Below are 72,089 nucleotides of genomic sequence, written 5' to 3'. Positions count from 1 at the left end.
GTTAATTTTTCTATCCAAAGATTGAAAATTAATGTTGTTCTAGATATCTCAATATGAGTTTTTTTCCATTATTAAACTAATATTTACTGCATGTTCTTTTTTTGTTCTAATAAAGAAACTATAACTTCAGCTACCAATGTTTCTGCACAAATTAGCAGTATTCCTATGTTGAATGGTTCAAACTTTAAAGTTTGGAAGGATACCGTGGAGATTGTCCTCGGTTGTATGGATCTGGATATAGCTCTTAGAGAGGAGAAACCCACTTCCACTCCAGAAAATCTTAATGAGGTTAAAATAGAGAAGTGGGAGAGATCCACTCGAATGAGCATCATGATCATGAAACGCTCAATTCCTGAGGCATTTTGGGGCTCAATTACTAAGGTAAAGATGCCAAACAGTTCTTGAAAAATGTTGAAAAATTCTTTGCTAAGAATAAAAAGGCAGAGGCAAGTAGCCTTTTGAGCGAACTTGTCTCCATGCAGTATAAAGGTAAAGGGAACATATGGGAGTACATTATGGAGATGTCTCATCTTGCTTCAAAATTGAAAGCACTAAAGTTAGAGTTGTTTGAAGACTTACTCGTGCATTTCATTTTGATCTCCATTCCTGCACACTTTGGGCAATTCAAAGTGAGTTATAACACTCTGAAGGACACTTGGTCATTGAATAAGCTTATATCTCACTGTGTGCAAGAAGAAGAGAGGCTACAGCAAGATAAGACTGAAAGTGCTCACATGACTTCATCTTCTCAGTATAAAAGAAAGCGTGATACTACTACAGATATATCTTCTCAGTAGAAAAAGGCTAAGAAATATTATCAAATTTTAACCTGTTTCTTCTGTAAGAAGGTAGGACACATGAAGAAGGATTGTACCAAATATACCACTTGGCGTGTAAAGAAGAGCATAATTCTTACTTTCGTTTGTTTTGAGACTGGTTTAAGTTATGCACATGTTGATACCTGGTGAGTAGATTCTGCTGCTACTACTCATGTAAGTGTTACTATGCAGGGTTGCCTGTGGAGCTGACCGCCAAGTGATGCTGAAAGATACATCTATGTGGCAGACGGCAATATAGTTGCAGTCGAAGCTATAGGAACCTTTAGATTATGTTCCACAAGTGGATTTTACTTGGATTTATTAGAGACATTTTATATACCATCTTTTAGACAGAATTTGGCTTCTGTTTCTCGTTTGGACAAATCATGTTATTTTTGTTCGTTCAGAGACAATAAAGTCAGTCTCTTTTATAATTCGAATAATATTTGCTCTGGTCATTTGGTGGATAATCTATATAGACTTGACTTAAATTTCTATAATAATGAAATACTGCAAACAGGTACAAAATAAAAACTAAATGAGAATTCAGCATCATTATGGCCAAACGCCTAGGTCACATCTCTAAATAGAAAATTCAGAGGCTCGTGTCAGATGGAATTCTTGGACCCCTAAATTTGGCGGACTTTGAAGTCTTCGTTGAGTGCATAAAGGGGAAAAGGATAAACGAAAGGAAATTAGATGCCGAGAGAGTGATGAGTTGAGAATTGGTGTCGATTTGGAAGTATAGCCAAATCAACAACTAACTCTCAACATCAAATTTAATTCCTAAATATGTCACAATACAAAACAATTATTATTAACCGAGAGTATTTAGCTCCCGGGTCGTTCTCCCTAGGAGTTGCAATTAAGTGTACAATTATTGGCTATGAGAAAAGAGCATGGGGAATTGGAAATGAGAGCAAGAGAGAAAGAAATGTAAAGTGCAAGAAAGTAAATAATCATGCAAGGAATTGAAAAGAAAGCAATTAAAGGACTCTTAGAAAAAAGTGGGTAATCTAGGTTTCTTATCCTAGTTGTGGACCACAAACATGGTAATTGTGTGGAATCAATCTAAATCAATCAATCCTCCTTGAGAATTAGTCAAAAGACGTAATTGATCTCAATCCATAAGTTCTAGTCAACTCACTAATTACTTAGTGAAAGACTAGCGTCAATGGAAACCAAATCAATTAACTAATCTTACACAATGTGGAATGGACATCCACAACTCAATTCCACCCAAATACCTAATTTCTCAACCAAGAGTGTGAAAATTAAACATGCAAGAAATTAAACATCAAAGTAATAAAATGCAAGGAAATGAAGCTTAAAATGCAAGAAAACCTCTTGGCAAACACTTGAGAGCTAAGGCTACCCATCCTAGTCATTGACCACAAACACATGATGATTATGAAGAGTTAATCCTACTTAGTCAACCTTACATCGAAGATAAGTCAAATAGGCATAGTTAATTTCAATTCCTAAGTCCTATGTCAACACTAAGGGGTCACATAGAGTCAAGGGAGACCAAATCAACTAACTACTCTAATATATCAAACAAGAATGGACATTAATGACTCAAGAAACACCAAAGTCAACAATTTCAAGCCAAGAGTGGAAAAAAACTAAGTAAAACTAAGCCAAGTATTTCATCAAACACTTAGTGTGTATGAAAATAAAATAATATTAAATTATAATAAAATAAATTCTAAAGCCACCAAAGTAAGAAAATAACAATAACAACTAAAGAAAGCAATAAATGACATGGAAACATAAATTTGTATTAATTAGAATTAAAATAACAAAAGTGTTCATAACATGAAAATTGACGTAAAAGAGGAAATAACAAAAGAGATGAAGAAGGTAAAGACAAGAAAGTATAAATGAAACTACACTAAAGCAAGAATTAAAGTGCTAAAATTAAAAGGAAACTAAGCTAAAAACCCTAATTCTAGAGAGAGGGGGAAGCTTCTCTCTCTAGAAACTAAGAGAAAACATCATAAAAGCTAAACCTAATTGCCCCCTGTATTCCTCTTCACTTTGGCCTCAAATAGCTTCAGAAAATGAGTTGGACTGGGTTTTGAAGGCCCAAAAATCACCCCTGACGATTTGCATTAATGATCTCACGTGCATGCATGCGTGCGTACGTACGACCTACTGTGCGTACGCACGGTTGCACAAAATTCCCATCGTACGTACGCACGACATTTGGTGCGTACGCATCTTTGCAGCAGCTTCCAAATCTCATTTTCTTCATGATTTCTCCCCTTTTTGATGCTCTTTCTTCATTTCTTCAACCCAAACTTGCCTTGAAAACCTAAAATCAGTTAACAAATACATCAAGGCACCAAATGGGATTAAAGTGAATTAAAATTGACCGAATTAAGCACAAAAGAGCATGTTTTCACTTTCAAGCACCATTTAGGGAGAAATCTCAAAAGCATGCTATTTAGATGAATAAATGTGGGTTTATGTGATGAAATCCACTCAAATCAAACCAAAATATATCCTAAAATATGGACTCATCAGAGAGCTAAAGAGGTCTTAGAACTAATACATACCGATATATGTGGCCCATTTCCTACTGTCTCTTGGAATGGATAACGGTACTTTATTACGTTCATAGATGATTACTCTCATTACGGGTATCTATATTTAATTCATGAAAAGTCCCAAACCTTGGATGTTTTCAAGTCTTTCAAAGCGGAAGTTGAACTTCAACTTGGAAAGAAAATTAAAGCTGTCAAATCTTATCGTGGTGGTGAATAATACGGAAGATATAACGGTTCAGGTGAGCAATATCCCGGGCCTTTTTCTCTTTTCCTAGAGGAGTGTGGTATTGTTCCGCAATACACCATGCCAAGCAAACCTAGCATGAATGGTGTTTGACGGGGGAAAAATTGTCGGTAAAGAATTTCACAAAATTGATCGCGTTGTAAGTATAGATCTAAACCGACAGTTAAACCCAAGGTTCTGAAAACCGGACCGGACCGGCCGGTTCGACCGGTTTAACCGCGAACCGGCAATACATGCGGTCCGGTCCTCCTGTATTAACCGGCGGAGAGAAAACCGCGAAAAAACCGGTGAACCGGTTAAAAACCGGCCGGTTGGACCGAACCGGTGACCGGCCGGTTTTTTAAAAACACAAACGGCGCCGTTTTTAATGGTTTTTTAAAAAAATAAAAAACTGAAACCCGACCCGTCCGGCTCGCCCGACCCGTTACCACACGGAACCCCTTCTTCCCCATTCCCAAATCGCAGTCTCACACTCTCACTGTCTCTTACTCTCACACCCTACCCTAGCCCTCTGAAGAATTCGAAAACCCCAGCCCAGACGCCACCGCCGTCGCCGGGGTTTGCAGGTCGTGACCGCCACCACCGTCGCGTGGTCTCTTCTTCCGTTCATTCATCTCAGTCTCACTCCAGATTCTAGGCGTGAACGGTGAACCCTATCCCCTTCTGAAGCATTCGAAAACACCAGCCCAGTCGCCACCGCCGTCGCCGGGGTTTGCTGGTCGTGACTGCCACCACCATCGCGTGGTCTCTTCCCCAGTTCGCCCGTTCATTCATCTCAGTCTAGCCCCGTCTGAAGCATTCCCAGGCTCCCAGTGTCCCCGTGGTCCTTAGGCTGCCATCGCCGTCGCCTGCTCCTCAGCACCGCCGCTTCGTCTTCGCTGGCCTCTCCCTTCGTCGTCGCTGGTCTTAGCTTCGTCAGCTCCCAGGTGAGTGAATCCTCTGTTTCATCTTCTCTGTTTCAACTTTCATGCTTTCATCTTCTATGTTAGAAATTAGAATGTATGGTTCTGATTCCATCTAATGTTTGATGTTGTATTGTTTTGGTGTTTTGCTGCTTTGCAATTTTGGTGTTTTGCTGCTTTGCAATTTTATATTGTTTTGGTGTTTTGCTGCTTTGCAATTTTGGTGTTTTGCTACTTTGCAATTTTGCTGTTTTGGTGTTTTCCAGGGAATTGAGGTTTTTCAGTTTTTGTTGAATGGCTGAATGGTATATGCACTAGGCAGAATTGTGTTGTGTTGAATGGCTGAATGCTGTAGGCACTAGGTTAAATTGTGTTGTGTTGAATGGCTGAATAGGCAGAATTGTGTTGTGTTGAATGATGATGCTTTGCAATTTTGGTGTTTTGCTGCTTTACAATTTTGTATTGTTTTGGTGTTTTTCTGCTTTGCAATTTTGGTGTTTTGCTACTTTGCAATTTTGCTGTTTTGGTGTTTTCCAGGGAATTGAGGTTTTTCAGTTTTTGTTGAATGGCTGAATGGTATATGCACTAGGCAGAATTGTGTTGTGTTGAATGGCTGAATGCTGTAGGCACTAGGTTGAATTGTGTTGTGTTGAATGGCTGAATAGGCACAATTGTGTTGTGTTGAATGATGATGCTTTGCAATTTTGGTGTTTTGCTGCTTTGCAATTTTGTATTGTTTTGGTGTTTTGCTACTTTGCAATTTTGCTGTTTTGGTGTTTTCCAGGGAATTGAGGTTTTTCAGTTTTTGTTGAATGGCTGAATGGTATATGAACTAGGTAGAATTGTGTTGTGTTGAATGGCTGAATGCTGTAGGCACTAGGTTGAATTGTGTAGTGTTGAATGGCTGAATAGGCAGAATTGTGTTGTGTTGAATGATGATGCTGTGGCTGTTTTTATATCATACTATAATTATATTTTAGGATGTGTATTTATAATTTATTTATTATTCATTTATTCTATTTTAAAACGGTTTTTCCGGTTGAACCACCGGTTAAACCGGTTAGACCAATGAACCAGTGAACCAGTGGCTAGAGCGGTTTGATGACCGGTCCGGTTTTTCGAACCTTGGTTAAACCTCAATCAAATTTAAATAGTTTGTCACTAAAGCAAACCCAATAAAAATCAACCGAAGTATTTAATCCTCGGGTCGTCTCTCAAGGAATTGCAGGAAAGTGTAGTTATTATTGGTTATGGAAAAGTATTTTTTTGGGTTTTTAAATGTTGAACAAGGAATTTAAATGACACGGAAATAAACCAACAATTAAGAAAAGTCTTAGCAAGGATTGATAATCGGAATTCCTATCCTCATTATCAATGTCAATTGTGATAGTAATTGTAAATTGCACTCACTTAGTTAACCTCTAACAAATAAAGGAAAGTCAAGTGAGCAATAATTAACTTAAGTCCACAAGTCCTAATCAAAGATTAGAGTTAGTGAGCTCAAGCCAAGTAGCAACTTTCAAACACCAATCAACAAAAGACCTTTGATAATTCAAGAGTCTCCAAATAATCAATCCAAGTTAAGAATGTAAAAAAGCTAAATTAAAATCCAACCAAGAATTTCATCAAACACTTGGTGGGCACAAAATAAAAGCATAGAAAAATAATAGAGAATGTAAAATCTAAAACCAACAATTGTAAGCATCAATGATAACAAAAAAAGAAAGAAGCAATAAACATGAAATATTTCAAATTGCATTAAAAGGAAAATCAAATCTAACATGAGAATTCATAAACTAAAGTGGCAACATAAAGTAATCAATAAGGAAAATAAATAAACTAGAATCCTAGAACAATTAAAAGTAGAAGATAAAATAAATTGAAATAAGATAGGATTCAGAAATTGAAAAGGAATAAACTAAGAACCCTAATCTTATGTGAAAACTAGATTATGTGAATGAATGTTGTGAATTTAAAACTACATCTAAAACCTAAAATTATGTGAATGAATGTTGTGTCTCTGATTCCCCCACTCTACAGCCTCTAATATGTGTTTTCAGGCTTGGAACTGGGCCAAAAATAGCCCAGAAATCGCCCCTAGCATTTTCTGATACGTGCAGCACGTGGCTCTATCACGCGTACGCGTTGCCCACGCGTACGCGTCGCTGAACTTTCGCAAGGTCACGCGTACGTGTGATCCACGCATGCGTGTCACCTAACTACATGGAAACTATGAAACATTACATATCATTTTGAAGCCCCGGATGTTAGCTTTCCAACGCAACTAGAACCGCCTCATTCGGATCTCTGTAGATCAAGTTATGATCGATTTAGTACGAAGAGGTCAGGCTTGACAACTTAGCAATTCCTTTAATTTCTTGTATTCCTTCCACTTTTGCATGCTTCATTTCCATCCTCTAAGCCATTCCTGCCCTACAAACCCTGAAAACACTTAACAAACATATCACGGCATCAAATGGTAATAAGAAGGGATTAAAATTAGCAAATTTAAGGCCAAAGAAGCATGTTTTCAATCATAGAACAAAATTAAGAAGGAAAATGTAAAACATGCGAATTATATGAATAAGTGTGAGTTTAGTGGATAAAATCCACTCAATTAAGCACAAGATAAACCCTAAAAATGGGGTTTATCAATCTCCCCACACTTAAACATTAACATGTCCTCATGCTAAACTCAAGAGAAACTATAAAAGAGTGAAGAGGAATGGTAAGACTTATGAAATGCAACCTATCTATATGAATGCAACTAAATGCAAAATGCTCTTTCCTACTTGGTTTAAAAGTAAATAAATTCTCCAAGAATAAATATAAACTGGTTTCCACTAATTCAAATTTCAAAATAAAGTACAAGTAGACTTGCAGAAGAAAATAGCTCATGAAAGCCGGGAACAAAGAATTGAGCATCGAACCCTCACCGGAAGTGTATACACTCTAATCGCTCAGGTGTTTAAGGTTCGATTCTCTCAATTCTCTACTAACATTGCTTTCTAAGACTTTCTCTTCTTCTACCAATCAACAAAATTTGATGCACAAACACACATATCAAGAGGGCTTTTAAGGGTTGTAATGGGGTTAGGGCCAAGGTAGGATTGTATTTGGTCAAGTGGACTAGAATCTGAATCCTTAATTAACATAAACTTCGCACCTAACTAGGACAATCCATGTAATCAAAATACAGACCTAACTATCCGTTAACCATGTTTTCCACATATTTATGCATCCTAATTTTGAGTACAGTACATATGCATTGCTTTCACCATTTACTTTGGGGCATTTTGTCCCCTTTTATTATTTGCTCTTTTTCTTTTCTTTTTCTCCTTTTTTTATTTTTCTTTTATTTTCTTTTCTTTTGTTTTCCTCAATGCATATAATTAAATTATTGAATGCAATAATATGTGCTCAACTATTGTTTTACACATTTTCACAGGAATGTGCAACACCCAATTCTCAAACCAAATATTGGCAAACCCAACTTTCCCACACTTAAATCATGAATACTCTTACTAGTCTAAGCTAACCAAGGATTCAAATTAAGGACATTATTGTTTTCTACTTAGAGTTAGTGATGAGCTAAAGTAAAGAATAAATGTGGTTAAAAGGCTCAACATTGGTTTACAAAGGATAATGAAAAGGTTAAGGCCATATGGGTATGCAAGCTCAGTGAAACAAGGCCTCAATCATGTAAGTTCATGCATACATCAAACAATGGAAATATAGAATTAAGCAAGACAAAGATCACAATTTTAGAGAGAATAACACACACCAAAAATAAAATATTGGTTGATAAAATGCAACCAATCAAATAGGGTCAAAATCTCACTGGTTTTTGTGTTCTAGCTCTAAACCATGTTCCAAAATAAATTTTTTCAAGCAAGTTTAACAAAAATTTTAATTCAAATTAGTGAAACGGTATAAAAAGTTTCTTGAAAAAGAATTCGTCACTTCAACCAAGTAGTAGCTAAATGCACAAAATCAAACAAACATGCAATTAAATATGCAAATGCAACAACTAATTTAACAAAGAAAATTAAACATTGGTGTTGAGAAGGGAATAACTAATCCACGGAAGTCGGTATCGACTTTTCCACACTCAAAGATTGCACCGTCCTCGGTGCATGCAAAGAAGTGCAAGTGGGCGGGTGGCTACACTGATGCTTTTCTCCAAAGATTGTACAAATGGACATGTCTGTCGTCCCATTGAGAAGCTTTTCCTTTCCCTTCTCGGTGGCCATCCTAAAAGAAGAGAAAAAGAAGAAAAGTAACCCAGAAATAAAGATGAGAAAACAAATAAAATACGGGTGGGTTAATGCCAAATAATGAGGGTCTCAATTACATGGTAGCTACAACATGCAAGTGAAAAAATAGTAGAAGCAAATGGCATATCAATAGTGCAAAATTGCAACAAAGGGGAAGAAAGAGTGGGTCATGAAAGATAATATAAATTCATGTCAATGCAAAAGAAATAAAAGTATCATAAAAGATTAGTATTGACTTAAATAATATTACCCAATCAGAATAAAACAAGTCATGAATCACCAGAATAATGCAGAAAAAATGCAACAATTGAATAAGAATATTTAACACCAATGATAAAATAGGAAATTAGAAAAGAAAATAAAAATATGAACAAAATTAAAATACAATGAAGGAAAGTATGCAAATGAAATATGTAAAAGAAATGGAAAGAGAATATGGATGAGAATGTAAAGAAATGAAGAAGAAGAAAGTAAGAAAGGAGGAAGAAATGACAAGAGAACAAGAACGGAGGCGACGCGCGCGCATGTATCACGCGTACGCGTGAAAACAGAGATGGCCATGCGACGCGTAAGCGTCGTCCACGCGTACGTGTGGATGCCGAAAAATACATTCTGACACGTGATCATCGGTCACGCGTACGCGTGACTACTCGTGCGACTCCAACACCACGGCCGCACAACTCTCTGTTCAATTCACGCTTTTACGCCGATTTTCAAGCCCACGCGTATGCGTCGCTGACGCTTACGCGTGGATGGTGAAAAATGCAGGGGACGCGTACGCGTGGAGTGGTCTGTGCGCCTGGCACCCCTCCCGCGCGTCTCCATCTCAACTCTCTGTTCAATTTATTAATACTGCAAACTTGCATGTGACGCGTGCGCGTCATCGACGCTTACGCGTTGATCACAGTTTTTTTTTTAAACAACTAAACAATGAATTAAACAAAATAAACATATCTAAAAACAAAAATAAAAATCTAACTTATTACTAATATAAATAAAAGGGAAATTAGAAAGAATTTACCATGGTGGAGTGTCTCCTACCTAGCACTTTTGGTTTAAGTCCTTAAGTTGGACATTTGGTGAGCTCCTTGTCATGGTGGCTTGTGCTTGAACTCATCTTGAAACTTCCACTAACGCTTGGACTTCCAATAAGCTCCGACATTTTCGAATGAATTCCCCAAGCCTTGATGAAGTTTTTCACAAGCTTTGAGCTCCCAAAATTGATCCTCTTGTATGCCTGGATCCCAAATCTTGGTTCTACACCCGTCTTGAAGTTGATCATCTTTGTTCTAACCGGGTGGCAAGCAATTCAAATTATCAATGCAATACCAAACTCTTCTCTTAGATCCAACCAAATGTTCACTAGTCCCACTCTTGCATCTAGCTCCTGAAATCTCAACCTTGATGGGCCTTGATTTACAATTCCAACCACTAAACATCATTCTCTTACGCTTAATGCCACAAAGCCTCCTAAGTTGGCTATCCGTTTCAAGAATACCATATTCAACTGGGACAGTAAAGCGAATAGAGATAAGTCTTACCCACTCAAATAAAGGAGTAGATGGAAACCTAGGTGGAGAAGTCTCCAACGTTCTTGACAAAGCGTACTCAACTCCCGTCCAACCTTTGCGAAGGACTGCCACTTCCACATCATTCTCAAACTTACTCAGAGAAGGTTCTTCATACCCAAGGAGTTCATTTGCGGATATATATTCATCACTAGGAAGACTTGACTCATGATCATCATCACCAAGATTACTTGCTTCTTGATCTATCCCATCCAATTCTTCGTGGGGAATATACCATGGAGGTTGTGCACTAACATCCTTGACATTAATTTTAAGCTTTTTGGAGGAATACTCTGCAACTCATGATTCCCATGGAGGTTTGGCATCTCCTAAGTCTTCGACCACTTCTTTCTCTTCGACTATTACGGCTTCCTCCACTTGTTCCAATACAAAAATCATGTTCCTCATTGTCCACCGGAGTTTCTAGTGTCTCCTTCATGCTACGCTCTTCTATTGATTCTCCACATGTAGCCATGGGAGTTCCTTGAGTGTCCAAATATTGGGAAGCTAATTGATTTACTACCTCGGTCAAGGCAGCCGTGAATTCTAGTACTTCCCTTTGCATCTCTCTTTGCCCTTGAAAAAGAACACCAAGAGTGTCATGCATTGAAGATTGGGGTGGATATGAAGGCTCATTGCTTGGGAGGAAGGGTTCATGATATGAGTGTGGTTCATCATAATAAGGTTGTGGCGGTTCAACACTCTCCATCTTTTCCACTTGTTGCACAACACACTTCAATCCCTTGTTCTCAAGTTGAGATTCTTTAGCCATGAGAGCTTCGTGTGCTTTCCGGCTTCCCACTCGCTCCAATTGATGAATGGTTGCTTGAAATTGATCCAGTGTTTCCTTGAGACGATCCTTTAACTCTTGTTCCGCTTGGATTACGTAATTAGGATCATATGCCTCTTGGTTGATGGATATGGACAAGGTGTGCATGGAGGTGGTGGTTCTTGAAAGTAATTGGGTTGGAATTGGTGTGGCTCCATATATGGTTCATATGGTTCATAAGGTGGTTGGTATGAGGGATAAGGGTTAGGATCATATGAGGGTGTTTGGTAGTAGGTGGCTTGTGAGTATGGTGGTTCAAAGCTATGTTGAGGAGGGGGTTCATAGGCATATGGTGGGATTTCTTGGTAACTACAAGGGGGTCCACCATAGTTATTGAATTAACATACGTCCTGGAATGGCTCTTGTTCATAGTATGTTGGTGGGGGTTGTTGATTGTCATGAAAAGGTCCACCATAACCATTGTCTTGGGATGCATCGTAGAATGGTTGTTGCTCATGGCACATTGGAGGAGGTTGTTACTAAGAGGGTTGATCAAATTCTTGTGGCTCCTCCCATCTTTGATTGTCCCAACCTTGATGCATGTTCTCATTGTAGCTTCCATTCCCTACAATATGATTTGAACCAAACTCATAGCCAAAGGGGTGAGAATTCATAGTAGCAAGAGAAATAAAAACTAATAAAAATAAGCAACAAAGTCCTAAAACTAACAAAAACTAACAAATAAACAAAAGGTAAATATGTACAATAACCAATAATAAGGCACACGTTTACAATTCCCCGGCAACGGCGCCAAAAATTGATACAGAAAAAATCGTCGGTAAAGAATTTCACAAATTTGATCGCGTTGTAAGTATAGATCTAAACCGACAATTAAACCTCAATCAAATTTAAATAGTTTGTCACTAAAGCAAACCCAATAAAAATCAACCGAAGTATTTAAACCTCAGGTCGTCTCTCAAGGAATTACAGGAAAGTGTAGTTATTATTGGTTATGGGAAAGCATTTTTTTGGGTTTATAAATGTTGAACAAGGAATTTAAATGACACGAAAATAAACCAACAATTAAGAAAAATCTTAGCAAGGATTGATAATCGGAATTCATATCCTCATTATCAATGTCAATTGTGATAGTAATTGTAAATTGCACTCACTTAGTTAACCTCTAACAAATGAAGGAAAGTCAAGTGAGCAATAATTAACTTAAGTCCACAAGTCTTAATCAAAGATTAGAGTTAGTGAGCTCAAGCCAAGTAGCAACTTTTAAACACCAATCAATAAAAGACCTTTGATAATTCAAGAGTCTCCAAATAATCAATCCAAGTTAAGAATGTAAAAAGCTAAATTAAAATCCAACCAAGCATTTCATCAAACACTTGGTAGGCGCAAAATAAAAGCATAGAAAAACAATAGAGAATGTAAAATCTAAAACCAACAATTGCAAGTATCAATGATAACAAATAAAGGAAGAAGCAATAAATATAAAATACCTCAAATTGCATTAAAAGGGAAATCAAATCTAACATGAGAATTCATAAACTAAAGTGGCAACATAAAGTAATCAATAAGGAAAATAAATAAACTAGAATCCTAGAACAATTAAAAGTAGAAGAGAAACTAAATTGAAAAGGAATAAACTAAGAACCCTAAAACCTAGAGAGAGGAGAGAGCCTCTCTCTCTTGAAAACTACATCTAAAACCTAAAATTATGTGAATGAATATTGTGTCTATGATTCCCCCACTCTGCAGCCTCTAATATGTGTTTTCAAGCTTGGAACTGGGCCAAAAACAGCCTAGAAATCGCCCCTAGCATTTTCTGATACGTGCAGCACGTGGCTCTGTCACGTGTACGCGTCGCCCACGCGTACGGTCACTGAACTTTCGCAAGGTCATGCGCACGTGTGATCCATGCGTGCACATCGCCTAACTACATGGCAACTATGGCAAATTGTATATCATTTTGAAGCCCCGGATGTTAGCTTTTCATTGCAGCTAGAACCGCCTCATTCGGATCTCTGTAGCTCAAGTTATGATCGATTTAGTACGAAGAGGTCAGGCTTGACAGCTTAGCAATTCCTTCAATTTCTTGTATTCCTTCCACTTTTGCGTGCTTCCTTTCCATCCTCTAAGACATTCCTTCCCTACAAATCCTGAAAACACTTAACAAATATATCACGGCATCGAATGGTAATAAGAGGGGATTAAAATTAGCAAATTTAAAGCCAAAGAAGCATGTTTTCAATCATAGCACAAAATTAAGAAGGAAAATGTAAAACATGTGAATTATATGAATAAGTGTGAGTTTAGTGGATAAAATCCACTCAATTAAGCACAAGATAAACCCTAAAAATGGGGTTTATCAATGTTGCAGAGCGAAGGAACCGAACTCTTAACGACATGGTGAGAAGTATGATTAATCATTCTTCCTTGCCTGAATCACTCTGGGGAGAAGCCTTAAAGACCGCAGTGTACATCCTTAATAGGATGCCAAGCAAAGCAGTTAATAAAACCTCATATGAAATTTGGACTGGGAAAAGGCCCAGTATAAATCATTTTCATATTTGGGGATGTCCAGCTGAGGTGCGACCTTATAGGCCGCATGAAAGAAAATTGGACTCAAGAACAATTAGTTACTACTTTGTTGGTTACACTGAGCATTCACGGGGGTAAAAGTTTTACAATCCTACATCAAGGTCTATTTTGAAACCGGAAATGCAAGATTTCTTGAGGATGTTGAGTTTGGGGGGGAAGGACATATTAGGAATGTTGCTTTTGATGAGGATTCTATAACTGATAATGATCAAGTCTTTGTACCTATTATTGTTCAAGATACAGTTATAGTACAAGAGTATAATGAAAATCCTATTGTAGATCCAGTTATAGTACAAGAGAACAATGAGAATATCATTATTGCTCAAGATACTGCTACAGCACAGAAAAATAATAAGAATCATCCTCAATCCCAACCCATACAGCAAGCTCAACAACCTCAAGAAGTGTCATTAAGGAGATCCAACAGAGAAAGGAGAAAATCCATCTATGGTCTCAAACAAGCTTCCCGTCAATGGTATCACAAGTTTAATCAAGTCATTACCTCATATGATTTTGAGGTAAATATTATAGAGAAATGTGTATACCGCAAGTTCAGTGGGAGTAAATACTTTTTCTGGTCTTATATATTGATGACATTCTACTTGCCAATAGTGATATAGGCTTGTTGCATAAAACTAAGAAATTTCTATCGAACAAATTCGAAATGAAAGATCTTGGTGATGTCTCTTTTGTATTAGGAATCGAGATACTAAGAGATCGCTCTCAAGGTATTCTTGAATTATCACAAAAGGACTATATTGAAAAGATTTTAAGTAGATATAGCATGAAAAGTTATAAACCAATGGACACACCCGTAACTAAAGGAGGCAAGTTCAGTCTCAAGCTATATCCTAAAAAAAATGATCTTGAGAGGACATCAATACATGATAAACCTTATGTATCAGCATTAGGGAGCTTAATGTATGCTCAAATCTACATACATCCCGATATATCATTTATAGTGGGAGTGTTGGGTAAATACTTGAGCAATTCGGGCATGAATCATTGGATAGTTGTTAAACGCGTAATGCGTTATCTAAAGAGAACAAAGGATTACATGCTTACTTATCGGAGATCAAAAAATTTGGAGATCATTGGGTACTCTGATTCTGATTTCATGGCATATGGTTTCGAAACTTTGTCACTGAGCTTCGTATAGTAGATGACATTGAAAGGTCATTAAAGATATTTTGTGACAATAAGTCAGCAGTACTATACTCCAATAATAATAAGAGCTTGACAAAATCGAAGCATACAGACATCAAGTTCTTAGTTGTCAAGGAGAAAGTTTAAGAAAAACAGATTTCCATAGGACATATAGGAACAGAGTATATGCTAGCAGACTCAATAACCAAGGAATTGATCCCTAAAGTCTTTCATGAGCACACTGCTCGGATGGGTGTCAATATTTGTGATGCCTTGGTTTAGTGGGAGTTTATTTTTTTATACTATATGTCCTATGACAGATATTGAGTTATTTTTCTGCAGAATTAAGTTGATGGTTTATTTCATGTTATGTGAAATGTTCATTTTGCAAAATTTGTTTTGCGTTTGATCTCAATAAAGTTTTAAAGTTGGACCAATTGGAAATAGAGATGCATGAGATCACTTGGCATGTAATTTCTATGTCGTTAAGTATATTAGGATGGTGATTGTCGTGATTTAGTCACGACATTAATATGATAAAAAGCTATGATAGTTCCATATCTAATATATGAGACGGACCAGATTGTTAAAGTAATGAGAGAAATAGTATTCAGATGCACGCATAAAGTTTATAAGATGTGATTATGTCAAGAAAGAATATATGTATAGCCCAAGTGAGAGATTGTTAGGAAATTATTTTAATTTCCTAATTTGTTTGTAGGCAATATATATATTATTTATAATCACAAATTATGCTATTTCAAATTAAATGATTTATATAATGGTGATCTCATTTATTGTTATAAATGCTAAATTGAATAAGTTATTATTACTTTTGATTTGAAATTAAATGAGAATAAAACCATATATTATCTTTTGTTCTTTAGATAATTATCTTTTGGTTTTTTGAATATATTATCTTTTGGACTTTAAATACTATTTTATTTGGCTTTTAGGGTTTAATGGGTGCCATGCTCAAATATAAATAGTGCCTTCAGGGTTTCGGTCCCCAATATACCAAAGCCGCCTTTGTCGCTCTTTCCCCATCAGAAGAGTCACAATTCAACCGCCTAGGGATACAAAAGGCTTTGGTCAAGGAAGATCGAAAGAACCACAAAATCCAAACTCTTCCGATCATGATTCATATTTATGAATTCAGGTACGCTTTCGCATCCAGTATTTTCTTTCTTAATGATTTAACATAGATAATCTTTGGGTTAAGGAATTTTGAGAAAATTCCAACAATGCATTTAACTCATGATGAACATGACCAACTCCATCATGCCTCACCGACAATAAGGTAGCCTCGGTGGTGTGAGTATGAAAATATTTTTAACTTCCTTTCGTCTTTCATCACTGGAAATAGAAAAAGATGGTGCAAATAAATTTGACATGTCAATTGACCTAATATTTCAGTATGTAAAAACAAGTTTGCCACTTTGTAATTGTACGCAAGTTCAGAACTTATTTTTAAAATAAAACTACAATCTATTGACAATGTCCCACTGGGTATGCCAATTTGTTTTGTTCGATTTTTTGTTCCATAGTTAACAACAAATAAATTAATTTTCAAGTTCTATTTCACAATCTTAATTCAAGGAACAGAAACGACTCTTCTTGTGGATATCTCAAGGTCTCAATTGTAGTTTCGAAAATAAAATTAAAGATAAAAAGAAAATATATAAGGTGTCGAAAGCAAAGTAAAATGCAGGAATTAAAAAAGAAAGAAAGAAGAAGATGAAGAAGAATAAATAAAAGTAAAAAACTTTAATTAAAAAAAAAATAAAAAGTAGAGTATAAGATTGAATTTAAACTTGAAAGGAATTACTCAAGATTCTCAGTTTTACTCTATGATTTCAAAAAGGCTAAAAGTATTTTTTTTTTTAGGTTTTTAAGTATTTTTCCAAAAGAACTGAACTTATTACAATATATGTCCAAAATTTTATTTATAAACTAACCTAATGTCAGAACTCTTATAATATATATTCGTCAGTTTTCAAACTTAAATAACCATTCTGTATTTGTTGTCTGATAACTGCTTTTACACTTTTTATTTCTCCGTTCTATTATAATCATTGACAGTTATATTTTTGAGATATTATGGCTTATAATTTAAATTTAGTTTAAATTTTAATTAAAATTGTTTTGTTTTTAGTGTTAGTTGAAAATTTTTTAATACATTCAAATTGACTTTTTAAAAATAATATAAATTAATAATAATATTATTTTATATTTATTTTTTTAAAATAATTTTTTTTAAGTAATAATAATTTTTTGCCTAACACGCATAAAACAAATTAACTTACAATTTATTGTTATGGTGTGCTAAGAAGTATTGTTCTCATTATTTAAAATTGGTTCACGATTGCTTCAAAAATGACAGAATAGCGATAATATTTCCAGATTTCACAAATTATTCCAGATTTTACTAAGTCTTCTTTCTGAACTTACGATTGGTGCATATAATAAGTTGGCGTATATAACAGTATAGTAATGATGGATAGATGAGGACTTAGAGTTAGAGTTAGAGTTAGAGTTGGAGTTGGAGTAATTCATATATTTACAACAATATGGACTCAACTTTTTGACATCTTTGTAAAAGTCAAACGCTGTTGTATTGAAGAAAATCGAAGTTGAATTTCCGGGTTCATGCCTAAAAACATAGCTAGAAGCCACTTTTCATAAATTAAAACGTATAAATTATTGGATTTTTTTAAAATAAAATATTTATTTTACTAAAAATATATAATTTGTAACAATTTTACAAAAATATATTGTATCTTTTATTTTATTTATATTGTAAACGAGATAAGATACGAAATGGCGTGGTTGTATCACGTTTATACACGTATTGTTTAAAGACCTTATATTGTCTACAGTGTAAACAAGATACATATAATTTTATTTTGTTTACACTGTAAAAGAGATAAGACTAAACGTGACCTATATATACAATTCATTTACAGTGCCATTTGAAGTTGTTTTTCACTCATTTTTTTAAATTTTCTCCAACTTCTACCCTCTTTTGACCATATTATTGACTTACTAGGCAAGCATGGCACGCGCAGATACATATGATCTGGACATCAACCGCCTGAACACGGCATGGCATATCACAGGGATAGCCGACTTTGAGGATACATGATAGTGTTGTTGTCTTTGTGTTTATGTTAGAGCATGTATAAATAAAGTCATAGTAGTTAGGATACTTTTATAGAACCAGTGTACAAAACATGTTAGTTGGAAGAATGTATTGTTAAAAAAGGTTGATATGATTCGCATTTAGTAATTTAAGTTTATTTATTAACTTGATGTTTATTAATTTAATTATGAACTAGCTTGATGTTTATTAATTTATTAAATAAATATTTCTACTCATTTGTCGAATTTATTTCTACTTATTTATTAATTTAGTTATTAATTTAATAGATGTGTTGTATTATAATTTGGTTATTAATTATTTAGTACTATTTATTTTATTTAAATTAAGTATACATGTTTACTAATAAAGTTATTAATTAATTAAGTAAATAATTTTATTTAAGTTAATTTATTAAATAAATATTTCTACTCATTTGTCAAATTTATTTCTACTTATTTATTAATCTTATTATTAATTAATTAGTTGTGTAGTATCTTAGTTATTAATTATTTAGTACGATTTTTTTATTTAAATTAAGTTATTTATTAAGTACATGTATACTAATAAAGTTATTAATTAATTAAGTAAATATTATTATTTAAGTTAATTTCTTATGTGAATGTTAATTGCTAGTATTTTTTGGTGTTAATTAGTCTAGCTTTATAGTTTTATAAATTTCTTATTCAATTTTTTTTATCAGAGGCATCGGTTGCTTCTCCCTAGGCGAGTGAGTCACATATTTGCCCTATCGGACGCCATTGACCCCTATTTGAGGGAAGTTGGCTTCGATGACACGGTGCCTCTCAGGGATTTTGTATTTGACAACTCCATGATCATGGCATTCGTGGAGCGCTGGCATCTGGAGACGCACACTTTCCATCTGCCATGGAGTGAGTGCACCATCACCCTACAGGACATCACGTACCACCTCGAATTACGGGTGCATAGAGAACCAGTAGGTGGGTGTTTCCGCGATTTCTACACATGGTATAAGATGGAGACCTAGGAGTTGGTGGAGCGGCTATTTGGTGCCAAACCTCCTATGGTTTAGCAGCAGGGAGCACAGAGGAATGAGTTTTTCTCCCTCAAGCTGACATGGCTTCGGGAGCGACTCCGGCAGATGCCTGTTACAGATGATCCAGCCACCCTACAACAGTACACCAGGTGCTACATTATGTTGTTGATTGGGAGTTGCTTGATGACTGACAAGTCAAACAATCAGGTCCATCTCTGGTGACTGCCACTCCTTGATGACTTTCAGCGGTGTTGTTCTTTGTATTAGGGTTCGGGGCTCAACGGGACCATTTTACAAATTATCTCTCATGAATTTATTGGTGCTATGCTTTTTTTCTTGGCAGGAACAGGACGTACCACTCCCTATGGTTTGCAGCACATTAGACGACCACAGACATTATAGGATGTACTCTGCTGCTAGTCTCTTGGATATACCAGAGATTTTTGCAGTGGTGTCCACCCGAGCGACGGCTTTATACGTATCCTATGACTGTGAGGTAGGTGTGATTTATAGTTTTCTTCTTCGTCATTTATGTAATCCGATATGATATGCAATAAATTGATGCTTTGTCATTCTTGTGAGTATGCACAGGTTGGTAAGTATTCCATAGCAGAGTTGGGATTAACACGAGCAGAGAGTCCTCTGATGGCATCGTGAGTTGAACCAGTTACAGTTAGATGAGGTAAACTCTATTTTTTTATTCAGTTACCAAAAAAGTAAATTACTTATCATGTGTTAGAAAATGACGATGATCATTATCGTACATATTTCGTTGCAGCAACCTCGACACCTTATTGTATGACTTCTCTCAATCACTGTATATCTACGCAATTGCCTTTTGCTTCGCCATCCAGACCTTTCTGTACGAGGGTTTGAAGTGATAGCTTTGCCTAACTGCACCTTGTAGGATAGAAATGCTGACGGATGGCGAGGACTGTATCAATGGGAGGATGACACAGCAGATGAGGCTGCTGGCTAACTGTCAGTGGTCCTGAGATTTGGTGAGTGCTAAACACATGTGCGCTCCTCCAACTCTACGCACCTCTCTAAAGAAATATAACAACCGTGGTTGAGATGTACAACAAGCATAACAATGACAACTAAGAATATAGAACACAGTTAAACTTGAACTTACCAATATCCGAGATTTTGTCAGGGAGCAACACGAAGATGCCAAAGGCAGCCTGCTTCAGATTGTCGGTAACGTACATGGTACTTTAACCGATCCTACTTCGCAACTCGGTACTCAGCACTTCTGGGAATGCTGTAATTCTTCACGTCCTGCAATACTACATCTCGACTTTTGTATCTATGGCTAACCCAAAACTCCACACCACTGTCTAAGTTGTAATCGTCTTCACTAGTGTTGAAAAATAGATTTTCTCTTGCATCGCATCCAGATCCAATGTATGATAGTGACTGAGTACAGATGACAAAGCCAGAATTGGGTTCGGGACAGGTAGAAGATATCGACGTGATGGCTTAACCATGGTCTCCGGTACAAACTTCTCTTCGTCATCATCTTCAAAAGAACTACTCTCGTTGCTATTCACAACATACTCCTCGTCTGAGTCCTCATCGTCAACGTCCATGTGTTCCACTGGACGAGCAACGTGTAGCAGTGATGGTGCGAGAGGTGGATGCCCAGATCTACCGCCACCGACATCACCAACCTCCGGGAAAGCTCCATCACTTGTTCTGTCATGATTCTCCCGTGGATGCCAAACATTAGGCACACATGCTCGTCGCCATGGAGCCAAAACAGACGAAACCGAAAAAAACTCTATTTTTCATCAGTGCTAGCAACCTATACCCCATCTTTCTGATCTCTTTTGTCCTGCTTCCACCAACGCTACTCGGTATCAGACTCTTCAGCTCAGACAAATAACTTACTCGTCGGGTACGCAACAGAACGGGATTCTCACACTCAAATATCACCCCAATATCACTATTTCTTATATGGCAATTGGGATACACACTTACAACCGAATATCCACTACTACTAGATATTTTGGCTTATTTTCGGAAGAAAAAGGTAGAAAAGAAGTAGTGAAATATTTATGAAGATACAAAGGGTTAAACATTCTTTTATAGCTGCTGAAAATGTGTTATGTATCTCGTTTATACTATAAACGTCATAATTATTCACGTATCTCGTTTATAATGTAAACAAAATAAGATTACACGTATCTTGTTTGTATTGTAAACGAAATATACACATCAACATTGTGTGGTCTTATCTCGTTTACAGTATAAATGTAATACATGCAATCTTATTTCGTTTATACTGTAATCATTTATACTGTAAACAAGATAAAAAATAATATGCATTTTCATAAAATTACTACAAATTATATATTTTGTTAAATAAAATATTTAATTTCTTTATTTAAAAAAATACATAAATTATTAGATCGCCTCATGCATCAAGAATCATTGAATTAAGACAAATCTACACATTTATTTATTGCCATATTAAACACTAGTTAATCAGAGAACACTCGTAAAGATCTAAAAAAATTTGAAAGTTATATATATATATATATATAACATAACAAAAAGATAATTTTTATAATAAGCTAATATTATAGATCAAATTTAATAATATAATTAAAAAGAAATAAATATTATTATATTAAAAAAAATAAATTCTACAACATTATACATGAATCCGTCTATGAGGATACTAGTTAAATAATACCAAATAGTTTATAGAACATAATAGTGATAGAGTAGTAACGTTTGAATTTTATGTTTTTTTTTTTGCCTTTTTATTTATGGATCATTTTAGTGTACAGATCTTCTTTTGAATAAATGACCATTTGTACCCATGAGAATTTAGAACGCTGATATTTGTACCCATTGTAGATGGAAACTGACTTTGTAACCATGAGAGATAGGCTCCGTGTGACAAAAATAGCCTGGCTTGGGTTGGCACTTGCTTCGGGGTTGTAGGACCCTACGTGGCTCTCCGAACCTCCTAAAGCCCTGTCTACATGGATCTGAACGACGCCCTTTCGACCGGAAACGTCGCACCACCCCAGATTCTGACTTCTCCAACGATTATCGTCACCGCCGCCGAAGCCCCAGCTATGACTCATACGACCGCAGTAAAGACCGCAGCCGTGATCGCCACTGACCCGAGTTGTCCGAACGTAGAAGCCCCAAGTGCGTCACCACCAACGAAGGACATCCTAACGGCGACGCACTTCCAAAGAACTTCGACCGCCAGAACGGTGGCTTGTTTCACAACCGCGACCGTCGCAATGGTGACTGGCGACGGCGCTTCGATTCCGAGTCCGACGAGGAACTGAAGGGATTGCCGTTCGAAGGTAGGCGCGAGAATAATAACGATTCGAGCGACAAAGAGATCAAACATTACGAAAAATCAAAATTTGAATCCAATTCGGAGAGTTCTTCGGAGTCTGAATCGGAATCCGACGGTTCGCGCTCGAGGAGAAAAAGAAAAAAGAGTTCTGGTTCTAAGCGCAGTAGACGAAAGTCGAATAGCGATAACGAATCTGATGAGAGTGAATCTAAATTTGACGATTCAATTTCAAGGAGGAAGAGAAGAAGGAGTTCCAAGTCGAAGGGTCGGAGAAGGAGAAGGAGAAGGAGAAAAGTTGATAGTGATGTTGAATCGGAGGAAAGCGATACTGAAGAAGAGGAGCGCAAAAAATCTGATGAAGAAGAAGCATTCTTCGCTGTCGAAGGTAAGCAGAAGAGAAAGAAGCAAAAAATATGAATCAGAAAGCGAGGGTTCTGAGTTAGAAGAGGAAAAGGATTCTGCTGATGCAAAGAACAAAGCAACAGTTGAAGAGGTGATGAAAACAGAGGTGAACCCCGAGGCTTTGAAATTGAAGGAACTCTTTGAATCTCAGAAGACACCAGCTTTAAATAACGAACCTGCAGTAGGGCCAATGCCCTTGCCAAGGGCAGAGGGTCACATAAGTTATGGTGGTACCCTTAGACCGGGAGAAGGTGATGCAATCGTGCAGTATATGCAGCAGGGGAAGCGTATCCCACGAAGAGGTGAAGTCGGTCTTTCAGTTGAAGAGATTCAGAAGTTTGAGAGCCTTGGTTATGTCATGAGTGGTAGCAGGCATTAGAGGATGAATGCCATTCATATTAGGAAGGAGAACCAGGTTTATAGTGCTAAGGATAAGCGTGCTTTAGCTATGTTTAACTATGAGGAAAAGGCCAAGAGGGAGCACAAGGTTATGGCTGATCCACGTAGACAGAGTTTTGGGAGGTTTGGAAAGCCACGTAAGATCCTACAACCCCGAAGCAAGTGCCAACCCAAGCCAGACTACTTTTGTCAGACAGAGTCCATCTCTCATGATTACAAAGTCAGTTTTCATCTAAGATGGATACAAATGTCAGCGTTCTGAACTCTGATGAGTACAAATGGTCATTTATTCATCTTCTTTTTATAGATATTATACAAAGTTTTTTAGATTTTTTTTTGGATTAAAACTAAAGATTGGATACGTGGTGTCTTTTTATTGAACATTGACCACAGTTTAAAGAAAAACTGTAATTCAAATGTTTAGTAATTAGCATGCCAAATTAAACTAAACTCTTGAGATTAGAATTAGTTAAAATTTTTGACATGCTTTTAGTTGGTTAACGAGAAATTTAAGTGTGCATACAAGTGGAAATTTTTTTTGGTAAATAAATAAGTTAATTTTTATATTGATTTATTTTTAATTATTTATATTTTCACTCAATTACTTCAAATTTTAATGGGTTATAAATGGATTCAAATTTTGAATTTTAAAATCTTTTGTAATTTAAAAATCTTTCAAATGGTTATATTCCTTCAATCTAAATAATAATAGTTTAAATTAGATTAGATTAAAAAATAAATTTAAATTCTACCATGTAAATTACAATCGTTTTAATCAATTGGATTATATTAAAAAACAACATCAAATCGATATAATTCAAATCATAATAATTATATCAATTTAATTTTGTAAATCGATCCAAACAGAACTATAAATATTTTTTTCAATAATTTGATATTTTTGCCATTATGATAATATTTGTGTTAGATATACACTAAAATTAATCATTGAAATTAGCCACTAGTATAATATTACATGTTAGAATATAAAATATGCATTAAAAATTAATTAAACAACATATATATTTAAATATACCTGATTTTTGTGATTAAATTTAGTGTAATATAGTATTTTTGTTATAATAAAATATATATCAATCGTTTAAGAAATGCATATAAGTATAAATATAAATTTTAATTTTCTTTATTTTTAAAAATTGCTTAATGGCACATTTATAAAGCTATTTTTTTTTATATTCCACATGTATAATACTATAAAATTCATGTTTTACATACAGGAAAATATATGCTCATATGCCAAAAAATGTAATTTGATCGTTGCTCTATTTTTATTTATTTCTATTTCTAATTATTAAATTGTATACAGTAGACCTTTGATATTAAAAAATAACACAACTAATATAAGAGAGTGCATTGTCAATATTACTCAACTATCTAATTGTTTGATTGAGTTTTTAATTTTTTTATTAAGGTGATCAATTATCAAACATTTGGATTCACAAATAAAAGAAAAAAAAAAGTAAAATAGAAAAAGAATTGATAATAAAAGTTGTAATAATTGAAATAAAAATAAAAAAAAATTAACTTTTTAAAATTTTGAAATTAAAGAATACAACCAAAGTGATAAAGAAGAAGAAAATGAAAGTAAAATAAAAAGTGAGACTTAAGTAAGTAAGAATTTTAACATATCGAAATTGAAAGGTATCAGAAACTTGTGGTGTGTGATAGAAAGAATCAGATCTGAGAAGAAGAGTGAGTAGTGGAGCAGAGTTTCAAGAACAGAGAGAGAGAAAGAAGAAAAGAAGAACGTGACCTGAATCCATTTCAAATGTGTAATTGGTAAAGTGAATGTACAATGAGTGAGTGAGTCATTTTATACTTACAAAGGAAAGTCCTTCTAGAAGGGTATGGAAGTGTTAACTTGTAACTAACTACTGAACTGAATTACTAGCTACTAACTGAATTGCTAACTTCTAACTAACTTCTTGCTAACTTCTAACTAACTTCTCTTAAACAGAAAAATTAGTTTTCTAATCTCTTTTAGCTGACTCAGCAGTAATGCAATAATAGCAATAGGCTTAAGACACTCCTATCATTATCTCCACTTTCTTTTCCTTCAAAATTCTTCTGCAAGAACAGTACACATGAGAGTAAACCTCTGCACTCCCTTTAGGTGTTGCTGCTAATTCTGGTTTCTTGACTAGCTTGTTGATCACCACTCTCCATTTCAACAATATTCAGCCTGGACCTGAACTGCAAAAACTTCTCTGAGGGTACTATTTTTGTCAGAACATCAGCTACCTGAACGATTCCTGGAATATCGCCGATTCTGATATTTTTGTTGTTTACATGACCTCTTACAAAGTGCATGTCTATTTCAAAGTGTTTGGACTTTGAGTGAAGGATTGGATTGGCTGCCAACAGTACTGCACTCAGATTGTCACAGTACATTAGTGGTGTTTCTCTTAAGGGACACTGTAATTCAACCATGAAATTCTTTATCCACAGTAACTATGCCACCAGGTCAGCCAAGCTTCTATATTCTGCTTCTGTACTGGACCTCACAACTGCAGTTTGTTTCTTTGATGCCCACGAAATCAAATTCCCACCTAGGAACACGCAGTACCCGCTTGTAGACTTCCTATCATCTGGATCTCCAGCCCAATCTGAATCACTATATGTAGTGATTTGCATCGAGTTTTCTCGCTTCAGGTGCAGTCCATAGTGTCTTGTGCCACTGAGATATCTCAGGATCCTCTTTACCATTCGCTAGTGAACATCCAAAGGAGCTTGAACAAATTGTGCTATTTTGTTGACACTGTAAGAGATTTCTGGCGTAGTTACTACCAGGTACTGAAGGCTTCTAATTACTGACCTATATAGCTAAGGATTTGCAAATTGTGGCCCACCAAAAGCTAAGAATTTTACAGTTGAAGGCAATGGGGTGTGGCAACTTGTGTAACCAGTCATGCCAGCTTTCTTTAGAATTTCACCAATGTACTTCTGCTGTGATAAGAGCAAACCACCAACTTTAGATCTTTCCACCTGAATGCCAAGGAAGTAATGAAGACTCCCCATGTCTTTGAGAGAAAATTTTGCATTCAGTTGCTCAATTGCTTTTTTTACCAGCTTCTCTGATTCACCTGTGATGATTATATCATCCACGTACACTAGTATATAGGTCTTTATGCCATCAACATTTTTCAAGAAAACTGAGATATCAGACTTTGTTGCTTGAAAGCCAATTTCACCAAGTCCCATTATCAGCTTGTGATACCACTCTCTTGGGGCTTGTTTTAACCCATAGAGAGCCTTGTCCAGTTTGCATACTAGGGATGAATCACTGGTTTCATACCCTTTAGGCTGTTTCATATACACTTCTTCTACCAATTCTCCATGCAGGAATGTGTTGTTCACATCTAGCTGCCTTATCACCCAAGACTTTGCCAAGGCCATTGACAGAAGTAGCCTGATGGAGGTTGGTTTTACCACTGGACTGTATGTCTCAGTGAAGTCAAAACCAGGCTTTTGTGCAAACCCTCGTGCCATTAGCCTGGCTTTGTGTTTTTGTAGGGACCCATCTGCATTGTACTTGATCCTAAACACCCACCTACTTCCAATTGCTTCTTTATTAGGGGGACATATTTTGTTCTTCATTAGTGCTTCATATTCTGTGTCCATTGCTGCTTTCCATTTGGGTATGCTGAGAGCTTGTTGTACACTCTTTGGTTCTACACTTGCTTGAAAGGCCTTTGGTTTGAACACTCCTGCTTTGCTTCTGGTGACCATGGATGTGAGTTCCTTGACACTGTTTGATTAGCTTTCAGGTTTGAAATTGGCAACACAATTTCTATGTCATTTATTGGAATTGGGATGGGAGTTGCTGATGCTGCTGTTGGCCTCTATTGAGATGTAGTTGATCTATGGTTTAGGTTGTTGTTGTGCTATTTGGACTGAGCTTTCAGTTACAGAATTTTGTTGGATTGCATTTCTAGGAGAGTTTGCTGCTGCTGCTTCTGAAATCTGTTGAGCTGAATCTAAACTGTCTTGAGTTGAAGCTGTCCTAGTGACTTTACTGAGCCTTGGAATTGTTGGAAAACTTGGAGTTAGAGTTGAGGTCTCTAAGTTTTGTATGTTGCTGGCTGCTTCTTTTGTTTTTTGAAAAGGGAATCTTTCTTCAAAAAATACAACATTTGGAGTTGTGATGATTTTCCCTTGTTGAGTGAGGCATTTGTAGCCTTTTCGGACTGAATCATATCCAATGAAGGTGCACGGAGAGGATCTAAAATCGAGCTTATGCTTGTTGTAAGGCCTTTGATGGGGAAAAAATAGGCACCCAAATACCCTGAGATTCTCAAAGGTTGGTTTCTTTCCAAGCAACTTTTCTGTTGGTGACTGCCCTTCCAACACTGGTATAGGTAGTAAGTTGATTAGTTTTACTGCTGTAGCAAAGGCATCACCCCAGAATTTTGTAGGCATTGAGGTTGCTGCTAGTAAGGTCAGTCCCATTTCAACTACATGTCTGTGTTTCATTTCAGCTGAGCCATTTTGTTGGTGCACATGAGGACATGAGAACCTGTGTATGATTCTCCTTTCCTGCAAGATCTTAGACAAACTCATATACTCAGCAACATTATCATTTTGTATCATCTTTAGTTTTTGGTGCGGAATTTATAGTCCACAAACTAACCGGCAAGTGCACCGGGTCGTACCAAGTAATACCTCAGGTGAGTGAGGGTCGATCCCACGAGGATTGAGGGACTAAGCAACAATGGTTGATTAATTTACTTAGTTAGACAAACAGAAAATAGTGTTTGAGAGTTCAAAAAGCATTAAATTAAAGATAGGGCGAATAAATAAGTTAGGAATAAAGTATGGAGAAACAGTTAAGGCTTCATAGTTATCTATTTCCTAGATTGACTTTTCTTATTAACTATTTTAATCATGTAAGATTTAATTCATGGCAAACTGTATGTGACTAGACCCTAATTCCTTAGACCTTTCTAGTCTCCTCTAAAATTCATCAATTGCCAATTCCTTGGCCACTTAATTTCAATTAGAGGGTGAAGTTCAATTCTAGTTTATATGCCACAGAAATCCTAATTACCCAAATATAAGAGGATTATATGTCATGTATCCTGTTAAGTCCAGATAATTAGAAATTTAGGAGAATATGTTTTCAAGCTGTTGTTCAAGTAAAGAGCTTTTCCAAGTTATACAAGAACTCAATTAGAAAGAGGGTCATACTTCCGTTCCACCCAAATTCATAAGATAAAGAACGAAAACAATTCTTGAAATATAAATCAGTACATGAATTAAAATAGAAAAATAATAAAATCAATCCATACAATAGACAGAGCTCCTAACCTTAACAGTGGAGGTTTAGTTGCTCATAATTCAGAGTGAAAAACTAGGATTGTAAATTGGACTGAGATGGAATGAAAAGTTAACTAATTCCAATCCCTCTTATATCTAATCCTAATAAATTTAAAATCTATTTTCTAAAACTAAAAGTAATATATTTTCCTATTTTAAAATAAAAGTTTAAATCCGAATCCAAATCAGCATTTTTTGCGTTTTCTGCATGTGGCACATGTCACGCGTACGCGTCACTGGTCTTCTTTGCATGTCACGCGTACGCGTTAGGTACGCGCATGCGTTGCTGAGAAACTTCACTTTTCATGCGTACGCGTCAGGTACGCGCACGCGTCGCCATTAAAAGCTCCAAATCACACGCAAGCGTCAGGTACGCGCACGCGTCGCTCTTTGCTGTCATCTCCTTTAATTCTTGTGCTGATTCCATTTGTGCAAGCTTCCTCTCCATCCTCTAAGCCATTCCTGCTCTATATGACCTTCTTCTCTTTTTCTGTGGAAGCTCCATCAAATCCAACCAAATGCTACCTAAAATAAACAGAATTGCACACAACTCAAAGTAGCATCCATAGTGGCTAAAAGATAATTAATTCTTGATTAAACTCAACAATTTAAATGCAAATTTACTAGGAAAAGATAGGGAAGATGCTCACGCTTCACAACACCAAACTTGAATTGTTGCTTGTCCTCAAGCAACCAAACTAATGTAGGCTTAGAGTGTGAATTTGCATGAGAATGAGAATTGGATTAAGCTCCTGTCTCTTCTCAAAGTGGGGTTTATCAATTGCAATTATGAACAGTTTTGGCATCTCACTCTCCTTTGAATCAGAAGGAAGTCACTGTCATTCAGAATTAGAATCTGGATAATATTATGAATTCTCTGATCTTTTGTAACTCAATTTAACCCTTGAACACAGCATCTTTTCTTTGATTCTCTTTTCTTTGGTGCTTTGCACCTTGAGCCTAGATGTGACTTTAAATGTTTTGTCTCAAGGATTACTTGACACAAAAATACCACAATCACTTAACTGGGGAACTCTCTTTAAGTTATGATTTTCCTTTCAGCTACTCCCAGACAGTGGTGCTCAAAGCCTTTGGCATACTCTGCTAATTGCAATTGATCTCGACTCTAAATGTTTTGTCTCAAGGATTACTTGACACAAGAACACCACAAGCATATGACTAGGGAAACAACTCTTTGAGCTTTTAATCATGTCTGACCTCCCTAGTCATTGATGCTCAGAGCCTTGGACCTTGCTTTTATATCCCCTTTTTTTTTCAATGTTGTTTCTTTTGCTTCAAGGATTAAACTTTTACTTATTGCAGAGACTTCATAATAGTTCTCTAAATTCTTGTTCCTTGTACATCAACATTCTTTGATTCAAATTTAAATATGCAATGTTCATGTCATGCATTCAGAGTCACAAAAATTACCACCACATTTGAATAAATGAGAGTACTCTAAAAATTAAACTCAATTTCTCATGCACTACATCTTTTCTTCGTTCTTTTTTATTTCAAGCTCAGTGGGCAATATATGAGGCACCTTTCAACATTAAAGCAATTAACAGAAAATTTCAAAATAACAGAACTAAACTCGAACCTAGGAATCTAACTAATAAAGGATCATGCAATAAACAAAGTAAAATAGCAGAAAACCGGAACATAACATGGTAAGAGTGGGAAGGAATATAGAATGAAAAGAACTCAACCACCTTAGTTATGTTGGTGGCCATCTCATTCCTCTGGCTATGCTCCTAAGTGAAGATGATTTGCCTCCCTTTGGTCCCATAGAAAAGCCATAAGCGAAGCGACAACACCAAACTTAAAGGTTTTCTTGTCCTCAAGCAAAGAAGAGCTGAAAATAGAGAGGGACATAAAAAAAAGACAGAAAAAAATAGTATGATGAAAGAAGAGTAAAAGGATAAAAGAACAAGAGAGAATTAGGATTGGGGGGTGGATGATTTGAAATCAAGCGCTGAGGGGTTTAATTTGGGCGTCGCATGCGACGCGCACGCGTACGCGTGGATGGCCAGGATTGGAAAATGATGCGCACGTGTCAGGGATGTGTACACGTGATGGGACTTGTGCTCCCAGCACCATTCCAGCCCCACACCATCATAACTCTCTGGCCATGCACCCATTTATGCCGTTTTTCAAGGTCACGCGTACGTGTGGGGGACGCGCACGCGTGGACTGGTGGAAACGCAAGCGACACATACGCATGAGGGACGCGTACGCATGAGACAGCTTGTGCGCCCAGCACAGTTCCAGCCCCACTCCTGCTCAACTCTCTGTCCAATTTTATTTTTCACGCACACACATATGACGCGTACGCGTCAGTGACGCTTGCGCGTCGTGTGCTCTTTTTTTTTTGTGTCACCTGAAGTGTTCGGTTCCTGTTATAAAATAGCTGCATGATCAGAAAAATAGTAAAAACTCAATAAAAATCAAATAAATAAGAAAATCACTACTACGAAAAATAGCTAAGGATACGAAATTATCGGGTTACCTCCCGACAAGCGCTTCTTTACCGTCACAAGCTTGACGGTCAGCTCCTCTAAGGAGGAGAATCATAGGGGCTCAGCTCTTCACCCCTTACTTTGAACTTCTTTTCTATGTCTCCATAAATCAGCTCAATATGCTCCAGAAAGAGGATTCTGTTTACTGTATAAATTCATACTGGATCCCTAGTCAACACCACCTTCATTCCTGGGGAGAAATCTTCAGTGGGGATCTTTTTGTTTCTCCATCCTCTGGGTACTTTCTTCATTTTGGGGACCTCCTCCTTGGTTGATGATGCATTCCCGACACCAAACTTAGGTTTGATGTCAGGAGGAATTTTATTGGTTGTCACTAAAGGAGGTTTGAGCTGCAATTTCTGCTGTGCATCATTAGGGGGTTCTTGAAGGTTTGGATCAATAAGCTCAGTCTGCATGCACCTCTCTTCTTTACCTGCTGAATGTATATCTTTGAAGACATGAAAAACCAGTTGCTCGTTATGCACTCTGAGCACTAATTCACCCACTTCTATATCAATTAGAGCTCTCCCAGTGGCTAGGAATGGTCTTTCTAGAATTATAGAGGCATTCTTATCCTCCCCCGTGTCAAGAATCACAAAATCTGCTAGGAGAAAGAACTTACCTACTTTGACCAAGATATTCTCCACTAATCCGTATGCAGGCTTCATAGATTTGTCTGTCATCTATAATGCTATCTGTGTGGGTTGTGCCTCTTGGATTTGCAACTTCTTCATCACAGATAGGGGCATTAGATTTATGCTTGCCCCCAGATCACATAGGGATTTCTCAAAGGTTGTGCTCCCAATGGTGCATGGAATTTGAAAGCTCCCTAGATTTGGTGATGAGCAGATAATTTATACGCTTTTTGGCATTGTTTTTAGTAGAATCTAGTTACTTTTAGGGATATTTTCATTAGTTTTATGTTAAATTTACATTTCTGGACTTTACTATGAGTTTTTGTATTTTTTTGTGATTTCAGGTATTTTCTGGCTGAAATTGAGGGACTTGAGCAAAAATCAGATTCAGAGGTTGAAGAAGGACTGCTGATGTTGTTGGATTCAGATTCACGGGTCATCACCTTCATCACAGTTAAGCGCGAATGAACATCTTAGATAGGAACAAGCGTGTTTGAATGGAAAACAGAAATACTTGCATTAATTCATTGAGACACAGCAGAGCTCCTCACCCCCAACAATGGGGTTTAGAGACTCATGCCGTCAGAGAATACAAAGTTTAGATCTGAAATGTCATGAGATACAAAATAAGTCTCTAAAAGTTGTTTAAATACTAAACTAGTAGCCTAGGGTTACAAAATATGAGTGGACTATGATGGATGATGCAGAGATCCACTTCTGGGGCCCACTTGGTGTGTGCTGGGGCTGAGATTTTAAGCAATTCACGTGCAGAGGCCATTTGTGGAGTTGAACGCCAGTTTTTGTGCCAGTTTGGGCGTTCAACTCCAGTTTTTTATCCTTTTCTGGCGCTGGACGCCAGAATTGGGCAGAGAACTGGCGTTGAATGCCAGTTTACGTCGTCTATCCTTGTACAAAGTATGGACTATTATATATTGCTGGAAAGCCCTGGATGTCTACTTTCCAACGCAATTGGAATCATGCAATTTCGAGTTCTGTAGCTCCAGAAAATCCACTTTGAGTGCAGGGAGGTCAGAATCCAACAGCATCAGCAGTCCTTTTTCAGCCTGAATCAGATTTTTGCTCAGCTCCTTCAATTTCAGCCAGAAAAATACCTGAAATTACAGAAAAACACACAACTCATAGTAAAGTCTAGAAATATGAATTTTTTCTAAAAACTACTAGAAATAGACTAAAAACTAACTAAAACATACTCTAAACTATATGAAAATATCCCCAAAAAGCGTATAAAATATCCGCTCATCACAACACCAAACTTAAACTGTTGCTTGTCCTCAAGCAACTAGACAAATAAAATAGAAGACTAATAGGTTGAGAAGCAATAATATCTCAGAGTTTTTGATTGAAGCTCAGATTCTAATTAGATGAGCGGGACTAGTAGCTTTTTGCTTCTGAACAGTTTTGGCATCTCACTTTATCCATTGAAGCTCAGAGTGATTGGCATCTATAGGAACTCAGAATTTAGATAGTGTTATTGATTCTCTTAGTTCAGTGTGATGATTCTTGAACACAGCTTCTTTATGAGTCTTGGCCGTGGCCCTAAGCACTTTGTTTTCCAGTATTACCACCGGATACATAAATGCCACAGACACATAACTGGGTGAACCTTTTCAGATTGTGACTCAGCTTTGCTAAAGTCCCCAATTAGAGGTGTCCAGAGTTCTTAAGTACACTCTTCTTTTTGCTTTGGACCTTGACTTTAACCGCTCAGTCTCAAGTTTTCACTTGACACCTGCACGCCACAAGCACATGGTTAGGGACAGCTTGGTTTAGCCGCTTAGACTAAGATTTCAGTCCTTTAGGCCCTCCTATCCACTGATGCTCAAAGCCTTGGGATCCTTTTTAATTGCCCTTGCCTTTTGGTTTTAAGGGTTATTGGCTTTTTCTGCTTGCTTCTTCTTTTTTTTTTTTTTTGCAAGCTTTGTTCTTTGCTGCTTTTTCTTGCTTCAAGAATCATTTTTATGATTTTTCAGATTATCAATAACATGTCTCATGTTCATTATTCTTTCAAGAGCCAACATATTTAACAGTCTTAAACAACAAATTCAAAAGACATATGCACTGTTCAAGCATTCATTCAGAAGACAGAAAGCATTGCCACCACATTTAACTAATTAGAATTTCTCTTATTAAACTCGAAATTTTATTGCCTCTTATTCAAAAGATCTACTATTTTATTCGTGTTTGCTGATGATGAGAAAAATAGACTATAACTTAATTGGGGATAAAATCAAACTAGACACTAATTACTACTAATGGTCATGTAATGAAGACACAGACATAGATAAGCACTTATCATAGAGTAAATGAAAAACAGAGAAAGTAAGAACAAGGAATGAGTCCACCTTAGTGATGATGGCATTTCCTTCTTGAGGCACCAATGATGTTCTTGAGCTCTTTTATGTCTCTTCCTTGCCTTTATGGCTTGATTCCTAGTGATTTTTGGTATTTCTATCCTCAGTTGCTTCCAATAATTATGTGGAAGGAAGTGCATCCCCTGAGGTATCTCTTGATTTGCAGCCACATGTTCTACCACTGAGCTATAGATCCTTTACATAATTGTTTTACCACACCAAACTTAGAATGTTGCTCACCCTCAAGCAAAAGAAGAGGGAATTGCACACAACTCTGGGTGTTCAGTGCCAGGTTGGTGCCCATTTTGGGCGTTCAACGCCCATTTACTAGCCATTTCTGGCGTTGAACGCCAGAACCATGCTCTGTTCTGGCGTTGAACGCCAGACAGGTGCTTCCTCCAGGGTGTGATTTTTCTCCTGCTGTTTTTGATTCCGTTTTCAATTTTTAATATTTATTTTGTGACTCCACATGATCGTGAACCTAATAAAACATGAAAAATCATGAGAATAAATAAAAATTGGGTTGCCTCCCAACAAGCGCTTCTTTACTGTCCTTAGCTGGACTTTGCTAAGCTTTTAATCTAGCTTCAGCCTTGAGCATTCTTGCTCAGTGTTGCCTTCAAGATAATGTTTGATTCTCTGTCCATTGACAATGAACTTCTTATCAGAATCAATATCTTGAAGCTCCACATAACCATATGGTGATACACTTGTAATCACGTATGGTCCCCTCCACCGGGATTTCAGTTTCCCGGGGAATAGCCTGAGTCTAGAGTTAAACAACAGAACCTTCTGTCCTGGTTCAAAGATTCTAGATGACAGCTTTCTGTCATGCCACTTTTTTTATTTTTCTTTATATAGCTTGGCATTTTCGAAAGCTGTGAATCTGAACTCCTCTAGCTCATTTAGCTGGAGCAATCTTTTTTCTCCTGCTAATTTGGCATCCAAGTTTAGGAATCTGGTTGCCCAGTAGGCCTTATGTTCCAGTTCCACGGGCAGGTGACATGCCTTACCATACACCAGTTGGTATGGAGAGGTCCCTATAGGGGTCTTGAATGCTGTTCTGTAAGCCCACAGAGCATCATCCAAGCTCCTTGCCCAATCCTTTCTACGGGTATTTACTGTCCGTTCCAGGATTCTCTTTAATTCTCTATTAGAGACTTCAGCCTGCCCATTGGTTTGTGGATGATATGGAGTAGCCACTTTGTGGCGAATTCCATACCGAACCATGGCAGAGTAAAGTTGTTTATTGCAGAAGTGAGTGCCCCCATCACTGATTAACACTCTAGGGACACCAAACCTGCTAAAGATATGTTTCTGGAGGAACTTCAGCACTGTTTTAGTATCATTGGTGGGTGTGGCAATAGCCTCAACCCATTTTGATACATAGTCAACTGCCACCAGAATATAAGTGTTTGAGTATGATGGTGGGAAAGGTCCCATGAAGTCAATTCCCCATACATCAAACAACTCTATTTCCAAGATTCCTTGTTGAGGCATGGCGTAACCATGAGGCAATAGAAGCCACATTGGAGGACCTTTCCAAGATTCCTTGTTGAGGCATGGCGTTACCAGCTCTTTGGCAACTGTCACAATTACGTACAAACTCTCGGGAATCTTTATAGAGTGTGGGCCAATAGAAGCCACATTGGAGGACCTTGGTGGCTGTTCGCTCACCTCCGAAATGTCCTCCATATTGAGATCCATGGCAATGCCATAGGATTTTCTGTGCTTCCTCTCTGGGGACACACCTACGGATGATTCCGTCTGCACATCTCTTAAAGAGATAGGGTTCATCCCACAAGTAGTACTTTGCATCAGTAACTAATTTTTTCTTTTGTATTCAATTGTACTCCTTGGGTATGAACCTTGCAGCTTTATAGTTTGCAATATCGGCAAACCATGGTGCTTCCTGAATGGCAAATAGATGCTCATCAGGGAACGTCTCAGAGATCTCAAGAAAGGGGAGGGACGTCCCTTCCACTGGCTCTATCCGGGACAGATGATCAGCCACTTGGTTCTCTGTCCCTTTTTTGTCTCTTATTTCTATATCAAACTCTTGCAGAAGCAATACCCATCTGATGAGCCTGGGTTTTGAATCCTGCTTTGTGAGTAGATATTTAAGAGCAGCATGGTCAGTATACACAATCACTTTTGATCCTACTAAGTATGATCTGAACTTGTCAATGGCGTAAACCACTGCAAGTAGTTCTTTTTCTGTGGTTGTGTAATTTTTCTGGGCATCATTTAGAACGCGACTGGCATAATAAATGACATGCAGAAGCTTGTCATGCCTCTGTCCCAATACTGCACCAATGGCATGATCACTGGCATCACACATTAACTCAAATGGCAATGTCCAGTCTGGTGCAGAAATGACTGGTGCTGTGACCAGCTTAGCTTTCAGCGTTTCAAACGCCTGCAGGCATGCTGTGTCAAACACAAATGGCGTGTCAGCAGCTAGCAGATTGCTTAGAGGTTTTGCGATTTTTGAAAAATCCTTTATAAACCTCCTATAGAATCCTGCATGCCCCAGAAAGCTTCTGATTGCCTTAACATTGGCAGGTGGTGGTAATTTTTCAATTACCTCTATTTTTGCTTGATCCACCTCTATTCCCTTGTTTGAGATTTTATGCCCAAGAACAATTCCTTCAGTCACCATGAAGTGACACTTTTCCCAGTTTAAAACTAGGTTGGTTTCTTGGCATCTTTTCAGAACAAGTTTCAGGTGATCAAGACAGGAGCTGAATGAGTCTCCATATACTGAGAAGTCATCCATGAAGACTTCCAGAAATTTTTCCACCATATCAGAGAAAATAGAGAGCATGCATCTCTGGAAGGTTGCAGGTGCATTGCATAGCCCAAAGGGCATCCTTCTATAAGCAAACACTCCGGATGGACATGTGAATGCTGTTTTCTCTTGATCCTGGGGATCTACTGCAATCTGGTTATAGCCTGAGTAGCCATCCAAAAAGCAGTAGTAATCATGACCTGCTAGTCTCTCTAGCATCTGGTCTATGAATGGTAAAGGAAAATGATCCTTTCTGGTGGCTGTATTGAGCCTTCTGTAATCAATACACATGAGCCACCCTGTAACTGTTCTTGTAGGAACCAGTTCATTTTTTTCATTATGAATCACTGTCATGCCTCCCTTTTTTGGGACGACTTGAACAGGGCTCACCCAGGGGCTATCAGAAATGGGATAAATAATCCCAGCCTCTAGTAATTTGGTGACCTCTTTCTGCACCACTTCCTTCATGGCTGGATTTAGCCGCCTCTGTGGTTGAACCACTGGTTTGGCATTATCCTCCAGTAGGATTTTGTGCATGCATCTAGCTGGGCTTATGCCCTTAAGGTCACCTATGGACCACCCAAGAGCTTTCTTGTGTGTCCTTAGCACTTGAATAAGTGCTTCCTCTTCCTGTGAATTTAAAGCAGAGCTTATGATCACTGGAAAGGTGTCACCTTCTCCTAGAAATGCATATTTCAAGGATGGTGGCAGTGGCTTGAGCTCTGGTTTAGGAGGTTTTTCCTCTTTCAGAAGAAAGTTCAGAGGCTCTTTCATGTCCCCTGAATCCTCCAAATCAGGCTGAACATCTTTAAAGATGTCTTCCAACTCTGATTCGAGACTCTCAGCCATGTTGATCTCTTCTACCAAAGAGTCAATAAGGTCAACTTTCATGCAGTCTGTTGATGTGTCTGGATGCTGCATGGCTTTGACAGCGTTCAACTTGAACTCGTCATTGTTGACTCTCAGGGTTATTTCTCCCTGTTGGACGTCAATGAGGGATCGTCCAGTTGCTAGGAAGGGTCTTCCTAGAATGAGAGTGGCACTCTTGTGCTCCTCCATTTCTAGCACAACAAAGTCAGTGGGAAAGGCGAATGGCCCAACTCTAACAATCATGTCCTCAATCACGCCTGATGGGTATTTAGTGGAACCATCAGCAAGTTGGAGACATATCCGAGTTGGTTTAACTTCTTCAGTTAAGCCAAGCTTCCTAATAGTGGATGCAGGTATTAGGTTGATGCTTGCCCCAAGATCGCATAAAGCTGTCTTGGTGCAATCACCTTCTAATATGCATGGTATCAGAAAACTCCCAGGGTCTTTAAGCTTTTCAGGAAAGCTTTTCAGAATGACTGCACTGCATTCTTCAGTGAGGAAAACTCTTTCTGTTTCTCTCCACTCCTTTTTATGACTCAAGATCTCTTTCATGAACTTGGCATAAGAAGGTATTTGCTCAAGTGCCTCTGCAAATGGAATCTTTATTTCAAGAGTCCTTAGATAATCTGCAAAGCGAGCAAATTGCTTATCCTGCTCCTCTTTCCGGAGTTTTTGAGGATAAGGTATCTTGGCTTTATATTCCTCAACCTTAGTGGTTGAAGAAGCCTTTTTAGAGGGGTTGTTGTCAGCACTTGTGTGTGTCTGATCCCTCACTGGCAATTGAATGCCAGAGTCAGAAGCTGGAGTGACGTTAGACGCCAGCTCACTGTCTGTTCCTGGCGCCTGAACGCCAGAAATGTGCCCCTGTTGGGCGTTCAACGCCAGATTCTTGCCTGTTTCTGGCGTTGAACGCCAATCCTGCCTTGTTTCTGGCGCTGAACGCCAGTTTTGGGCATGGTCTGGGCGTTCAGCGCCAGCCTTCCACCCATTTTCTGGCGTTTTAGTGCCAGAATTATTTTTCCCTGGGCTCTTACTGTCCTCAGGGGAATCTTTGGTGGGTCGCTCATTTCTTGAATTTTTGATGCCTTGAGGTGGGGTATTTAATGTTTTCCCACTTCTTAATTGAACTGCTTGGCATTCTTCTGCTATTTGCTTTGATAGCTGCTGCTTTGTTTGCTTAAACTGTTCGTCCATATGTACATTAGCTATCCTTGTCTCCTGTAACCTGTCTTTGAATTCAGCTAGCTGTTTTGTTAGAAAATCTAATTGCTGATTGAATTCAGCAGCTTGTTTTACAGTACTGAATTCAGCAGTTACTGTTTTAACCTCTTCATTCATGGAAGGGTTGCTGCTTAGATACAGATGCTGATTCCTGGCAACTGTATCAATGAGCTCTTGAGCTTCTTCAATTGTCTTTCTCATATGGATAGATCCACCAGCTGAGTAATCTAAAGACATCTGAGCTCCTTCTGCAAGCCCATAGTAGAAAATGTCTAACTGAACCCACTTTGAAAACATTTCAGAGGGGCATTTTCGTAGCATTTCTCTGTATCTCTCCCAGGCATCATAAAGAGATTCATTATCTCCTTGTTTAAAGCCTTGGATGTCCAGCCTTAGCTGTGTCATCCTTTTTGGAGGGAAATATTGATTCAGGAATTTTTCTGTCAGTTGTTTCCATGTTCTTATGCTGGCCTTTGGTTGGTTATTTAACCACCTCTTGGCTTGATCTTTTATAGCAAATGGAAACAGTAATAGTCTGTAGACATCCTGATCTATTTCCTTATCATGTACTGTGTCAGCAATTTGTAAAAATTGTGCCAGAAACTCTGTAGGTTCTTCCTGTGGAAGACCGGAATACTGACAACTTTGCTGCACCATGATAATGAGCTGAGGATTCAACTCAAAACTACTAACTCCAATGGAGGGTATGCAGATGCTACTCCCATATGAAGCAGTAGGGGGGTTAGAATATGACCCCAAAGTCCTCCTGGACTGTCCATCTCCACTTATGTCCATGATGGATATATGGATATAACTTGGACTGATTTACCTTTTTATTTATTTTATTTTATAAGAAGTAAATACTTAAATAAAATAAAATAACTAAAAAAGATTTGAATTTTGAAATAATAAAATATATATATATATATATTTTTTTTTTTTCGTAAAAAAATTAAAATTAATTAGTTAAAAAAAACAGAAATTTTTGAAAAAGAGGGAGGATATTTTCGAAAATTAGAGAGAGAGAGTTAGTTAGGTAGTTTTGAAAAAGTTAAGAAACAAACAAGAAGTTAGTTAGTTAGTTGCAACAAATTTTGAAAAGATAAGAAGTTAGGAAGTTAGAAGAGATATTTTGAAAAGATATTTTTTTTTTTTTGAATTTAGTGAGGAGAGAGAAAAACAATAAGATAGTACAAGATTTAAAATTTTTAGATCTAATGCTCCTTGTTTTTCGAAAAATTTGGAGAGAAAACACCAAGGAACACCAAACTTAAAAATTTTAAGATCAAGACACAAGGAAAACTCAAGAACACTCTGAAGACTCACAAGAACACAAGAACATGAAGGAAGAACACCAAACTTAAAATTTTTAGAAAACCAAACCAAAATTTTCGAAAATCAAAGGGAAATCAACAAGAAAACACCAAACTTAAAGTTTGGCACAAGATTTAATAAAAAAATATTTTTGAAAAAGAAGGTTTTGAAAAGAGTATAAAAGATTCTAACCCAATTACCAAGAACACAGATTAACGCTCTAACCAAATGAGTTATGGGACTTGTTGTGCAGTGATGGAGAATATGTTGGAGTTTTGGAGATGCTTTGTCTTCTGAATCTCTGCTTTCCTCTGTCTTCTTGTTCACGCACGCACGTCCTCCTATGGCAAGCTGTGTGTTGGTGGATCACCGTTGTCAATGGCTACCTTCCATCCTTCCAGTGAAAACTACGCTCACGCGCTCTGTCACAGCACGGCTAATCACCGATTGGTTCTCGATCCGGTTGGAATAGGATTTACTATCCTTTTGCGTCTGTCACTAACGCCCAGCCTTCAGGAGTTTGAAGCTCGTCACAGTCATTCAATCCTTGAATCCTACTCGGAATACCACAGACAAGGTTTAGACTTTCCGGATTCTCATGAATGCCGCCATCAATTCTAGCTTATACCACGGAGATTCTGATTAAGAGATCTCAGAGATACTCATTCAATCGGATATAGAACGGAGGTGGTTGTCAGGCACACGTTCATGATTTGAGGAAGGTGATGAATGTCACTGATCATCACCTTCATCACAGTTAAGCGCGAATGAACATCTTAGATAGGAACAAGCGTGTTTGAATAGAAAACAGAAATACTTGCATTAATTCATCGAGACACAGCAGAGCTCCTCACCCCCAACAATGGGGTTTAGAGACTCATGCCGTCAGAGAATACAAAGTTTAGATCTGAAATGTTATGAGATACAAAATAAGTCTCTAAAAGTTGTTTAAATACTAAACTAGTAGCCTAGGGTTACAAAATATGAGTGGACTATGATGGATGATGCAGAGATCCACTTCTGGGGCCCACTTGGTGTGCTGGGGCCCACTTGGTGTGTGCTGGGGCTGAGATTTTAAGCAATTCACGTGCAGAGGCCATTTGTGGAGTTGAACGCCAGTTTTTGTGCCAGTTTGGGCGTTCAACTCCAGTTTTTGATCCTTTTCTGGCGCTGGACGCCAGAATTGGGCAGAGAACTGGCGTTGAACGCCAGTTTACGTCGTCTATCCTTGTACAAAGTATAGACTATTATATATTTCTGGAAAGCCCTGGATGTCTACTTTCCAACGCAATTGGAAGCATGCCATTTCGAGTTCTTTAGCTCCAGAAAATCCACTTTGAGTGAAGGGAGGTCAGAATCCAACAACATCAGCAGTCCTTTTTCAGCCTGAATCAGATTTTTGCTCAGCTCCTTCAATTTCAGCCAGAAAAATACCTGAAATTACAGAAAAACACACAACTCATAGTAAAGTCCAGAAATATGAATTTTTCCTAAAAACTACTAGAAATAGACTAAAAACTAACTAAAACATACTCTAAACTATATGAAAATATCCCCAAAAAGCGTATAAAATATCCGCTCATCACAGACAGTTCAAGAAAACAGGCTTATGGACAAGTAGAGGATGTGTTAGTAAAGGTTGAAGGCCTTTACATCCCTGCTGATTTCATAGTCCTAGATACTGGGAAGGATGAGGATGAATTCATCATCCTTGGAAGACCCTTCCTAGCCACAGCAAGAGCTGTGATTGATGTGGACAGAGAAGAATTGATCCTTCAATTAAATGAGGACAACCTTGTGTTTAAAACTCAAGGATCTCTCTCTGTACCCATGGAGAGGAAGCACAGTAAGCTTCTCTCATTGCAAAGTCAACCAGAGCCCCCAAAGTCAAACTCTAAGTTTGGTGTTGGAGAGTCTCAACAATGCTCTAAACATCTGTGAGGCTCCATGAGAGCCCACTGTCAATCTATTGACATTAAAGAAGCGCTTGTTGGGAGGCAACCCAATTTTTTATCTAATTTCTATTTTTATTGTTTTTCATGTTTTATTAGGTTCATGATCATGTGGAGTCACAAAATAAATATAAAAATTGAAAACGGAATCAAAAACAGCAGAGGAAAAATCACACCCTGGAGGAAGACCTTACTGGCGTTTAAACGCCAGTAAGAAGCATCTGGCTGGCGTTCAACACCAGAACAGAGCATGGTTCTGGCGCTGAACGCCCAAAATGGGCAGCATCTGGGCGTTTGAACGCCAGAATTGCACCCTGGAGAAGAGCTGGCGCTGAACGCCCAGAACAAGCATGGTTCTGGCGTTCAACGCCAGAAATGGGAAACAAATGGGCGTTCAACGCCCAGAACAAGCACCAATCTGGCGTTGAACGCCCAGAGTTGTGTGCAAGGGCATTTTGCATGCCTAATTTGGTGCAAGGTTGTAAATCCTTGAACACCTCAGGATCTGTGGACCCCACAGGATCACCTCAGGATTTGTGGACCCCACAGGATCCCCACCTACCTCCACTCACTTCTTCTCACCCCTCTTTCACACAATCCCATAAACACTCTTCCCCAAAACTCTTCACCAATCACCTCAATCTCTCTTCCCTATCACCACTTCACCACTCACATCCATACACCCACCTACCTTCAAAATTCAAACATCTCTTTCCCACCCAATCCCACCCATATGGCCGAATACACACATCCCTCCATCTCCTCCATATCTTCTTCTTCTTCTTCTATTCTTTCTTATTTTGCTCAAGGGTGAGCAACATTCTAAGTTTGGTGTGGTAAAAGCATAGCTTTTTTGTTTTTTCATAACCATTAATGGCACCTAAGGACAGAGAAACCTCAAGAAAGAGGAAAGGAAAGACAATTGCTTCCACCTCCGAGCCATGGGAGATGGAAAGATTCATCTCACAAGCCCATCACTAAGAAAAGGATGGAGAAAACAAGAGAGCACATTCATGGATCTCAACAGGCACATGAAGAAGCTCATCATCAAGAAATCCCTGAGATACCTCAGAGGATACATTTTCCTCCACATAATTATTGGGAACAACTAAGGGTGGAACATCAAGGGCACTCCATCATACTCCATGAAATAAGAGAAGATCAAAAAGCAATGAGGGAGGAGCAACAAAGACAAGGAAGAGACATAGAAGAGCTCAAGGACATCATTGGTTCCTCAAGAAGGAAACGCCACCATCACTAAGGTGGACTCATTCCTTGTTCTTACTTTCTCTATTTTTCGTTTTCTATGTTAAGTGCTTATCCATGTTTGTGTCTTCATTACATGATCATTAGTATTTAGTAACTTTGTCTTAAAGTTATGAATGTCCTATGAATCCATCACCTCTCTTAAATGAAAACTGTTTTAATTCAAAAGAACAAGAAGTACATGAGTTTCGAATTTATCCTTGAACTTAGTTTAATTATATTGATGTGGTGACAATGCTTCTTGTTTTCTGAATGAATGCTTGAACAGTGCATATATCTTTTGAAGTTGTTGTTTAAGAATGTTAAATATGTTGGCTCTTGAAAGAATGATGACAAGGAGACATGTTATTTGATAATCTGAAAAATCATAAAAATGATTCTTGAAGCAAGAAAAAGCAGCAAAGAACAAAGCTTGCAGAAAAAAAAGAAAAAAAAATAGGCGAAAAAAAATAGAAAGAAAAAGAAAAAGCAAGCAGAAAAAGCCAAAAGCTCTTAAAACTAAGAGGCAAGAGCAAAAAGCCAATAACCCTTAAAACCAAAAGGCAAGGGCAAATAAAAAGGATCCTAAGGCTTTAAGCATCAGTGGATAGGAGGGCCTAAAGGAATAAAATCCTGGTCTAAGCGGCTAAACCAAGCTGTCCCTAACCATGTGCTTGTGGCGTGAAGGTGTCAAGTGAAAACTTGAGACTGAGCGGTTAAAGTCAAGGTCCAAAGCAAAAGAAGAGTGTGCTTAAGAATCCTGGACACCTCTAATTGGGGACTTTAGCAAAGATGAGTCACAATCTGAAAAGGTTCACTCAATTATGTGTCTGTGGCATTTATGTATCCGGTGGTAATACTGGAAAACAAAGTGCTTAGGGCCACGGCCAAGACTCATAAAATAGCTGTGTTCAAGAATCATCATACTGAACTAGGAGAATCAATAACACTATCTGAACTCTGAGTTCCTATAGAAGCCAATCATTCTGAACTTCAATGGATAAAGTGAGATGCCAAAACTATTCAAGAGGCAAAAAGCTACAAGTCCCGCTCATCTGATTGGAGCTATGTTTCATTGATAGTTTGGAATTTATAGTATATTCTCTTCTTTTTATCCTATTTGATTTTCAGTTGCTTGGGGACAAGCAACAATTTAAGTTTGGTGTTGTGATGAGCGGATAATTTATACGCTTTTTGGCATTGTTTTTAGTATGTTTTTAGTAGAATCTAGTTACTTTTAGGGATGTTTTCATTAGTTTTTATGTTAAATTCACATTTCTGGATTTTACTATGAGTTTGTGTGTTTTTCTGTGATTTCAGGTATTTTCTGGCTGAAATTGAGGGACTTGAGCAAAAATCAGATTCAGAGGTTGAAGAAGGACTGCTGATGCTGTTGGATTCTGACCTCCTTGCACTCAAAGTGGATTTTCTGGAGCTACAGAACTCAAAATGGCGCGCTTCCAATTGCGTTGGAAAGTAGACATCCAGGGATTTCCAGAAATATATAATAGTCCATACTTTGAACGAGTTTAGATGACGTAAAAGGGCATTGAACGACAGTTCTATGCTGCTGTCTGGAGTTAAACGCCAAAAACAAGTCACAAACCAGAGTTGAACGCCAGAAATACGTTACAACCTGGCGTTCAACTCCAGAAAGAGCCCCTGCACGTGTAACATTCAAGCTCAGCCCAAGCACACACCAAGTAGGCCCCGGAAGTGGATTTATGCATCAATTACTTACTTTTGTAAACCCTAGTAGCTAGTTTATTATAAATAGGACTTTTTACTATTGTATTAGACATCTTTTGATCATTTTTAGATCTCTAGACCTCCATGGGAGGCTGGCCACTCGGCCATGCCTGAACCTTTCACTTATGTATTTTCAACGGTAGAGTTTCTACACTCCATAGATTAAGGTGTGGAGCTCTGCTGTTCCTCAAAGATTAATGCAAAGTACTACTGTTTTCTATTCAATTCAACTTATTCCGCTTCTAAGATATTCATTCGCACTTCAACATGAATGTGATGAACGTGACAATCATCATCATTCCCTATGAACGTGTGCCTGACAACCACTTCCGTTCTACCTTAGATTGAATGAGTATCTCTTAGATCTCTTAATCAGAATCTTCGTGGTGTAAGCTAGATTAATGGCGGCATTCATGAGAATCCGGAAAGTCTAAACCTTGTCTGTGGTATTCCGAGTAGGATTCAGGGATTGAATGACTGTGACGAGCTTCAAACTCGCGAGTGCTGGGCGTAGTGACAGACGCAAAAGGAGGGTGAATCCTATTCCAGTATGATCGAGAACCTCAGATGATTAGCCGTGCTGTGACAGAGCATTTGGACTATTTTCACAAGAGGATGGGATGTAGCCATTGACAACGGTGATGCCCTTACATAAAGCCAGCCATGGAAAGGAGTAAGACTGATTGGATGAAGACAGCAGGAAAGCAGAGGTTCAGAGGGACGAAAGCATCTCTATACACTTATCTGAAATTCTCACCAATGATATACATAAGTGTTTCTATCTTTATTTTATGTTTACTTATTATTTAATTTCGAAAACTCTATAACCTTTTGATATCCACCTGACTAAGATTTACAAGGTGACCATAGCTTGCTTCATACCAACAATCTCCGTGGGATCGACCCTTACTCACGTAAGGTTTATTACTTGGACGACCCAGTGCACTTGCTGGTTAGTTGTATCGAAGTTGTGAATGAAAAATGATTTATTAAGACGTGCGTACAGAGTTTCTGGCGCCGTTGCTTGAGATCACAATTTCGTGCACCATCTGACATCTTCCTTGGCAAGTTATTCTGAATTATGGAACTACATTCCTTAGTCAGGACCATTGTCTCATCTCCCTTTAAAGGCTTCTTCTTTGACAACAACTCCTTCATAAACTTGACATAGAGAGGCATTTGTTCCAAAACCTCAGCAAAAGGAATATTGATTTGCAACTTTCTGAAGATTTCCAAGAACTTTGAAAACTGCTTGTCCTTGGTCTCCTTTTGAAATCTCTGAGGATATGGCATTTTAGGCTTGTACTCAGGAGCCTTTGGCAGTGTAGGATAAGTGTCAAGAGAGTCTGGAAATGGGTTGTCCGCACGCTTTGGAGAGATGTGCTCTACTTCTTCCTTCTTCTCATCTGAAGCTTCTTTTTTAACTAACTCTTCATTGACCTTGGTCTCAGAGCCAGCTACTTTACCACTTCTCAATTGAATAACCTTGCAATCTTCTTTTTCAACTAGCTCCTCATTAACTTGTGCTTCTGTACTTGCCACTTGTCCACTTATCAAGGTGATAGCCTTGCATTCCTCTCTTGAATTTGGAATTGTGTTACCAGGAAGGCTATTAGTGGTCCTCTGATCAATTTCATTAACTTTTGTGGCTAGTTGACCCATCTGAATCTCGAAGTTCTTGATGGATGCTCTGGTTTCCTGTCTGAAACTTGCCAATATTGCTTCCAAGTCATTGTTCTGATGGGGCTGAGAAGTTGCTTGCTGAGATGACTGAAACTGGTGGTTATTAAAATTTTTCTGTTGAAAACCATCCTGAGAATTATTATTAAAATTTTGTGGCCTCTGAGGTTGCTCTCTCCACCCAAAATTTGGGTGATTTCTCCACCCTTGATTGTAGGTCTGAGAACAGGGATCATTATTGGGGTTTCTAGGAGCACGTCCCATGTAATTGAATGTTCAGAAGAGGATTGAGCATAACCATAATTATCATTTTGCAAAAAATTACCTGTTATGTCATAAGAGACATCTTGAGATGGATTTTGGGTGTTGATAGTTAAGAGTTGCATGCCACCCATCTGCTGAGTAAGTAAATTTATTTGTTGAGACATAAGCTTGTTCTGAGCAAGAATAGCATTAACAGCTTCTATTTCCAACACACCTCTCTTCTGAGAAGTCTCTGAGTTCACAGGATTCCTGTTAGATGAGTATAAATATTGGTTACTAGCAACCAATTCAATCAGCTCAATAGTCTCCTCCGGTGTCTTCTTCTTGTGCAATGAACCACCTGCAGAATTATCTAAGCACACCTTAGACATTTCACCCAAGCCTTCATAAAAGATATCTAGTTGGGTCCATTTGGAGAACATGTCTGGAGGGCATTGCCTAGCCAGTAGCTTGTACCTCTCCCAAGCTTCATAAAGAGTTTTACCATCCTTCTGCCTGAAGGTCTGAACCTCCACCCTAAGCTTAGTCAACTTCTTTGGTGGAAAAAATTTAGTAAGAAACTCAGTAACAACCTTATCCCAAGTATCCAAACTCTCCTTGGGTCGGGAATCTAGCCATATTTTTGCTCCATCCCTCAGAGAAAACGGGAAGAGCATGAGTTTGTACACCTCTGGGTTCACTCCATTTGTCTTCAGAGTATCACAAATCTACAGAAAGTTAGAAATAAATTGATTTGGGTCTTCGTGGGGAAGATCATGATACTGGCAGTTTTGTTGCACCAGAGTGACCGATTGTGGCTTCAACTCAAAGTTGTTCGCATCTATAAGAGGCACCACAATGCTTTTTCCATAAAGATTTGTAGTATGAGCAGAGTAAGAGCCAAACACTCTCCTTTGTTGCTCATCCCCATTCGGATTTGCCACATTGGCATTAACAGCATTATTAGGATCCATAGTGGATTCTGCATCCTTGCAAAGTCTTGCTTGTTGCAAACACCGCCTAAAAGTCCTTTCAGGTTCAGGATCAACATCTAAGAGAGGTTCCTTGTCTCTGTTCCTACGCATACACAGACAGAAAACAAGAAAAGATGGGATTCTCTACGTCAAAGTGCAGAGAACTCCCAGTGAGGTAACCTGTGTAAAATAATAAAATAGAAATAATAAATAAATAAAACAGAAAAATTTCGAAAATGATAACTGAAATAAAACAAAAAAATTCGAAAATTAAAAGGGAAAATAAACAAGGAAATTAAAATGAAATTAACTAGGTGACACCAAACTTAATTTCAGAAATTAAGGAAAAATATTAGTGCTATTTATTTAAATTTTTTTTCGAAAATACTAAGCAAAATTTAAATAAAATTAAAACTAAAATGCCTAATCTAAGCAATCAAATAACTAACAGTTGTTAATTACTATCAATCTCCGGCAACGGCGCCAAAAACTTGGTGCGGAATTTATAGTCCACAAACTAACCGGCAAGTGCACCGAGTCGTACCAAGTAATACCTCAGGTGAGTGAGGGTCGATCCCACGAGGATTGAGGGACTAAGCAACAATAGTTGATTAATTTACTTAGTTAGACAAACAGAAAATAGTGTTTGAGAGTTCAAAAAGCATTAAATTAAAGACAGGCGAATAAATAAGTTGGGAATAAAGTATGGAGAAATAGTTAAGACTTCAGAGTTATCTATTTCCTGGATTGACTTTTCTTATTAACTATTTTAATCATGCAAGATTTAATTCATGGCAAACTATATGTGACTAGATCCTAATTCCTTAGACCTTTCTAGTCTCCTCTAAAATTCATCAATTGCCAATTCCTTGGTCACTTAATTCCAATTAGAGGGTGAAGTTCAATTCTAGTTTATATGCTACGGAAATCCTAATTACCCAAATATAAGAGGATTATATGTTACGTATCCCGTTAAGTCCAGATAATTAGAAATTTAGGAGAATATGTTTTCAAGCTGTTGTTCAAGTAAAGAGCTTTTCCAAGTTATACAAGAACTCAATTAGAAAGAGGGTCATACTTCCGTTCCACCCAAATTCATAAGATAAAGAATGAAAATAATTCTTGAAATATAAATCAGTACATGAATTAAAATAGAAAAACAATAAAATCAATCCATACAATAGACAGAGCTCCTAACCTTAACAGTGGAGGTTTAGTTACTCATGATTCAGAGTGGAAAACTAGGATTGTAAATTGGACTAAGATAGAATGAAAAGTTAACTAATTCCAATCCCTCTTATATCTAATCCTAATAAATTTAAAATCTATTTTCTAAAACTAAAAATAATATCTTTTCCTATTTTAAAATGAAAGTTTAAATCAGAATCCAAATCAGCGTTTTCTGCATTTTCTGCATGTGGCGCATGTCACGCGTACGCATCGATTGTCTTCTTTGTGTGTCACGTGTACGCGTCAGGTACGCACACGCATCGCCATGGAAAGCTCCAAATCACGCGCACGCGTCAGGTACGCGCACGCATCGCTCTTTGCTGTCATCTCCTTTAATTCTAGTGCTGATTCCATTTGTGCAAGCTTCCTCTCCATCCTCTAAGTCATTCCTGCTCTATATGGCCTTCTTCTCTTTTTCTGAGGAAGCTCCATCAAATCCAACCAAATGCTACCTAAAATAACCAAAATTGCACATAACTCAAAGTAGCATCCATAGTGGCTAAAAGATAATTAATTCTTGATTAAACTCAACAATTTAAATGTAAATTCACTAGGAAAAGATAGGAAAAATGCTCACACATCAGTTTTGTGTTTAATTGCAATTCAACCATTCATTGGAAGTGATTAAAAACTTATTTTAGTTGAGCTCTAGACTTAATGAGATAAAGCCAAGTGAACTTTGAGAATGCATCAATGAAATTCACGAAGTACCAATTTCCATTACTGTCAGACATAGGGCTGGACCCCAGATATCTGTATATACAAGTTGTAAGGGTTGTGTATACACTGTTTGTGTGGTTGGAAAGGGCAACTGATGGGACTTTCCAATGCAACAAGCTGGACAATCTATTTTATTACTGGTTGGAAAAGAAAAATTACAACAATTGCTCAAAGCTTTTGACAAAACAATTCGGCTGGGGTGTCCTAATCTGGCATGCCATATTAGGAGACTGTTCTTATTATTTAGAATGGTCACATGAGCTTCTAGTGGTGTGTGTACAGCAAAATTGACAAATTTGTAGAGGCCTTTATCGACCTTCCCTTGAAGCACAGTTTCTTTGGTTTCCTGTTATTTAACACAACATTTATCAGCATAAAATTCAAAGAAGACTCTGTTATCACATCAGAATTGGTGGATACTCATTAAATTTTTCGTAATTTCAAGCACAAACAGAATTTTCCTCAACTTAAATAGCTAGAGATCAAATCAGATTTAAAACATGAATTACCAACTGAATTGATTTGCAAACCTAATCCATCTCCAATGACAACTTGTTCATCCCCCACATATTCTTCTTTCTCAACCAAATTTTGTTCATCATGTGTCATGTGATGCATGGTGCCTGAGTCCGGATACCAATTTGGATCCTGGATGGTGGCAGGTGCAGCTAGTACTTTGCTGAAATTAGTTGCAGGCTGGCTGATCTGGTTGCTGTAATCCTCTTCATATTGATCCTCACTATACCTGTACCAACATGTCTTTGCTGTGTGTCCTATTTTATCACACACTTGACATTGTGGCTTTTCATACTGTGGTCTTGTATTGACGAAATTCCTTGCACCTCCACCATTCGCTCTACCTCTTCCGTGCTGTCCTCTTCCATATTCATTTCCTTCATTGTACTGTTCTTGCATACCTCTTCCACCACTGTATGATTCTTGCATCATTCTTCCACCAGTGTATGAATTTTTGCCTCCTCTGAACCTACTGCCTCTGCCTCGGAAGCCACCCCTGAAGCCTCTTCTCATTTGCTGACTTTGTCCATATTGATAGTGCTGAGCTAAATTAGCTTGCACAAGCATTTCTGACCTTTTAAACCTTGCTAACATGCTTTCATATGAAAGAAGTAATGCTTCTAATTCACCTACAGTTATACTTTGAGATCTTGATGTTGTTAACACTGAGGTTATCAGTGATGAGTATTCTTCAGTCAGTCCATTTAGTATTGCAATTACATGGTCACTCTCCTTCACAGATTCACCTACAGAAGCTAGTGCATCTATTGTTCCTTTTATTGCCAAGACATATTCAGTGACAGAGGCACCAATTTGAATAGTATTCAGCTTATTCGTTAACTGCATTACCTTGGCTTTGATTTGAGAAGAGAAGTGATCTTCGAGCCTCTTCCAAACCTTCCATGTGTACATACATCCAACCATCCTTGTTGTAAACGGTTTGCTCATTGAAGCTAATAGCCATGACTTGAGGAGTGCATCTTGCCTTTTCTACTTCTGAAACTTAGGATTTGCTGTGCCAGTTCTACCATTCTCAGACACCAGAAACTGCTGAGGTATTCCTTTTCCTGTGATGTGATTCAGCATGTCATTACCTTCAGTCGTTGACTCTGCCTGATCTTTTCACTGTAGGAAGTTGTCCTCATCCAATTTCATCGAGATCGGAGTTGCTGTGAACCCTTGCGCCATGGTGATTGAATCTTGCTGCTGAACAGGCTTGATTTTCTTGAATTTTACGGAAGCTGTGGTACCAAAAACTCTGATACCATGAAAGGTATCAGGAACTTGTGGTGTGTGATAGAAAGAATCAGATCTGAGAGGGAGAGTGAGTAGTGAAGCAGAGTTTCAAGAACAAAGAGAGAGGAAGAAGAACGTTACCTGAATCCATTTCAAATGTGTAATTGGTAAAGTGAATGGACAGTGAGTGAGTGAGTCATTTTATACTTACAAAGGGAAGTCCTTCTAGAAGGGTATGGAAGTGTTAACTTGTATCTAACTACTGAACTGAATTACTAGCTACTAACTAAATTGCTAACTTCTAACTAACTTCTTGCTAACTTCTAACTAACTTCTCTTAAACAGAAAAATTAGCTTCCTAATCTCTTTTAGCTAACTCAGCAATAATGCAATAACAACAATAGGCTTAAGACACTCCTATCAAAAATGAATTTGGATTGAAAAAAATATTTGAATATTAGGATATTTATAGAGTTGTAGATTAGAGTTAATCTTGTTTTGTGAAAATAATTTTAGATGATCATGAATGATATTTTTTTATAGAGTCAAAAGTTATCCCCATGTTTAAGGCCGTTATCACCTTAATAGTGCATGGTAATTGAAATAGTGGGAATCCATCTAATGTACTTTTTAAATTGGATTGCACACTTTTCAAATCGGATCACATATAGATTATGGTGATCCATATCTACATCGGTCTGATCTATATGCATGAGACCACACAATTAAGACTTGTTATTTGATCGAATAAAAAATAACTCAATTTAAGAGTTACTTATTTCTTAGTGAATTTTTTTTAGCGGAATTCATATTCTTAACCCAAATATGTATTTTATTTATTTAGAAAAATAAAGAAAATAATATATCAAATTTTTTTTATTTATTTAAAAAAATAAAAGAGTAGTATTTTAAATTATTTTCTAATATTTATTTTAGACTAATTAATTTTTAAAAATAATAAATTAGCCCTTAATGTTTTAGAATATTATATATATGTATCTAATAAAATAAAAAAAATAAATCGTATTGTAATACTTTTTAAAATGTGATCAATTTCATATTTTTTTAAAATAATATGATAAAATAATTAAATTACCTAAAATATGAAAAGACAAAAGATTAATTTATCTTCCTATATATATTATTTAAAACTAATTTATCTAATTTTATTATAAAATATCATGAACTATTATGTCAATATTATTTATTAATATTTATTTATTAATTACTAATTTGTTTGAAGCAAAATTATTACATACTAATTTGGAGTATTAATATTATTGTACGCTCATTTCCTAGTTAAGATAAACTAAATTCAGTTAATATTAGAATAATATTATTTTCATCAATTATTTTTTTTAAGTTGTTTAAATAAATTTAAACAATGTCTTAATTATTTTTTAAAAAATATATTTAATTTATGTGTAGAATTACTTTGTTCCAAAAATATAAAGTATTTGATTATTTTTTTATTACAATAAAATACCTGACTTTGTAAAGAAAAAAAAAATACAATGAACAATATTTTAGTAAAAAATTTCATATTTTAGATACAATACCAACAATAATTTTAATATAAAAAAATAATATAAAATATAAAAAATGCATCTAATATAAGACGTTGTCTCATTCTTTTTTTTCACAGACTCATCCTCAACATGAGAATGAATTCTTATTATTTCGTTTTTTTTTTTTTTAATAAAAACAATTATACGTAACACCTCAATTGTAAATTTTATTTTCGCTTTCTTATGTTATCTTTACAATACTCATATCACATGTTATTTGACTTGTGAATAAAATAACATCTCTGTAAATCTATATATATTTACATCTGTACTTTATCATTCTCCTTTATTTAATATTAGTTGCGCATCACTTGGATTTTACATCATAAGATTTCGCAATAATTGTTTTGTACGTATGAAGGATCCACATGTAATAAAGAAGTGGAGTGAAGAAAAAGATCAGAACCCCGCAATAGAGAATAGGGTAGCGTGTGTCACATTCAGATTCGGGGCGAAAATAATGTTACTTAGAAAAACTTTAAACTGTTTTTCGTTAAGGTAGACAAAGTTTAAAGTTACTTTTCATTAAGAATTTCTGTTCAGGTAGGTTTCCTTATTGGATGACCTTCATGTTCAACACCAAACCTATGTATGCTGGACAAGTATTTCTATAATTCCTTGATTAACCCTAATTATTTTTCTACTAACTTAAGTGTAGCAGGTAACCAGAGAGTTCTGACTTCAAACCGTTAGCACACTTTATTATAAGCTTAAACCAACAAAATTTGCCAGCTAATTATAAATCACTGATCGAATTATTTTCTAAATTTATTAATGACAAAAATATTTTTAAAATATAATAAAAATAATTACAAATATTTTTTATAAGTAGCAAATGACTTATATATTCGGCAAAAGGCTTGTGTATTTAATATGGAATTTTATAGAATATTTAGATAATTATTTAAAAAATATATGTTTAAAAAAGAAACCAAAATTTTTTTTCTAATTTTTTTTTATTTTTTAAAAATACTTTTGGCTATCTACAAAAAAATTGTAAAAAAATTCAGTTATTATAAAATCATCAAATTTTAAATATAAAAATATCTCATTTTTTTAATTATATATATAAAAAATTACATCAAAATCTGATTTCTAAATTTTTTTTAAAATATATATTTAAGTCTTGGATAATCTATCATATTTTAAAAGTTTTTTACAGTATTTTTGTTGTTAACAAATTTAATGGATACCTTTGTTAACAATTTGATCATTCAAAGTCAATTTTAATTTGGTGATTTACTCTTATTATAAAATTTGTAGTGCTTTTTTTTTGTGAAAATTTTTTTCAATATCCTTAAAAAATTACATGTTAAGTTATCTCTATAATATATTATAGTATACATACTAAGTTTGTTTATATACTCTTTACATAAAATAATCAATCTAACTCATCGTTAAAGTTTGGCAAAAATAAACTTTTGTAGTACACGTTAAACATACTATAAAATTACATAAGTATTCCTCAAATTTTATACTACTTTTATAAGAATAGAAATGATGTGATAAATTAATATTTAGAGTTCAATTTAAATTCAATACTCTAAGTTTAAATAAAATATGCAAGGAAAATTATTTCATCGGTTAAATTAAATATCTATACAATTAATCGTATTATGCCACAATACAAGATAAAAAGTAAATTATCCAAGTATTGGAACAATTGTCCTTTTTCTGTTTTATTTTTAACATAAAAGCAACGGTTGTGAGTTGCTTCTGTTTGCATTATAATCTTTTTATTTAGGAAAAGTATATGGAACCAAAATGTGACCAGCCAAAAAGTAAATAAAACTGTTTAATTAAAATCATTTTTTGAATAATATGTTTGAAAATCGCTCCTGAGATCACGGAGCACAAACCAAAACTCGATTTTTCATGGAACCCAAATACATTTTGGCTGATTTTTGGCTGATATGCTTTTGGTTCCCTAGTTGTTCTCTTAACTTTAAACAGCGATATACATACAACCACCCTAAACCTTTTGATCTAACCAAAGTAGGAATTATATACATGCAACGCAAATAAAAAGATTTAATTATATATTATTTATATTTAGTACAAAGTATGTTGTAGCCAATGAGTTATAGTTCAAATAGCATAGTCTCTCCATACTGTACTGCAGCTTAGGCTATGTATGCAGAAAATTGTTGGCACAGAGGAAGTATTATTGGTAATTTAATGTTGTATCTATGTTTCTTTAGACAAAAATACTGAAGCATCAAAAACGGTAAGTGTTCAACTAACCACATTCAACTGTTAGAATCCCCAAATATATTCGATTGATACATGCATAGGTGTGACAAATCTCAAATTAAAGACACAAAAAAAAAAATGGAAGGTGATTCATGGTTACGAAAAGTTTGATTAAGAGTATATCATAGATGATTCTTAAAGGCAACGAATTGACATGTACAATCTGCAGATTCTCCAAAGAAAGCTACCAATTTCTTTCTCTTTGGAATCTCATTTTACAACGTTCTTCATTCAAAAACTTGTTCTTTGTATCCACAAAATAATAACCAAAAGAAAACAAAAGTGACCCCAATATCTATTCATGCATCCACTCCCAAAAGCTACTAATAAAAAGACAGTGAAATTTAATCTTTACCACCACCACATGCATATAGCAAAACCCAATATTGAAACTAGAAGCAGAGATAAGATTAATATGCATCTTTTTTTTTTTCATTGTCACTCACAAATTGTAGTAACTTTTGACCCTATCATTCATTCATTGATATACTTTATTTACAAGAATCACTTTAGTGGCTGCAAAACACCTTTTAATACAAAGCCAACCAAAATCTGAAAAAAAAAAAAAACAAGAAAATCTTTGAAGATTGAAGAGCTCGCTATGATATATATGATTGTATTGTAATTAATCAGCACTATAATAATTCTTTCATTTTGAAACGGATGGTATGGTAAGTCTAAAGTGTGGTAGAACAGTGAGAACCCTGCTTTGAAGCCAGAGGAGGAGAAGGAGAAGGCAGAGAGGGTCCAAAAGCCATGAAAGAAACACAATTGACATTGAACCTGTAATGGCCAGAGACCCATGTTCCAACCTTCCAACGAAGCTTGCCATTAGCCTTAAGGTTCAAAACAAGTCTTCCAGAACTTTGATCACGGCCAAACTCATAACCAATTGAAGGAGACACAGGTAAACCATTTCCAATCAAAGAAGCAGTTAAGAGATTACTCTCTTCATTGCCTTGGTAGAAAGGAGGGACATAAGTGTCACCAGTTATCTGTTGTCCCTTGTAGCTTCCATAAACTATGATTTCGTCGTAGTAGATGGAAACTTTCTGGTTTGGATTCTTGGAGAGGAGGGTGAGGTTGATGGTGGTGTTGAGATTTGGACCTGAGAGGTTGAGTTGGTAGATGTCAAGTTCTTTGAGTGAGAATTGAGGCTTTGAAGGGTGAAGGATGAGATAAATGAGGAGAATCAGTGCTAGAATTGTAGTTAAGAATGCTGAGAATGCAAAGAAGAGTTTCTTGTAGTTCCTCTCAAATCTTTTCAGTCCTTGTTTGTTGGCACAGTGCTTTGGAGATTCTATTGTGATTTGAGACATTTGCAAAAGAGATCAGAAACAGAAAGAGAAGAGAGAGCGTGAATTGAAAGTTTGAAGGAAGTGATTTTTTAGTTTAGAAGGTTAAGAAAGAGTGGGTTGGAGTGGGGTTATATATAAATAAAGAGAGAAGAAAGTAACAATAATTTAGCATGCTTTATTTGGCTGTGACTTATAAGCTTCACCCTTGTGCATGTTGTGGTGATTGCTATGTAATTAAATAAATATTATTAAAATATCTTCGAAATTTTCTTCATTCATATTATTGTAAGGAAGCTCTACAGACGTACACGCGTTAAATTTGCATAGGTGAATTGATCTGTAAACTTAGCAGAAAAGTTTAATAAAATGCAATGTGTTTTTCACTACCTTTTTCGCCACATAAAACAAAGGAAACGAAGCTGCTTCTTAAAAATGTGTGCCCATGACTATTTTATTAGAGATGTGCACACACAATTTTGTCAGATATTCTATTTATTTAATAACATAATGAGATAGTATGTATTTAACATTTATCAGTTTTATGGGTAATTTGGTTGAAGAGTAATATGAATCTGTTGAGTGTTGAGAATAAACCGTTCTCCACCACTTTCTCAACCAAATGTCTAATTATTTTGGGATCATGCTTCTTTGCAAGCAATTACAGGGCGAAGTTTCAGTGGGACAAGTTTATTAGACTTTTCTTTTCCACTGAAGAAAACAAATTTGCAAATAATGCGTTTGTAGTTGAAATGCTAACAACAACAAAAAGTTCACCAAGGACCGTAGAAAAAAGAAAAAATTATTTGTGTTAATGAAATAGGTATTTGCATTTACATAACATAACCCTTAGGCCGTAAAATGCTTTGGTCACTTTCAAGATGATTGAGACTGCCATATAACACTAGCATCCAAATTTGTGGCCGTAACCGTCCCCATTCCAAACATGCCTTTATTTGGTGCAACTCGATACTCAAAAAAGCTTAACTGAAAATCGAAACTTTTTTTTATATATAAAAGAAGAGAAATCTATTGCAGATAATAGAACAACTTTGTTTGAGCTTTAAGCTAAAATATATTGAATTCGGAACCAAAACAAAATTAAAAGGGGAAAAAGGTGCACATTGGATTCAACTTAATAACTCATCGATGATTAGGATGGGGTATGTCTAAAACGAGCACAACCATTATGTGCTTATTGAATGCGCCACATTTATATCGACCATTAGATTTGATTAGATGAAAATCAAAGGCTAATATGAAAGAAGAGCATTGATGGACTCTAATAAATACAGAATATCTTAGTACATAAATAAATACTTTAAATGACAATACTTTAATACACAATACTTTAAATGGTAACAGAATCTTTTATTCTTAAATAATTAAATATAAAACATAAATACAAAAATATGAGTATTCTTTATTTAATAAGATTAATTATTATGCAAAAAATTTTTATGATATTAAAAAATCATATTAAAATAAAATTTTAAACTGTAACATAAAAATATAAAATAATTAAAATTTTATTTTATATTACTTGACAAATAATTAGATTATTATATTCAAAATTTATTAATTAACTAATTTTGTTAAAGATATTATTATATAAAATAATTTTTTATCAAAATATTTTAAAAATATAATTTATTTAAAATATTATATATAATACATGAAAATATTAACCCTTTTTATTTTTTTTATATTTTTTAGAAAAACAGAATGAAAATAATATAATTCTAAATACATGCCTATTACATTATATATTTACTTATATTAGTAAGACCTAAACTAATCAAACTTACATAATTAAAAATATAAAATATATAAATATAAAAATAAATATTTTTTATTTATTAAAATTAATATTTAAAGTTTCATATATATAATATTTAAAATTATATATTTATAATAAGATCAGTTTTTATTTTTATTATTTTCAAGTATTTTTTTATTGTTTTAGTTAAATTTTTTATTCTCTATTTCGACCAAATTTATATATATAGGTAAATTCTACCCAACACTCTCTAAAACAACATGTAAATTAGCCTCTATGATGTGACACATTTTAATTAGATATTTAATTTTAATTTGAGTTAATTTAACTCAATGAGAGTTAATATCTTAACTAAAGTAGGACCATTTTATAATTAAATATTTTTTTAAGATGGATAATTATATAATTTTTGTAAATATTAAAAAGTAAATTTATATTCTTTTACCAAATCATTATTACTTAAATTTGTTCCACCCTTCTATTGAAAAACACATTTTCTGTTGACTGAAGTATATTTTCTCCCTTCCACTATTCCTTCATAACTCAAGCACGTTGAAGGAACATACACTGTAACTCGAAGCAGGACGGAGAGTAAAGATATAAGTATCCTTTGAATATCTAATGCAACAGATCTTGTGTACGATCCAATGATTCATAACCATTCCAAAGAACGGCTTTGATCTAATTGATATAGTCCAATTTAAATTCTAATAGAGGATGGATCAAATGCATATCTAATTCAAGCATCACTTTAATATATGTAATAATTATCTATGATGACCCTAAATCATAGATTAATATATCCTGATAATCAAGAATTTATATGTGACACGAAATTATGTGAACTAAAGAGTAAAAGACAACTACAAAATAGCAGCATGACCAAATACACTCTCTTCAACTAATCGCAGATCCACTACAAATTGAAATCAACACAGAAAAGCAATCAGAGAGAGAAACAACGAGGTTGCAGAGAGCAAAGATTCAGTTTTTAGTATTTTATCAAATTATACATTTATTCTTTTAAATAATTTTTTAATTACAAAATAGCTTAATCATAGTTAACATAACAACCAATTAGAAAGTGACATATCATATAGGGTAATTTATATGTTAAAATATAAAGAATAGAGTAGAATTTACTATATATATATGAAAAATTAGTATACAAATGTCATAATATTTCTAAAATACTTTTATTTTTTTATATTTATATGTTTTATATTTTTAATTACGTAAGTTTGATTAGTTTAGGTCTTACTAATATAAGTAAATATATAATATATGATAGGCATGTTTTTAAAATTATATTATTTATTTCTTTTTAAAAAAATAAAAAAGTTAATATTTTCATGTATTATATATAATATTTTAAATAAATTATATTTTTAAAATATTTTGATGAAAAATTATATTATATAATAATATCTTTAATAAAATTAGTTAGTTAATAAATTTTAAATATAATAATCTAATTATTTGTCAAATAATATAAAATAAAATTTTAATTATTTTATATTTTTATGTTATAGTTTAAAATTTTATTTTACTATGATTTTTTAATATCATAAAAATTTCTTATATAATAATTAATCTTATTGAATAAAGAAGACTCATATTTTTGTATTTATATGTTTTATATTTAATTATTTAAAAATAAAAGATTCTGTTAGTATTTAAAGTATTGAGTTATTATTTTTAATTATTTAAAAATAAAAGATTCTCTATTTAAATCATATTTTAATATGATTTTTTAATATCATAAAAATATTTAATTATAAAAAGGTCCTACTTTTGTTAAGATGTTAACTTTCATTGAGTTAAATTAACTTAAATTAAAATTAAACATCTAATTAAAATGTGTCACGTCGTAGAGGCTAATTTACATGTTGTTTTAGAGAGTGTTGAGTAGAATTTACCTATATATATAAATTTGGTCGAAATAGAGAATAAAAAATTTAACTAAAACAATAAAAAAATACTTGAAAATAATAAAAATAAAAAATGATCTTATTATAAATATATAATTTTAAATATTATATATATATATATATGAAACTTTAAATGTTAATTTTAATAAATAAAAAATATTTATTTTTTATATTTATATATTTTATATTTTTAATTATATAAGTTTGATTAGTTTAGGTCTTACTAATATAAGTAAATATATAATGTAATAGGCATGTATTTAGAATTATATTATTTTTATTCCGTTTTCTTAAAAAAATTGAAAAAAATAAAAAAGATTAATATTTTCATGTATTATATATAATATTTTAAATAAATTATATTTTCAAAATATTTTGATGAAAAATTATTTTATATAATAATATCTTTAACAAAATTAGTTAATTAATAAATTTTGAATATAATAATCTAATTATTTGTTAAGTAATATAAAATAAAATTTTAATTATTTTATATTTTTATGTTACAGTTTAAAATTTTATTTTAATATGATTTTTTAATATCATAAAAAAATTTTGCATAATAATTAATCTTATTGAATAAAGAATATTCATATTTTTATATTTATGTTTTATATTTAATTATTTAAGAATAAAAGATTCTCTTACCATTTAAAGTATTATGTATTAAAGTATTGTCATTTAAAGTATTTATTTATGTATTAAGATATTTTGTATTTATTAGAGTCCATCAATACTCTTCTTTTATATTAGCCTTTGATTTTTAACTAATCAAATTTAATGGTCGATATAAATATGACGCATTCAATAAAAGCACATAATGGTTATGCTCGTTTTAGAGATACCCATTAGGATGTTGTTACTTGAATTAGCACTAAATTGAGAACTTTTTAAATTTATTAGGGAACACCTATCAAGATCTCCATGTAAACAAATAGATAGATATTATTGAAAGGTTTTGTAGTACACAAGACTAAGGAACGGTTGAAACTTGAATGATAGTGAAGCCAATCCGCCGCATGAAGTGCTTATCCATGATGGTGATTTCCAGCTGTAAGCACACAAGTGAGACACGTGGCACAAAAAGATGGTGTGCTAATAATTCAGTGGGCCCCTCCTAGGTCCCCCAACATCACAACGTCACATGTCTCGGATGCATTGTGATACCTTAGACAACGATATTCTTGGGCAATGCAAATAAATTCAGATCATACATACTTACATAGTATATACTATATAGTATAAAAGATATGATACTGCCACGATGAATGAATGAACAAGATACGTTGATAACTCATTTTAGCTATAGTTAGATAGAATTGGTGATGATTTATTTGATTAGCAAACAAAAGCAAAAGCAAAAGATCTTAAAAGGAGCCGTAGATGAGATAACAAATATATGGAGTTGATAATGGGCAAAATTGATTCGTGGCATGCCCTTCTCCTTGTGTTATTTAGAGTTAGTATCGTATTAACTTGAATCAATATATTTCTCAATTATTGAATGAAAAGTGTATTCAGTCTAATTTCAAATTGCAATTTCATTATATAACAAAACATGATAGAAAAAAGATGGAACATGCAGAATCTGCGAAATGGCTTCTTGAGAAAGCAAGTCATTGGAAATTAATGTTAAGTTTTGTGATACTTAAAAAAGTGTTTTAGACTTTGCTTTTATTGAGAAGAGTGGGTCCCACTTGCAAGATTATTTTCCGTGCTTTAATTTTATAATATGAATATGCTTCAAAGTCATTATAAACTATTAATCTGTTCATGTTTGAAAGACATAAAGCTATTATGCAGTTGATTAGCCAAAATAATTATAAACCATCATTGAAACAGGGTGTTATCATCATGCTATGTTGATACGATCATGCATATCCATATATGGTGATGATGGTGGACCATTTGATTGCTTCAATTTTCTTTCATTTACCTAAAAAAGGGACCATTCTTGTTGGGACTTTGTGGAGACGTTTGACATTAAAAGTTCCTTTTTTCTTAGTTGATTATTGAACCCTTCAACAAAGAGAAAGTTGACGACCCCATAACTAAAAGGTTTCTTTTCTCCTATTCTCAGTTTTCTTTGCTTTTTTCATGGACAATAATATTATTAATAAAGACTCCTAGCTTTTATTCACATTATTGAAGGGAGTAGAAGAATATTTTACTTAGTTTTATTCGGAGAAAGCATACAACTTTTTGAAACTCTTAATTGTGTTTGAAATTGAATCACTGTAAACTAAGGCTAATATCTTGGTTGGCCTGAGAAAACCAATAAAATAGGTTAAATGTGTTATGAAAGCAGAAGGTAAAAAAAAAAAAACTTTAGATTTTAGTGGTTGGTTACTACAAGCAACGAAAAAGGAGGAGGCCTAGTTTAGACAACTTTTGGCATTATTATTTCTAAAACATTAATGGTCCCCTAACAAAATATGTATGTATTCTGTGGCTCCTTGCATTTGTCCATATCTGCAATGTGTATTCTATGTCTCAAACTTTATCAACAATTCACAAACTCAATGGAGATCCTTACACCAATTCATGAAATTTCCCAATGCACCTAAAAAGGTTCAGGAGACAAAAATATTATTCAACTCTGCCTGCAGCTGCAGGTTAGTGCATGTGAAAGTGAAATTGTTTTTAAGCTGCTGGATTTTTCTTATGGCTAGCACTCTTTACGTCCAATACTAATTTTCTTAAGATATCTTATCTCCTTCCAATTGTAAATTTCGAAATAACTTGGCAAAGGCATAAAAAGTTGGGTGGCGTCCTGATATGTTGAAGTCTCCAAGGGAAAATCCATGTTGCCTTTTTAGTTTTCTTATCATTTTTCAATATCACCTTTTGTGAAATATGGGTAGTGCGGTGGGACTGGAATCATTTAAATGCCCACTCCTTCAAGAAAGATTGCTTGACAAACTGGCAACAAATTTTTAAGAAAGTAAAATTTTGAACAAACATAAAAATTGAACTACTTGTAAAAACTTAGCGTCATATGATGTTATAGTAATGCTCTATAATCTCCTACATGATCCATCATCATGAGTCCTGATGAACAATCAAATCCTTACAAATAAACAAATAAATAATGTGGCAGCAAAATAACTATGATACTATATAGATTACAAGGATATATTACATTAGCTATATCTAAAAGGAAATAGAAATGAGGAAAGTCGTCTTAGAAAGCATATACAGATCATGTGATTCGAGAAAACAAAATTTTGAAGCAACTATACTAAATAAGTGTTCTCTCTAGTGAGTCAGAAATCTGTTAAAGATCATATTCTTTGCCATCTTTCTCTGCAGCAAGAGCATCCGGCTGCACTTGACGAACAAATTGACCTTTCACTCTCGGGCGCTGCTCTGCTAGTTTCTTTCTGCTCTCATATCGAACCTGTTAAGAAGTTCAAGAAATAGATGTCAGCAAATGAGGATAATTTAGATAAAAGAATGATGCCGTGATAATAAAAAGGTTATGGTCATATTAACAGACCTTCTTCTCATAGCATCTCTCTTTCCTTTTCAAGCGGAACTTATTTAGAGCTGCTTCTCTTTGGATAGATCGATGAGAGCTTGCATTGTTTGCCATCTCTTCATTCTTACCCTCTGAAGCTGCTCTGCCAATTGGGACCTGATCAACAATGTTGCTGCTTCCACAGTTGCTTCCATACCCCATGCTATTAAGATGGCTTGCATTTCCATTACAGAAGCTACCGGATCCACTTTGATCAGTTGCAGGAGAGATGTGTCTTCGATCCTCAGCATGTTCTGGTTTGTGTTCCGGTCTGGAAATCATGTTGTTTGGAGCACTTTTTCCACCAGAACTGGGAGATTCATAAACCTGCTCTGAACTATTGTCTTTAACACTTGATTGATAAAATGCATTTACTTGAAAGGCTGGTTCAAGAAGCACAACTGAACTGGGGCTAGGCACCAATGGTGGACCCGATTGCGTGCGAAACATTGGAGGAAGTACAGAACCATAGGCCGTGCATAAATCATTGAACCTTACACCTTTAACTGCAATCGGGAGAGAGTGCCCTTGCTGTTGCGAGTGTGAAGTTGCTGCTTCAGATTCTTTCGATTGGGGTGTAGTTGGAGATAAAAGATTTCTTTGCACACTAGGTGTTGAACTATCTGAATTACAGCCAGTAGCAAAATGGGAAATACTTTTCTCGCAATTTGTTCTCTGTTCCCTTTGTTGGTCAGAGAAGTTTAAAATCGCAGGTGAGGCTTGAAATTGCCTGTTTGTATACCTGCAAGAAACCTCTTAACGATGAGCATATATACAATCTTTGAAAAACTTGAAACATCCCTATTCTAAAGTTAAAGATGTAACATATCAAATCATGTAACTTTAGTTCTTTGAAACTTTTTCTTCTCTTTTTCAAATACATTTCAAAGAACTTATGTTAAGTTACTAAAAATTTATCACTCAGTTCATTATCTTTGATATATCCCCCAGGTACTTGTAATAAAATTCATGTCCAGTACCATCATAGTTTGTATAGGAGATTTGATAAATGGAGCCTGTTAAATTTGTTTAAAGATATTGGACCCTTTTGATTCTTTTAAATAAACTACTTAAAATGAAAGAAAAGTACAAGAATAACAAGGCATTTCAATGGTTACCGCTTGAAAGCTGAGGCATTTGAATGCATGATGGTATTTCTTTCTTCAGCGAGTTCATTGTCACAGTTGCTGGGATGAGGTCTTCTTAGGGAAAGATCCAACTGCGGAATGAAGTCAAACTTTCCTGTGCAGTTAACTGTGGGAGTTTTGAGGCTGCAGTTTGGACGATTATGAAATGCTCCAATCAAGTCAATAGCTTCCTTAGAACAGCTAATTTGAACACAGTGATTGTCATGAGCCTCACCACAGATAGTAGCACTCCGAAAATGTTCTGTATCACCATCCTTGCCATTGGTTGTGCTTGTCTCACAATTTTTGCTACTAGCCATAGCTAATCCTAGAAAATTCAAAGTTGGTGCGTTTTAGACATTTTTGTTGTGAAGCATAAGAAAAGATTATTGCAGTAACGGAAAGAAATTTACCTCCAGCATGACTGTCATGCATAACTGATATCTGCCCCAATCGCATGCACGTTTCTACCTCTTGTGTCATTGTTCCAGTTGGATATGATTCACCACATTTCAGTGAAGCAAATTCCTGCATGTTATCGACAGGGCCACTCTCAGCTTCCAGGTCGGGCTTTGTGCAAGAGCTCTGCAAGAGAGAGCAAACATGCATCTCTAAATGAAAACTTTATCTAGCCAACCCAGGCTGAAAGCAAATTTCTTATAACTATAGGAGGCTTTTTTAACAGAAGTAAACATCCCCGGAACACATTAGTTATTTGGAGTGTATTGACTAGGACCTGATTTTTTCCGATAGGCTTGAGCGGTGACAATACACTTAATAACTGTACAGTCTTAGTTGTTAACAAAACCAAAAGTTGATAGATTTGGCAGTCGTCCATAGATGTTGAAAATACAAAATGACAGAGAAATAAATGATGGGAAATTTCAGACAGATAGATATGTTAGAAATTCCAATCTGATGGCATAAGCATGCAAGTGTAAAGAGTTTAACCCAAAAATAGAAAAAAACGGAATGATAATAGAACAATTCCATATCAGGCGCACAACCTGGTGTGACAACATGCCAAATCTACTTGAACAATTATTTGTGATTTGTCGTAAATGTAAGTAAAGATCAGAAGCAAAAACAGAAAACAATAATTTGTAGATCAAGAAAACTAACCTGTGCATCACTTCCTTTCTCGATTAATTCCTTATTTCTCTGAATGGAAGCAGCATCACCACTTGAACGAATACTAGCATCATTGTTTTCAGCAGTGGCTTCAACCTTCTGCTGTGCAACACTGTCATCTTGGAGGCCATTCATGGCAACAGTTGACTGAGACAGCAAAAACATAATAAAAATTTCAAAAATTTATCAATGAATTCCGAGCGTTTAAGAGAAAAACAGGGGAGAAAAATGAAAAAGAAATAGTGAGCTGAAATCCTACCGATTGCCTTCTCCAAACATGCTGCCACAAATTCCTCAATTCATTTTTTCTAAGGGGCTTAACAAGATAATCAGCAGCTCCCCTCAGCATACACTTGTATACTGTACTTATAGAATCTTGTGAGGACATCACTACAAAGGCATAAACAAATGACATAACATTTAAGTAAAATGTTAATGTTGAATTGGAATGTTTCAATAATTTAACAGCTGGAAGACTTAGATAAGGTATCATACTTATGACAGGGATATTTTTGCAAATATCATGTTCCATAATTAAAGTGAGAAGTGCATAGCCAGATATGGCAGGTAAATCCACTTCCGTCAGTATTAGATCGATATTGTGGGGTCTTCCCTTGAGTATTTCCCATGCCTTTAGGCCATCAGGAACAGCCGCCACTGCTCAAAATAGATGAACAAAGTTAATTCTAAGTTCCTACAGCATGTAATTAGTTTCAAGCACTAGGAAGATAATTTTTTTTTAAGTTCTTAAGAGCATGTAATTAGTTTCAAGCACGAGGATTTTTTCGATTACAAGCTTAAGCAAGATGAAAATCTTGCATAACAGAGAATTAATATGGCAAATAAACATCAAAAATAAAGAATTGAATCATGTTTATGATTTGAGCCTGCAGTTTCCAGACAGATAGTACTCTTACTACAAAAACCAAGTTGGAGACAGCAATTAGTTCCTTGGATTTTCATTGAACCCATATCCCCATCACATTCCTGTCAGAAACAATAATTTTTATTCCTTTTTTCCTTGCAAAAAATTATTAAAGACTATATAAGAAAAAAGCATATACGATGGCTGATGCACACTTTTTCTTGTCCATTCCTTATTTTTTTTTTTCATTATTAAATCATTTAAATCCTCATAAACTTTGAGGCGGCCGATAATTTGGTAAATTTTGTAATTACAAAAATTGATATCTCAATCTATTCTCAATTTTACAGTCCAACAGCCTTGATAAGGTATATCATATATCTTCTTATTCCTTTTAGTTTGGTCAAACACAGCAAGAATGACAGCGAAGCCAGAACTAAGAAAAGGTGAATCAATATTTATTTATAATCAATAAAATCCATGGTTTCAGTCCTGAAAATCGAAACTCTTAACAGAGAAGATGCTCATGTGACAGTTGACTATTGAACACACAAGCGGTAAAACAGAGACGAAAGAGCAAGCAATGGAAACAATAGAAAGCTCGGTAACCGTATTTGGAGAAACTCAATCGCTTCCTCTTTCCAACACACGGATACACCACGTGTCATCATCATTCAAATAAGAAGATGGATAGAGAGGAATTCATTCATTGATGGTAATTGAGAGTTGAAACCAGAAGAAAAAGACGAAATTGAAGTGAAAATGAATGGTAGAGAGTGAAGAAAGACCTTTGTAGCTGCATTTTCTGAGGAGCGCAGCTATAATCTGCCTCGTGGAATCATCAGCTTCAACCAAGAGCACCCTCAGTACCATCTTCGGCAAGAACTTCTCCCACCTCATCAGCCCTTTCGATTCTCCTCCTCCGCCTTTGCCCTCCGTTGCAGTAGTTTCTTCCTCGGCAGCCGCCACCGTAGTCGTCTGCTTCTCTTCTTCCTCAACCGTTCCAACTAATCTCTCGCTCACAACTACCTCACCCATGTTTATTCCCTCTCAAACGGAATCAATCCCTGCTATTCCACCTGAATCACACTGTACCATGAGAATCTTCTTCTTTGATGGAGCTTCCAAAACCAGCAGGCACACACAAAATTTTCTGATTTCTTTGTTTCCACAGAACCAATTTTGGAGGGTAAAAATGAAAACATCTAAAAAGAAATTAAAACATCGGAAAAAGGAAGGGGAATATCTAGAAGGAAGGACAGGAGCACCGTTAAGTTTAACAGCGGAAGTTGAATCCAACGGCTTCAGATGAAACACTTATGCTAACCGCCACTGATCCAACGGTTCAAGAAAATATCCCCAACGCTACAAAATATCTAAAGCAATGGCCCACATGGTCCACGTCATCAATTAGATCTGATTTTCGGCCAAAGATCTAAAGCCAAACATCCATTGGGTTCTCGTGGTTGGTGCATCGCGTTGGTGGTGGATATTATTTCTTCCCCATTCTTTTTCTTCTTCATTTTTTCTAAAGAAATTCATTTAATAATTAATATTCTCTTTTTCACATGCCTCCACGATTACCATTACCATTACCATCCAAATCAAAAATATCAAAATGTGGTATTATAGGATATTTTGGGAGGTGGGACAAATGACATTGAGGTGGAGCCCTCTTGTGGGAGAGAAAGATATTACTTGTTAAATCCACTCCTCAAAGATATTTTCCGAGTTGCTTTAAGGGCGTCCATGAATCGAATGGACCTAGATGTGCCACGTGGCAGTGTCTCAGGCGATTTCAAGTTTTGTGGCTTTGAAGTTGTCAAACGCAATCTGCGATGATGAAACGATCCCACGCGCTGCATATGTGGCACTATTTGTATTCGTATTTGATTGGATCGCACTAGTGACGTGGACAGGCAGTGATTGGTCTATGTTTAATGAAGAATGGAAATTACCTTAATGGGACTGCAGATATTGCGCGTGTTTTAAAGGTGTGAGTAGGGATCAGTATGGTTAAATTAAGCCTTGTGGACACTGAACTTAAAAAAAAGTTTTCACCTTCTAAGTTCTAACACTTTTCGATTTGTCATTCGTTACGGCCAGGGTGTCATCTTATCCTCTCTTTGTTATATGATTAAAGGCCAGTTTAATAGGTTCATAAATAACTTTTGTTTACTTTTAATTTACGAAAAAATATAATATTAATATTTGATATAATTTTTAAAATTAAATTATAATTTTTTTTAAATTATTTAAATATTTAAAAAAATTAAAAAAATAATCTTTTTATAATAAAAATTTTTTTATTAATTTTTTAAATAAATATTTTTAAAATTAAAAAATTAAATATTTATTAAAAAATTTAATTAAATTATTTATTCAAACTAAATCTAAATACTTTTAACTATCTGATTGCTCCTAAAACAATCTTCTAATCTAGTACTGGTACTAATGCCTTGACTAACTACTAATACTTTCACACAAACTGTTATTTTTTTTTTTTGAAATATTATTATACTAAGGTATTGGGTTTACCCAACCTATAATTCTCTAAGGACACATGTTACATTTATTAATTAAAAAAGATTTTATAAAAACAGATATAAAATTTGATTTTTAATATATTTATTGTATATTTATTAAAATAAAAATTTAAAAATATTTGACACAATTAAAAATGTCGTGTTATTACAATAACTAAAGAATAAACTGATATAGTCACCAAAAAAAAAAATAGTCACCAAAAAAAAGAATAAACTGATATTCAAATGTCATTCATAGTGCACAACAAAAAGTATTATTATATTATTACCTAATTATAATAATAACAAAATTAGTTTAATATTAAATTAAATTAGTATAAAATCGTAACAAAATATATTTAAATATTATATATACTAATTTATAATATCCTAAATATTCTCTAATAACATAACATAAAAGAAAACGAGAAATAGTTTAGGATGAAAATGGCGTAACATTTTACATCCTTATCTTTTATCGCTCTCGTTATTCTTTCATTAATCTCAGTAGTATTATTTTATTCTTGCGTGCCAAAACAAACTTCACTCTTCTTTGTGAGTGTTTTAAATCATTGGTTATAACTTATAACAAGCTATGTAACTAAATATAAATATATGACAATAAGTTATGGCACGTAAGATGTAGATATTTAAGTGAAGAATCTCTTTTTCTTTATTATGCGTAATCTTTTTTTCTTTATTATGCACTTGATCTTGTTTTGATAATTCATATTATACTTTACCAATAGCCTATTTTCAATTAGATGTTGTAATGTGTTCCGGATTTTTAAATTTTTAACCTTATCCTAACTATTGAATGGCTCGAATTAAGTAGGATGTCTAAATCAAGGTTCAAATTCTTTGCGCGGCCTGAATACAAGTTTTTAATTTTTAAAAATTTAATATCATTCTTACATTGAATTCGAATGGTATAAATAGAAAAGTTTTGAACTCTCAAATATGGTTTAACATTCCATACATTTTCTTAATATCCACAAATTATTTCTTGAACTACTCTAATTAACTTGAGTCCAAAGTCCTTTTGTAGGTATTATCCTCTGCTGTCACAAGAAGCTGCAGCTATCCCAATTAAGAGGTCGTCCCAGGTTTCTCGCCAATCAAATCTCAAGTGCAGATAGCCCCTTGAACATAATGTAACCACCAACAATTCTTAAATATCTGAATTATTTGTCTTCAATTTACTCATCTCTAATACCCTTGTGTTTAATAATGACTACATATGCAAACATAGATGATATTCCACCAACACCTCAATATTATACTTTTAGTCAATATTTTTAAATATTATTGACTAAAAAGAATAAATTGTGCTATCCTTATAACATTGTTCGATTAATAAATCGTATATTAAGACACAAGGAATACTGAAAAAGTTAGTCGGTAGGGACTTGAAGTGAAGTTATTTTAGATATTTTAAGAGCAGCTAGCTAGATGTGACTGTGGTTTAATAAATTGAAACAGCAAAGAATGTATGGCTGACATGAAAGGTTTTACTCTCGGGAAAAAGACAAATGAATGCATCATCCAGCTCCATAGCTTAAGATATTTAACTTTAAGTGCCAGTTAGGAGTTTCACGAAGCAATCTCCCAATGCAAATGAATATTGCCTCAGTTTCATTACTTATATATATATATATATATATATATATTAGTCAATGTGATCATCATTAATAATAAACCTTTATATAAACAATCCCATTAGATAACTAACAAAGAATTTAGCCAACAACAAATTAACAAATATTTTTAAATTATATTTTATACTAATTAATTATCATTAATTAATAATTATTTAAATTTTATTTAAAATAAAAATTTATCTATTATGTATCCTAAAAATACATATTATAATTATAAAATAAAAACTTTTTATTAAAAATATAAAAAATTAAATTTTAATATATTTATTTTATATTTATTAAATAAAAATATTTAAAATTTTTTACTAATAATAAATTTATTATGTATTTTTAGGACACATATTAATTAAATTTTTTAAAAAACACAAAATTAATAATTATTAATTACAGTTATTTAAAATAAACTGATTAAAAATTGTTTAGTTCTCTTTATACAAAATAGCATGGAGCCCGAATTAATTAGACAAACGAAAAGAGAAGAGAAAGCTTACTGATTATCCAATCCGAATTAGGTAAAAAATAAGTGGAAAGCCACGTGGATGAGCATGTGCAAATGGCAATGAGGCATTTTATGATGAATATAATTTGGCCTAAACTTTTGGTGTTGCAAGTTGCAAGCTACAACGAAAGCAACGCAACTTCATTGCCACGCAGAGC

At 35.2% G+C, this 72,089-nt stretch overlaps 3 protein-coding genes and 1 pseudogene across 4 annotated transcripts; 1 reads left to right on the top strand and 3 right to left on the bottom strand.

The window, feature by feature from the left end:
- Nucleotides 1–22,039: 22,039 nt before the first annotated feature.
- On the top strand, nt 22,040–23,434 carry LOC112786024 (uncharacterized; annotated as a pseudogene).
- A 26,898-nt stretch (nt 23,435–50,332) lies between these two features.
- LOC140183116 (uncharacterized) lies at nt 50,333–51,464 on the bottom strand. Its single transcript, XM_072231128.1, has 2 exons — nt 50,534–51,464; nt 50,333–50,370 (listed from the first exon to the last, which is right to left on the bottom strand). The coding sequence occupies exons 1-2, from the start codon at nt 51,462–51,464 to the stop codon at nt 50,333–50,335; spliced, it is 969 nt and encodes a 322-aa protein (XP_072087229.1).
- Nucleotides 51,465–56,046: 4,582 nt separating this feature from the next.
- Nucleotides 56,047–57,052, bottom strand: LOC112785053 (NDR1/HIN1-like protein 26). The gene has a single exon (XM_025828459.3). It carries the CDS (start codon nt 56,914–56,916, stop codon nt 56,275–56,277), a length of 642 nt encoding a protein of 213 aa, XP_025684244.1. The 5' UTR covers nt 56,917–57,052; the 3' UTR covers nt 56,047–56,274.
- Nucleotides 57,053–63,572: 6,520 nt separating this feature from the next.
- On the bottom strand, nt 63,573–68,955 carry LOC112782919 (two-component response regulator-like APRR5). 2 transcript variants are annotated; one of them, XM_025825593.3, is made up of 8 exons: nt 68,035–68,955; nt 66,877–67,038; nt 66,641–66,771; nt 66,373–66,528; nt 65,664–65,835; nt 65,242–65,578; nt 64,103–64,865; nt 63,573–64,003 (listed from the first exon to the last, which is right to left on the bottom strand). In XM_025825593.3, the coding sequence occupies exons 1-8, from the start codon at nt 68,282–68,284 to the stop codon at nt 63,881–63,883; spliced, it is 2,094 nt and encodes a 697-aa protein (XP_025681378.1). In that variant the 5' UTR covers nt 68,285–68,955; the 3' UTR covers nt 63,573–63,880. The 2 variants fall into 2 exon arrangements, with proteins under 2 accessions (XP_025681378.1, XP_025681379.1); XM_025825594.3 differs by having other exon boundaries at nt 65,664–65,778.
- Between the last annotated feature and the right edge of the window lie 3,134 nt (nt 68,956–72,089).

This window comes from Arachis hypogaea, chromosome 20, assembly GCF_003086295.3.
Source record: "Arachis hypogaea cultivar Tifrunner chromosome 20, arahy.Tifrunner.gnm2.J5K5, whole genome shotgun sequence".
NCBI lineage: Eukaryota > Viridiplantae > Streptophyta > Magnoliopsida > Fabales > Fabaceae > Arachis > Arachis hypogaea.
Note: the sequence above shows the minus strand (reverse complement) of the source record. Positions and strands in the feature narration are given on the sequence as shown.

What these genes read in the sequence shown, in the direction of transcription:
- LOC140183116 (XM_072231128.1), bottom strand. Translation starts at nt 51,464, where the DNA reads ATGGTTGGATGTATGTACACATGGAAGGTTTGGAAGAGGCTCGAAGAT. An exon ending in TTTGCAAATCAATTCAGTTG is followed by an intron (nt 50,371 to 50,533) that starts GTAATTCATGTT and finishes GTTAAATAACAG; the next exon opens with GAAACCAAAGAAACTGTGCT.
- LOC112785053 (XM_025828459.3), bottom strand. Translation starts at nt 56,916, where the DNA reads ATGTCTCAAATCACAATAGAATCTCCAAAGCACTGTGCCAACAAACAA.
- LOC112782919 (XM_025825593.3), bottom strand. Translation starts at nt 68,284, where the DNA reads ATGGGTGAGGTAGTTGTGAGCGAGAGATTAGTTGGAACGGTTGAGGAA. An exon ending in CAGAAAATGCAGCTACAAAG is followed by an intron (nt 67,039 to 68,034) that starts GTCTTTCTTCAC and finishes TATTTTGAGCAG; the next exon opens with TGGCGGCTGTTCCTGATGGC. An exon ending in CAAAAATATCCCTGTCATAA is followed by an intron (nt 66,772 to 66,876) that starts GTATGATACCTT and finishes ATGCCTTTGTAG; the next exon opens with TGATGTCCTCACAAGATTCT.